This window comes from Mesoplodon bidens (assembly GCF_964165515.1).
Source record: "Mesoplodon bidens genome assembly, chromosome: 18".
Classification (NCBI taxonomy): domain Eukaryota; kingdom Metazoa; phylum Chordata; class Mammalia; order Artiodactyla; family Ziphiidae; genus Mesoplodon; species Mesoplodon bidens.
The window spans coordinates 48800383-48853267 of NC_138175.1; the positions used below are offsets into that span (position 1 = coordinate 48800383).

Below are 52885 nucleotides of genomic sequence, written 5' to 3' on the forward strand. Positions count from 1 at the left end.
CTCTCTGCAGCCAGACCTTCCTTCTCCCCATCCTAGAGGACTATCCTCCTCCCTTTAATTCAGCCAAGGCAGGTTCGAATCTATTATAAAGATAATTTATTATAAATTGATACAAAATCCCCCAAAGTGTGCGCAATAGAACGAGTTCTGTGGATAAAACAAGGCATGTGCTTCCCCTTCCCCTTGGCTTTCTCTGCCTCTGGGGGCGCAGAAGGTAAAGACACGAGCGATGGGGGATGGGCATGTGGCAGGCACAAGGTGAGGGGAAGCGAGTGTGACAGCGAGAGGGATGGGGCGCAGGGGAACGGGCGGTCCTCAACGCTCACTGGCGAACCTGGAAGGGATGCGGCGTCAGCGCGAGCGCGGGCACAGCTGGAAAGGCCGCGGCAAATTGCAGAGGCCGGAGCTGAGCGGGGTCAGGTCGATGTCCTCGGGCGCCCCCAGCGGCCCCAGCGAGAAGCTCTGCAGGATGGCGGTGAGGAAGAGGAAGAGCTCCCCGCGCCGCAGCGACTCGCCCAGGCACAGCCGGCCTCCCACAGGGAGAAAGGGTGGGCAGGAGCAATGAGACAAGATGGGGTGAGGGGCCTCCTCAACTTTCAAAGGAAAACATGAGAATAGTGGCTGGGTACTCACGGACCCATCCATCTAAAGGTCTGGAAAAAACAGTTTAAGTAAATCATGGATCTGCTGCAAGTGCAACATGGCAGGGGTTCGAATCCCAACTCTGACAGTACTAGTTTCGTGATCTTGGGCAGGTTTCTGGGTAGGTACCTGAAATGGGGAGGGTAATAGTACCTCATTTTGTTATTGTGAACATATATAATGCTCTAAGCACTATACTGCTATTAATTTAATCCTCTTAATAACTCCAAGAGGTGGAGCTTTTTATGATCTTCATTTTATAGATGTAAAAACCGAGGCACAGGGACGTCCCTCGTGATCCAGTGGCTAAGACTCCGCACTCCCAATGCAGGGGGCCCCGGTTTGATCTCTGGTCAGGGAACTAGATCCCACATGCCACAGCTAAAGACTTCGCATGATGCAACTAAAGATCCCATCAACTAAAGATCCTGCATGCTGCAGCTAAGACCTGGTGCAGCCAAATATATAAATAAATACATAAATAAATAAATATTAAACAAACAAACAAAACCGAGGCACAGAGAGGTGAAGGAACATATCCAAGGCCACACAGCTAGAAGATGACAAAGCTGGGGTCTGGCAGCAAAGCCCAGCTCTTAGCCACCACTCTCAGAGTTAGCACCTGGTGCACAGTAGGTAATATGGTAAGTTACCTATTATTATTCACCCCACGCCTTTTTCTAATACTGAGTTAAACAGGAAAGATTTTTTTCAGCCGGGTAAAGACCAAAGCCAAGAAAAACCAGGACCACTTCAACTGCACCACCCAGTGGAGAGACTGACAGTGACCAAGTCCAAGTTAAATTACAGTATTATCCTGACTCCCTGCCTCCCTCCGCGGGGATTTCCGTTGCTATCGGCCTATAGGAGCAGAGTTGGGAAGGAGAAGGAATGTCTTTGCATATCCAAAGCTGAGGATGGGATGGGACGAAGAAGTGAGAGGGTTTGGGGAGTGGAATTAGGCCTGGGGAATGCAGGTGAAATACTGGGCCAGGAAGACTGGATCTTGCCCCTGACCACTCTCACCGGCTGAGAAAGGCATGAAGGCAGGGCTCTTCTTGAAGGACTGATTGGCATCCAGAAAATGCTCAGGGTTGAATTCGCAGGGCGTCAGAAATTGGCTGGGGTCGTAGTAGACTGTATTAAGGAGGGTGATGATATCCGTGCCCCGTGTGGGTGGAGAGGCAGAATCAGTGGTGTTAGAAGGGCTGGGAGGTTCCCAAACTAGGATTTCCACTGTACGGAGCTGGGAGTCCTGGGGACATGATAAGGGGTGGTGGAGCATAGGACTCCACAGGGGTCCAGGAAGTCTAGGGTGTGGGAGTCTAGGGTTCCCAGTGATGGGTGCTGGAAATGGTTTTGTTGGGGTCTGAGGCAGGGATGCGGGATACCCCCCTTGTAGGAACAGATTTGGGGTTCCTGGGGCGGGAGTGCGGTCTCTGAGAACAGTATTTAGGTACAGGAGCTCCGCAGGATGAAGTCCCAGACCTTGGGGATTTCAGAGAGGGGTCTTAGGAAAGGAACCTGTCATAGGGAAGAGGTCTGGGGTTCAGGACGTGGTCTAGTCCACTAGGTGTGGCATAGGGCTGAGTTTCTGGATTTAAGGGCCTCAGATGTCTGTTGCTAGGTCTTGGGTTGCCAGTTGCTAAGGTCCGGGGTGCTGATTGCTAAGGCCTGGGATATTCCTTGCTAGAGCCGCAGATGCCTGTTGCAAGAGCCTGGGATGCCTCTTAAGGTTTCAGGTGTCGTTTGCCAGGTGTCCAGCGCACCTTGCAGGAAGGGTAGCAGGAAGCCTTGAAAAGTTGTGTCCCGAGTGACGCGGTGTGGAAAGCTCATGGGATGACGTCTGCGAAGCGCTGCACCTCGTGGTCACCGCATCTGTGTAAGGCATGGCCGCTCGGTCCTCCAGCGCAGGCAGCCACGCGCGTCCCAACACGCGGTCGATCTCCTCCTGTATGCGGGCTGGAGTGGAGGGGGGAGCGCTGTTGAGGGTATCAGCAGGCTTGACTGTGCTGAGAAGAGGTGTGTGCCTGCGTGTGGAAGGGGTCCAGTCAATGCTTTCCAGTCGGGGGGCGGGGGGCGCTGCAGGGGTGCATGTGAAGGTTAGCCGGAGCTTCGGAGGGAGGCATTGAGTTCAGAGATGTAGGTGAGGGCGTAAGTTTCTTTCGTGCCAGGGCTCCTAGGGGCGGGGTTGTGCGGAGGGGGTTCGGGGCTGCTTGGGGTCCAGGCCCCTGATGGGATGCCGGCGGGACTTCGAGGACCAGGGCTGCAGGAGGATGGATGGAGTGAGTGGGGTGTGCGGGAGAGCTGAGAAATCGGGGGTGAAGCAGGCGGCAAAGACCCAGTCGGTCTCCGCACAGCGTCCTGGAGGCCAAGGTTCCGCGAAAGACCCAGAGGTGGGGTTTGGGGAGGCAGGGTCGCAGACTGTGCGGTGCGGGCCGTTCAGACTGTGTGGGAGGAGATGGGTTCCTGGGGAGACCCGGTGGCTGAGGCTCTGGGGCCGGGCTCTGGGCGGGCCGCGCGGGTTGTGTGGGCAGGGTCAGAGGTGGGCGGCAAAGCAAGATCATGCGGGCGGGGTCTGCGTCCCGGCAGACCCGGCAGGCTGTGTGGACCGCGGGGACCACGTGGGCGGGGTCAGCCTCCGGTGGGCTTGCGGTTTTGGCTGTGCGACCCAGGCGCGAGCTGGAGGCTCTCACTCCAGACACACTGGGCTGGAGCTCATTGTGGGCGGGGCTTCGAGGCGGGAGGGGCGGGTGTGCACTGCCGCGCCGTGTGGGCGGGTCTCCCCACCAGGCTCCCGGCGCTCGCACCTTGCACTTTTGGATACTTCATGAGCGCGAGGAAAGCGTGGCGCAGCGTGGTACCCAGGGTCTCGGAGCCTCCAAAGAGCAGATTGTTGTGTGGTCATCAGCAGAGCATCCATGTGGAAGTGGCTCAGCGGGTCCTGCTTCTCCTGCGGGGGAGAAGAGGTGGGGATGTGAGCCAAGGCCGGGGGGAGATCCTGCGGGCTCGGATCCTGTGCGACCCGTTCCCCACAGACCTACACAACTGCTACTGGGTGCCACTTCAGTCCCTCCTCTCTTTAACTTTCTTTCCTTGGGGAAGCTGGGGAGCGCGGAAGGGCAGGGTAGGGAGAATCTCAGCCGCAGGGCCCACAATAACAAATCCTTAAGGATTTCTTAAAGAGCTGTTAATTGGAGGCCCCGAGTGGCCCCAGCAGAGCCAGGTGTTCCAGCTTCACTTCCTGGATGTGGGGAGATTAAACCCAAACGCGCTCAACTCGGGATCCTTGTTGGTTTGAGACAGGATAGCAGGTCAGACCAGAGATGAGACTTCCAGGCAGGGCTTACCTGTGCCATCTTGGTAAGGAAGCAATCAATGAAGTCCCGGGGAGAGTTTGGGTCGAGGGAGGCCTGGTGGTCACAGACGCTGTGGGCGATGAGGTCCTTCATGCGTGCGAAGTTCTGGAAAAGGTGTTGGTGCAGCCCCGGGCACCCAGTCCAGGAGGCTCGGAAAGATATTGTACCGCTGAGGATGGAGCAGAGCTGCGCGCGCGCGCGCGCGTGCGTGCGTGCGTGTGTGTGCGTGCGTGTGTGTGTGTGTGTGTAGCGTGGGGCGGGGGCTCTGTGTAGGTGGAGCCCCTGTGGAGTGGGCAGGGCCGCATACCTCGGGGGCGGGGTCAGACAGAAAGGGGCGGGGCCTGGCAGGGCCAATCGCAATTCCTTTCCTGCCCACTGCTTCCGCTATATCCCTGGAAGGGCTGGACCCCCAACCCTCTCGCCCGAGGAACTAGGCCTCCTGACCTCTCCCCAGGGGCTGCTCATGATTTGGAAGTTGTCATTGATGGGGTGGATAAGGGTGAGCAGACGCTTATCGTCGTAGTCGAAACGGGTGCCGAAGATCACGGAGCAGATAATGTTGGACACCGAGCGGCTCAGCACAAACTTGGGGTCGAAGGGCTCGCCTGAGGGTGAGGGGCTAACGGGTCGGGGGCGCGGCTCAGGAGACGCAGTGTGCAACACACCAGACCCCAGGCGGTAACACCACTAGCAGCACAGAACACGCGCTCCTGGCCACCTAACATGCAGCATAAAAACACCCCAAAAGTATCTGGCAACACAACAGACAGCACAGAATCCACACCATCCTGCAGCACATCGACAGCAACACCAAACTGCCCTACAGGATATTCTTGGCAACACAGCTCACAGCATACACAATACAACATACACACAATATACAAAACAATATTACACACAGTGTCTGACAATACTACAACCTCACTTGGCAATGACACACAGCAACACAACCTAACACCCAATGATCTGACGACCCAACAGATCACAGAAAACAACACATTCCTGCATTAGCCATTACATGATAGCACGGCCCAGCAAACTGAATCTGGAGTTAAATAGACATAGTTTGGATCTTGGCTTGGACTCTTAGTCTGGGCATGACCTAGGCGAACCGACTTCCATTCTCTGAGCCTCAGTTTTCTCATCTGTAAAATGGGCTTGATGATAGTCTTCTCCTCGTGGGACTGTTATAAGGAGTCAGTGAGTGTGTGGCTGGGAAGTGCTTAGCTAAGGGCCTGACCCATCATGAGCCAAACCAGGGTGGTGTGGTAGGCTGAGTAATGGCCCCCTTTCCAAAGATGTCCATGTCCCAATTTCCAGGAACCTGTGCCTATGTGATTCAGTTAAGGATCTTGGGATGGGAGATTATTCTGGATTATCTGGGTGGGCCTAATGTTATCACAAGGGTCCTTATAAGAGGGAGGCAGAAGGGTCTGAGTAGAAAAGGTGATGTGGACTTCCGTGGTGGCACAGTGGTTAAGAATCCGCCTGCCAATGCAGGGGACATGGGTTCGAGCCCTGGTCCGGGAAGATCCCACATGCCGTGGAGCAATTAAACCCGTGCGCCACAACAACCGAGCCTGCACTCTAGAGCCCGCGAGCCACAACTACGGAAGCCCGCGTGTGCCTAGAGCCCGTGCTCCGCCACAGGAGAGGCCACCGCAATGAGAGGCCTGCACACCACAATGTAGAGTAGCCCCTGCTCACTGCAACTAGAGAAAGCCTGCGTGCAGCAACGAAGACCCAACGCAGCCAAAAATAAATAAAATAAATTTATATTTAAAAAAAAGAAAAGAAAAAGACAGGGTAGTCGCCGCCTGCTGGTCCACAAGAGCCTCCTTCACAGCTTGGTACCCGCTGAGGACCACCACCCACCTGAGCCCCAGGTACACTGTGTACACTGAGCCGAAATCCTTGTTCAGCTGAGGGTAAGAAGACAGAGGTCACAGGGGGGTCTGGGCCATGAGACCCCCTCCCTGCCTTGTCCCTCCCCTTCACCCAAGCCTAGGCCTTTGACCTTGGTGAGGGAGGTCAGCATGTTTTGGGAGCGAAGCTGCAACAAGTTTCCCAGGAGTGGGAGGGGTCTGGGGCCTGGGGGCAGCTGGTCTTTGCCCCTTGAGCCAATGGTCAGGAACAGACAGACGAGAACCAGGAGCAGAAGCAAGATGGCTGTGCTTATGCTGTCCATGGTGAAGGCCCCTGCAGTCACCTGGGCAGGGGGTGGGGGTTTGGGGGTTTGGGGTGGGCAGGTAAAATGGGGCGAAGGCAGCTCTGGGGAAGGAGTGGGATTCCTTCACTCCTCAGCTCCTTCTGGAACTTGCCTTCCCCAGACCCTGGAAATGGGTGCAGATGGAGAGAAGAAAGGAAGTAGACAGAGGCAGAGACAGGGAAAGGCCAGAGGAGAGAAGGAGGGAGAGGGGAAGAGAGAGAGAGAGAGAAAAAGGGCATGAGGTAGTCAAAATACAGAGAGACAGACAGAAATCGAGGCAAATGGAGAGGGACAGAAGAGAGATAGAGACAGACACTAAGAGAGCCAGAGAGGTACAATTGGAGATGATGAGACAGAAATGAGAGTGAGATATCCAAATATCTATGAATGTCTACCTATCATCTATCTATCTTTTCTTTTTTTTTTTTTTGTGGTACGCGGGCCCCTCACTGCTGTGGCCTCTCCCGTTGCGGAGCACAGGCTCCGGACGCGCAGGCCCAGCGGCCATGGCTCACGGGCCCAGCCGCTCCGCAGCATGTGGGATCCTCCCAGACCGGGGCACAAACCCGTGTCCCCTGCATCGGCAGGCGGACTCTCAGCCACTGCGCCACCAGGGAAGCCCTATCTATCATTTTTAAAAAATTTATTTATTTATTTAATTATGGCTGTGTTGGGTCTTCGTCGCTGTGTGCGGGCTTTTCTCTAGTTGCGGCGAGCGGGGGCTACTCTTCGTTGCGGTGCGCGGGCTTCTCATTGCGTTGGCCTTTCTTGTTGCGGAGCACAGGCTCTAGGCACACGGGCTTCAGCAGTTGTGGCACATGGTCTCAGTAGTTGTGGCTCGTGGGCTCTAGAGCACAGGCTCAGTAGTTGTGGTGGGCTTAGCTGCTCCACGACATGTGGGATCTTCCTGGACCAGGGCTCGAACCCATGTCCCCTGCATTGGCAGGCAGATTCCCAACCACTGCACCACCAGGGAAGTCCTCTATCTATAATTTATCATCTAATATCTTTCATGAGACTGACTCTCACACAGATGTAGTGATAAAGAGAGATAGAGACACACAGGACAGAGACAGACAAATCAAGACGCAGAAATAGCCAGACAGAGAAAATCACAGAGAGGCAGACAGAGAGAGACTAGAGAAAGGAGATAGAACTAGAGAGACACAGAGCTAGAGAAAGAGAAGAGAGAGATGGAGAGACAGAGATATATACTTACTGAGAGACATAGAGATGGACACTGAATGATAGACGGGAAGAGGGTGAGAGACAGACGGAGAGAGGAAGTGACAGAGACAGAAAAGAGAGATACACAGAGACAGAGGGACATGGAGGGGGAGAGAGACAGAGACAGAGAAGAGAGATACACAGAGACAGAGAGACATGGAGGGAGAGAGACAGAGACAGAGACAGAGAAGAGAGATACACAGAGACAGAGAGACATGGAGGGAGAGAGAGACAGAGACAGAGAAGAGAGATACACAGAGACAGAGAGACATGGAGGGAGAGAGAGACAGAGAAGAGAGATACACAGAGACAGAGAGACATGGAGGGGGAGAGAGAGTGACAGAGACAGAGAAGAGAGATACACAGAGACAGAGAGACATGGAGGGAGAGAGGGAGAGACAGAGACAGAAAAGAGAGATACACAGAGACAGAGAGACATGGAGGGAGAGAGAGAGACAGAGAGAGACAGACAGGGAATGTTAGACAGAGACACTCAGAGACAGAGACCAAGACAGACTTGAGACAGAGGGAAGGCAGAAGCAGAAACAGACAGAAAGGTGTCCTGAACCCAGGGGTCACATTCCAGAGAGAGATGCCACTGGCTGGGTAAAGCATTAGTACAGAGTGTCCAGTGCCCAGTCCTGGCTCGGAGCTCCGATACACTTTGATAAGTGAAAGAACAGAGTCCCAGAGAGAGCCCCCGAGAGACAGACCCAGAGACCCTGAGCTCCCGCAGAGGAGATGACAAGGGAGACCCCAGCCAATCTCAGAGACAGGGAGATGGAGCCATTGACCCCCTCTCTGAAGAGCTACCCCCTCCTCTGTGATCTGCCCTTTACCTGTTGAGTTTTGGGACAGCTGAGGTGTGTTCTGGAGGGTCTGGTCCGACTGGCAGTGGCTGCTCCAGATGTGTGCTCAGGAGCTCTGAATGTGTCTGGGGGTAGGGGCTGCTCTTAAATTATCTCTGTCCACACCACCTTGCCCCCCTTTTTCCTAGTTCTCCCAGTGACTTTTAATCCCTCCCATCTTCCTGCATTATTTGCATGGGTCCGGGGCTCACAGCCAGCTGCAATGATGCCCTGAGTGGGTTCCTTGGGAACCCCACTTCCCCCTCCTATAGGCTCACCTCAGCTCTTCTCACTGTGGCCAGTGGTGTCCATTTGCCCTGGATTGGGGTGAAGTCTTCTCCATTTTTTGCCACTGGAGACCCTGGATCTGGTTCTGGGTCAGGTTTGGGGTTACAGAGCTCTGGCAAAATGAAGGGGCAAGGATGGGGGCAGGATCTCTGTCCTGGGCAGAAGTTTTCTCATTCTCTGGGGGCCCAATTTCAGAACTCTTCTCACCCTTTTCTGTCTCTTGCAGTTTGTCTCTGAAATTCTGTATGCGTTTCTCTTTGCTTCTGCTTCTGAAACTTTTTGTCTCTTTTTATGTCTCTGTCTCTCTCATTCTCTCTCCCTTTGTGTCTCTGGGTCTCTATCTTTCACCCTCTATTCCATCTCTAATTCTCTTTGTGCCCTTTCTCTTTCTCTCTGCTTCTTTTTCCCTGTAATCTTTCTCAGCCACCATCTTCTCCTGATTGTCTGGGTGTCTCCCTGTCTCTTTTTCTTTCTGTCTCTCACACCTCCAAGAGCTGGACTGCAGTGGACAGGACTGACACCAGGCTCAGGTTGAAGGAGGATTTGGGAGAAGGGTGGGGCAGGCAGAAGCCTCAGGAGAAAGGACCTCAGACGTGAATGGTACCCCCGCTACTGCCCACGTACACCTCTGATCTCTGGTGGCCTTGGCCTTGCAGCAGCTTGAAGCAGGGTTTCAGTTCCCGGCCAGTGATTGTGGTCGGGTCGCGGTGGTGAGATCACCAAATCCTAGCCATAGACCACTGGTCAGTGACAAGGCCCCTGGCCCTTCGGCTTTGCAGAAAAGCATTCCCACAAAGATGGAAAGTAGTGAAACAAGTAAAGTATTTATTAGGAGAGAAAAGTACAGTACGTGTGGATAGACACATGGGCAGACTCAGAGAGAGAGTCACGCCCTTGTGGCAGTTTAAATGACTTATTTCTTCCAGGTTTCCTTTGGCCAATCATTTTGCTTTGCCTGGCTCAGAGTCCGTATTGTTTATCTCAGGACACTGCCATGTGTGTGTGCGCATCTCTTAGCCAAGCTGGATTCTACCGAAGAGGTCTGTGGGTAGTTAGCATCACTCACTATGGGGTGGCACCCCCTCTTTTTTTGACCTCGAAGGAGCTTTTCTGTGCATGTGTAGTCGGGGAGGTCTCCTGACTTAGAGAATGAGAAATAAGTGGTCTCTTATCTTCTATCTGGGTAGGGCCCAGCCTCCTCCCTCGATTGTCCTGCTATGCTTGTCTTGGAGTATTGGTCCACAGGGAACAAATCTCCAATTGCTTTACCCTGGGGTGGGGGGGCATTTACCTCCTGCCTCACCTCCACCTCCGAGGCCCTCTTAAGCTCCCCACCAGCTCTGTCTGCTCTTGGCTCCCGCCCCAGAAACTGGCCACAGTTACTCAACTCCTTGCTAAGTCAGAAGGGCAGATTGCAAAATCCTGGAGTTGGGCTAGGACTCCAGTTCCTGGAGCTTAGGGTGGGGGAGAGAGCCCCAGAGGTCAAGGGTCTGGGAGGCCAGGTGGAGATGTTGGTGACCCCCCAGGTCCATTGGTGGACACGATGGTAGTTTTCCCATGGGGGCGGGGGAGGAAGTGCTTGGAGGTTCTGGGGGATTTGACACCCCAGTCCCAGGCATATGTTGGGATGGAGGTGGGGCCCATGCTATTATTTAAGCCCCAGAAAGGCAGGTTAGGGCAGGTCCTGGAAGAGGGGTGAAGGCTTGATTACGGGATTATGTATTTCTGGTTTCCCTTGACATCTACCCCTACTTCTGGGGGAAGGGAGCAGTACTGGATCTACCTGAACCCCATAAGTGACATTTCCCTGACCCTAGAACTGGGTTGGGAGGGGCCTGATGGGACTGCCTTACTGGGGAACTTGGGATTCATGAGAAGGGGAGTTTTAAGGGGCTTTGAGTTCTTCTGGTGGTGTGACTTACTCTCCTGCTACTGAGGGAACCTGGGGTAGGGAGGGATGTATTGTGAGTTTCCTTAACCTTGGCACTATTGACATTTGGGCTAAATCATTCTTTTTGGGTGGGGGGACTGTCTTATGAGTGGTAGGATGTTTAGCAGTGTCTCTGGTGTCTACCCACTAGATGTCAGTAGCAGACCTCCGCCCAGCTGTAAAAAATCAAAAATGACTCCAGTCATTATTTAATGTCCACTTGGGGGCAAAGTCCAACCCAGTTGGGAAACGCTGGTGGAGAAACTGAAACACACCAAGGGCAGCTGAACCTTCCTCATCTCTAATTAGCCTCTCCTTGAGCCCCAACTGTTACACTTTTCCCTGCTCCCTCAAACTTTCATGACCCTTTCCTTCCACATCACTCTGCTGGTGGTCCCATTTCTTATCCCATAGAGAAAATGGCAATCGGAAGAGAATTAGCTTTCTCCACCACTGTGCTCACTCACCTACCAGAATCTGAGCCACATATGCGCCTTCCGGCTTGCGGGATCTTAGTTCCCCGACCAAGGATCAAACCCATGGCCCCTGCAATGGAAGCACAGAGTCCTAACCACTGGACCGCCAGGGAATTCCCATAAATATTTTTATATTTTCCCTGTTCCAGCCCTGGAATCAACCACTTCTCTAAAGAGTCCTGATTCCTTTTATTGGAAGATGGTATTTAGAAACCGAGATCTGGGTATTAGCTGGGCTTATTGCTAGTGGGATATCCTTGCTTATTGGCCCTCTCAGTGGACAAAACTTGGAGAGCTCTCTTTCTCTCTCAAAAACAATTCATGTTGATATCTCTGCTTTCGATCTAACACACAGGGTCCATTCTAGCTTTCCCTATTTGAAAATTCTTTTTTTAAAATAATAAATAAATTAATTAATTATTTTTTGGCTGTGTTGGGTCTTCACTGCTGTGTGAGGGATTTCTCTAGTTGCGGCAAGCTGGGGCTACTCTTCGTTGCGGTGCGCGGGCTTCTCATTGCGGTGGCTTCTCTTGTTGCGGAGCACAGGCTCTGGGCATGCAGGCTTCAGTAGTTGTGGCACGCGGGCTCAGTAGTTGTGGCGCACGGGCTTAGTTGCTCTGCGGCATGTGGGATCTTCCCGGACCAGGGCTCGAACCCGTGTCCCCTGCATTGGCAGGCGGATTCTTAACCACTGCGCCACCAGGGAAGCCCTAGGCAGATTCTTTAACTTTCCTCTGAGTCCGTGTGCTCATTTGTAACAAGGATTATCATGGACTCACCTCGCAGACACTTTATTTGGTTGAATGAGTGCATGCATAAGTGGCGTTATGGATTGAACTGTCGAGAAGGTACTCTAAAGTCGGAACTCCCAGTACCTCAGAACGTGATCTTATTTGGAAAAAGAATCACTGAAGATATAATTAGTTAAGATGAAGTCATCCTGGAGTATGACTGGTATGCTTATAAAAAGATGGCCAGTAAAAAAGAACAAAATAGTGTCATTTGAAGCAACATGGATGGACCTAGAGATGATCATACTAAGTGAACTAAGACAGAGAAAGACAAATATCATATGATATCGCTTATATGTGGAATCTAAAAAAAATGGTACAAATGAACTTATTTACAAAACAGAAATAGAGTCACAGATGTAGAAAAGAAACTTATGGTTACCAGGGGGAAAAGGGGAGAGCGATAAATTGGGAGATTGGGATTGACATATACACACTACTATATGTAAAATAGATAAATAATTAGGACCTACTGTATAGCACAGGGAACTCTACTCAATACTCTGTATTGGCCTATATGGGGAAAGAATCTAAAAAAGAGTGGATATATGTATATGCATAACTGATTCACTTTTTCCTACACCTGAAACTAACACAACATTGTAAATCAACTATACTCCAATAAAATTAAAAAAAAAAAAAGATGGCCATGTGAAGAGAGACAAACACAGGGACGACATCATGTGACGACAAAGGCAGAGTTTGGAATTACACAGCTGCAAGCCAAGCAACTCCAAAGACCAAGAGCTGCAAACCACCAGAAGCTAAGAAGAGGCAAGGAAGGATTCCCCTACAGGTTTCAGAGGGAGCATGGCCCCGCTGACACCTTGATTTGGGATCTAGCTTGCAGAACTCTGAGACAATACATTTCTGTTGGTGTAAGCCACCCAGCTTGTGATACTTTGGTCTGGCAGTTCTAGGAAACTCATACAAGGGGCTCACCACAGTGCCTGGCACATAGCAGGCACTCCACACATGCTACTTGTGCCTGTCATTATGGCAAGAGCAGGATTCTTGTTTTGGTAGAAGAGAGCAGTGAAAAACAAGCTACCCAGAAACATCGCCACTGTCATCCTCCCGTTCCTGCAGCCACTGAGTTTTAAAGCTCAACACCAGGCTACGTTTCAACCTTCAAATAATTCCTGTGAGGAAGGAGACAGATGAGAGACTCAGGAAGGCCCAAAGAGTTAGCAGCAAAGCCTGGACCAGAATCCAGGGCTCCTGTTAACATCTCCGCCCCAGCACTGTCTCTTTGCTGGGCTGGGTCACTGGCTCTTCCAGAGCAACAAAGCTGAGACTGCCCTATCTGGACAGGTGAGATCGAGGCATCGGTGGCTAGAATGTGACTTCTCTTGGCACCTTTGGTAATGCCTTGATGGACTCCTGCTTTTCCCTTTTCAGGTGTAAGTTTGAGGACTCTGGAGATTAATACTTGTTCCCTCTTCCCTCTCGTCTCCCTTCTTGCTGGGCAAAGACTTACTAGCCACTCTATCTTCCTCTGGAGATATGCCTCAATGGCAGAACCCAGCTAGTTCCAGCCCCTCCTTTCCTCTCTTGACTCTTTCTCGGAAGGAACTTTCAGCTTGGAGATCTGACGTTTGCCACCAGAGGGGCTGGGAATGCAGTTCCCAAGGATGTGGGCAAAGGAAACTCTGATGCTAAAATTCTAAGCATCAAGAGTTCCAAGCATCAAATGTAATTCAAATGTTCTGAGTCTAAGGTTCTGGGAATCCGAGATTCCAAGATTATGAATTGTGGACTCTGCAGTTCCAAGATTCAACCGTTTAGTTATGCCACAATTCTAAGATTCCCCCAGGTGAGGTTTCTAGAAACCTCTTAAAGTGACATGCACAGGGATGGATAAAGTTTGATTCTGACTCTGGATTGTTAAATAGTGTGTTTGTAATAATAAAGAGTATGACCCTTTGGATCCTTATTTCCCTCCAATGAATAGGAAGCAGCCAATTTGTGGAAACCAAGTTGCCAAACACAGATGATGGAAATTGAGAAACTTGAGAATCATAGCCTGTTATGAAACTTGCAGGGTTCAAAGGACCAGATTTCCTCTCACTTGACCTCAATCACTGGTCCTTCAAGTGTGGCAAGTTTTGTGGATGAGGGGATCTGTGTAGCATTTAGATCTAAGGTTAGATCTAACTCTAGATCTAACACAAAGATCTAAAGCTGAAGTGTATGAATGTTCAGATTATGCAATGCTGAAGGATGCCACTTCTAAGGGAACATACGCTAACTTATCTGAGAGTAAGCAGGTGATTCAGACGCTCACAGATCCCAGATCCACCAGAGAGAGCCCCACCTTCAGAAACTCATAGGAAATATGACTTCCTGTATACACTCAGGAGAACATGCAATCATATACTCGAATGCCTGCATGCACACATGCGCACACACACACACATGCGCACACACACGCACACACACAGACATGACTGTGCTGCTACCAAACTTCTCCTGGCATTTTCTCTGAAAGCGTTTCTCTCTCCCACCCATTTCATTAAGAAGTCTGACTCCTGTCCCCAGGTCTGACTCTGATTGGACACAGTAGCCTTATCTGGTGGTGGGCATGAAATATGCTCTGGCATCCAAAGTGTGCACGAGTGGACAAGGGTGTGGGCAAGTGTGTAGTGAAGCCAGGTCAGCTGCCTGTCAGGGCTCTGGAAAAAATCTCCTGGACAGAGCTGTTCAGGTTGTGTAATAGTATGATATGTTGTTGTTTTTTCACTTGAGGAAGGGGTGCTTTTTTTTTTTTTTTTTTTTTTTTGCGGTATGTGGGCCTCTCATTGTTGTGGTCTCTCCCGTTGCGAAGCACAGGCTCCGGACGCGCAGGCTCAGCAGCCATGGCTCACGGGCCCAGCCGCTCCGCGGCATGTGGGATCTTCCCAGACCGGGGCACGAACCCATGTCCCCTGCATCGGCAGGCGGACTCTCAACCACTGCGCCACCAGGGAAGCCCAGGAAGGGGTGCTTTTTAAGAATCTCCCTAAACGACTGTGGGCTAAGTATGGCCATCCCTCTACAGATCTGTGTTCATGTACTTGCTGAGTACTTACTTGTGTTCTGTGGGACCTCAGATAGAGACTTAAACTCTCGGGACCTCATCTTTGTTACCTGTAAAATGGGCATGAATACTGTTCCCCGTGACATAGGTTTGTGAGCATTACGTGAGGTGAGTATATGACGCTTTTAGCATAGAGCTGACACAGTGTACTTGCTCGATAAATAATATCTGTTATTGTTACTATTATTCAAAGTATAGTATAAGGTTTCTTTTCCTCTCAACCCACCTCTAGCAAGGTGAACAGAGTCCGTTTGTTTCTTCTTCTCCTATCCACCTTGCCCCTTCCTTCCTCTGACCCCCATCCATCATCCCCCCATCCTTAGCCCTGCCCCTCCCTCCCCCATTTGCTCCTCTCACCAGCCCCACCCTGGCACAGCCCTGGCTCACCGGGGCAGGAAGCTCATGGTGTAGTTTTGTGGGATGGTGACAAAGCCCACGTGTTTGGGGGACACGTCGATGTCCTGGGGCGACTGTGGGGACTTGAAGTGGAAGTTCTGCATGATGGTGGTGAGGAAGAGAAAGAGCTCCATTCTAGCCAGGCCTTCTCCGAAACAGTACCGCTTTTCTGAAGGAATAGGGGGGAGGCATGGAGGTGAGGCTTGTTTTCATTGCTACCTTGACCCCACTACCGACCCCCAGCTGTATTCTCCCAGGGAGGATGGGCTGGAATATCAAGGCCTGAGAGACTTACAGAGAAGTTGCTACTCCTCTCTGAGCCTGTTTCCCTAGAACATGGGGTGGGGTGAAGCAAAACAGACTGTAGCAGTTGGAACTTTAGGTGCCCCTTCTCCTCAAATACACACTCAAATATGGCTGCTATGCCATCGCCTTTCTAGGAATCTGAAGAATTTAAGTGACCTTGGACAAATCTCTGACTCACTCTGGGCCATGATATTCCCCATCTCTGAAATGGGTATGATCATCCCTTTTCTTTTGCCTGGGCCCAGGTTCTTGGTAGTATGGGGGTTGCAGCTGGTTGGCTCCAGGGTATATGGTAAGAGGGACTTCCAAGTTGGAGAAAGATACTAGGTTACACCTTAGAGATGAAGGAGGCCCCTGTTGGTGTTGGCTTGGCAGTGTGTCTTACCGATGGAGAAGGGCACAAAAGCATCACTCTTCTTAAACGGCCCCTTCTCATCCAGGAAGTGCTGGGGGTTGAAATCTCGTGGGTTGGAGAAGAACTTGGGGTCTCTCAGCATGGAGCCCAGCATAGGGAACACTTTGGCGCCCTGGCTGGGAGGAGGGAGGGGACTTTGATAAGGTGGAGTGGGGGATGGGTGTGCTGAAAGCACCTGGGGGTGGAGGGGGAATTTGTGTGACCTAGGTGAAGGGAAGTGGGAGGCATGGGAGTTGGGGTCCTCTGAGGGAGGAGCTCTGGGGGACATGAGATTCATGGTCCTGAGACAGGAAGTTTGGCAGCCATGGGGTTCATGTGCCCTGAGAAGGGAAGTTTGAGGAACATGGGCTCTGTGTCTCCTGGGGCAGAAGGTTTCACGGACATGCAGTTCATGTCTCCCAAGGCAGGAGGTTGGGGGAACAAGGAGGTTACGTCTCTTGAGACAAGAATTTTGGGGGGACATAGGGTTCATATTACCTGAGGCAAGAGGTCTGGGGAGATATGGGATTCAGGAGTCTCTGAGCGGGAAGGTGGAAGGGACACGGTAGTTGGGAAAGTCTTTGAGGGAGTGGGACAGGGGCTGGGAAGCCTCTAAGGGGAACGGGGTGCGGAGTCACAGGGAGTGGGTTGGAGATCCCTTTAGGCTGGGTGGGGCAGCACCTTGGAGAGGAGGAAGTCTGGAAACTCGGTATCCTTGGTGATTCTGCGGGCCGGGCCCATGGGGATCATGTCTCAGAATCTCTGGATCTCGTGGATCACCACCTCTGTGTAGGGCATCTTGGCTCCGTCCTTGAACTTGGGCCGATGGTTCTTGCCAATCACGTGGTCAATCTCCTCATGGGTTTTGGCTTGGGGAGGAGGGGGAACATGTTTAGCTATTGTGAGGACTCAGGGCAGGGATGATTGTCCAAGCAGGTACAACATGCATGACATCCACGTGTGACATGGACATAGAACATTCAAGCCATAGGCACTGTTGGTGCAGGGTCTTGCTCACCTGGTCCTGCCAAAATCACAGGGGAGGTGCAAGGGGAGAGTCTTGGGGGATGGTCTGGAGGAGCAGGCAGTGGGCACTTGGTTGGTTCAGTGTGGGAACTATACACTGATCAGTTCAGATATTTTCAATATTTTAACGGCTGGTGCCTATCAGCGAATATCACCTTGTCGCTGGATAGCAGGGCATGTCTGAGGGTCCAGGGACCTGGGAGAGGTGGGACCGTTGCAGCGGGCTTAGAGGAATTTTGAGGGTCTGTGGCCCCCACTTCCTTGCCCCCTCCAGGCTTACCCTCCCCAGCTGGGTGCTTCATGAGCAGCAGGGTCGTGCTGACCATCTCAGTGCCTGCAAGGAGGAGGTTCAGTGTGGTCAGCACCAGGTTCTTCAAGTAGAACTCCGTGTTAGGGTCCTTCTCCTGCGTGGAGAGAGGGCTTAAGGCCGAGCCCACTCCCCCACGCTCTCAGGGCCCTTCTGGGGGTTTTCCTTTTGGACCTGCCTCTTTTAGATCCAGACCAAAGGTGGGAAGAGAGACTCTATTTCTTAGTCTTTTTTTTTTTTTTTTGTGGCCCCACCTTGGGGCATGCAGAACTTCCCCGATCAGGGATCGAACCTGTGTCCCCTGCAGCGGCAGTGTGGAGTCTTAACCACTGCGCCACCAGGGAAGTCCGAGGGACTCTATTTCTGCCAGGCTCTCTCCGGGCCTCCAGGCCTTTGCCCAGGCTGCAGGCTTTACCCCAAAATGCCCTCCTCACACTCTTTGCCAGCTGACTATTTATTTGTCCTTTAATTATCAGCTTAGTTGTCATTTTTTAAATGGTAGTAATATTTAGAAACAGAGGGATAGAGAGAGGTAGTGAGTGAGAAAGAGGGACAGAGAGATGGCATGACAGAATGAGAGCGTTAAAGAGAGACACATTTTCTGAGACACAGATGCAGAATTTTAAGCAACAGCATCATATTCCTTCAGTAAAAGTATTGACACTTACTATGGAGAAATCCCTCCCTGGACCCTTTCACCTTGAACTTCAGACTCCATAAAGTCCCATCTCCTTTCATCATAGAAGGGAGACTGACATCCAGGTGGGGGTGGGGACCCTCCACTGTTGTATAGTTAAAGCCAGGTCACCTGTCCACATAGGTGTATCTGACAGCAGGGAACGAAAGGTGAGTGCATGGTGGTGAAAAGCACCAGCCTTAGAGTCAGAGAAGGGTCTGAGCTAGGGTCCACTGCTTCCTCGCGGTGTGACCTCAGACTGGGCACTTATACTCTCTGGGCCTCAGTTTCCTCATCTGTAAAATCGGGGTCATAATAGAGAGCCTACTCCAAGAGCTGTCATGCATGCTAAATAGGTGGATACCGTAAAGCACTTAAATTAGTGCCTGGCACATGCCAGTGTTGTAGAAATGCTTGCTATTACGATTTGCATGCACAAGTCCTGCCTGTGGACAAGGGCTCAGGAGATGGAACAGTGATGGTTAGTTATAATTGGGATTGTGAGAATTATTAGGATGGGGGATGATTTCAATGGGCCTCTGTTCTCCACCTCCCCCAGCCTGCTTTCCCTCTGCTTGGCTTTGGACCTCTCCTTACTGGCTGCTGGCGTGTACCTCCTGCATGCGGATGAAGGAGTCAATGAGGTTCCATGGGGAGTTGGGATCCAGAGCGCATTGGTTCTGCTCCACCTTCTTGGCTATGAAGTCCTCCAGCCCCTGCAGCTCCTTAAATGCCTGTTGCTGGGGCCCTGGCAGGTGTTTCGTCACTGAGCAGAACATCTCACAGAGCTGAGAGTGGGGAGAGAAGAAGGGAAGGGAAGGACAGCTGTCAGTGCTCAGGACCCAATGGGAGTCGGACCTGCCGCAGGGCAAGGAAGGCACTGGGTTAAAGGCACCTACCCAGATGTTTAGGTATTTCGATGGGGCTGGATGGGAATAGATATCTAAGTCTTCACATGAGTTAAGTGTGAGGGACCTTGTCCAAGAATTAAAGTGAGATGAACTGGGACACATATCCAGGTTTCAGATGTTCAGGTGATGCTGGATTGGAGCATACATCTGGTGTTCATATATTCAGGTGAGGTTGGGTTGGGAGACACCTGTCCAGGTGCTTAGCTATTTAGGTGGGACTTGGAAGGGGGGGTCACCTAAGTGTTTAGGCATTCAGGTGGTCTCAGTTGGAAACAACTGTGTGGATATTTAGGGAATCTGGATTGGGGGCTTCTGTACAGGTGTTAAGGTATTAAAGTGGGGCTGCTGTGCAGGTGTTAAAGCAGGGAGATACCTGTTCAGGTGTTCATATATTCAAGTGGACCAATAGGGGGCACTTCTGTAGGTATTTGAGTGAGCTGGGCTGGAAGACACTTACTTGGGTGTTTGGGGAACAATCTGTCCAGGTATTTACATGTTTAGGGGTCTTGGTTTGGGGTACCTGTCTAAATGTTGACTTATTTAAGCGAACTGGGTAGGGGGCACTGTCTAGATATTCTAGTGGGCTGGTTTGGGACACCTGTGTAGATAATAAAGGATTTTGGTGGGCTGAATTTTCTGGCACCAGGTGTTCAGGTAGTCAGGAAGTGGGCTGAGGTGATCTCTTGTCCAGGTGTTAAGAAATTCAGATGGAAAGATAGAATATCTTAAAAGGGAGCATCTGTTAGATATTAAGGTAAGTTGGGGTGAGGACACCTGTGCTGGTGAGAAGAGAAAGCTGGGTTGAACACATGTATCTTGCCTGCAGTGTCTATTTTTTTTCATTCTTTTTTTTTTGGTGGGGGGAGCATCTTTTGAGATATCCAGGTGTGCTTGGAGACTGAGCATTGGGCACCTTGTCCCGTGTTCTGGTGCAACTGTTCAGTTGTGCGAGAGTGGGGGGCTGGTTTTGAGGGGATCCTGTCTGTGGGAGTATGGGAGTTTGGGGCACCTGTCTTGGTGTGGAGGGGCAGTTGACAGGTTGAGGTAGAGGCATGGCAGAGCCAGGCTGGGACAGGTTACCTGGCCGGTAGACGTAGCTGTGAACTGGAAGCTTCCCAGCATCATACGCAGCAGTGACAGGAACTCTTTGTCCTCTTAGTCAAAGCGGCCCCCGAAGACGATGGAGCTGATGACAGTGGAGACGGTTCGGCTCAGGAAGAAGGTGGGATGGAGGAAGGCGCCTGGGGGATGGGGTGGGGTTAGGGAGAGACAGGGATCTGGGGGAGAGTCAGCTTGGCGGTCTGATGCCAGTCTGCGAATTTGAGGAGGGCACGGAAGTGCTGAGCCAGGCTTCCAGCCTCAGGCCCCAGAGCTGGGAGGCCGGACGCCTTCGCCCAACCTGGACCCCTTCCGGGGCCAGGATGCGTGTGTCGGTGCCGGCTGTCTTCCTCCTCCTCCCCCTCGCACGCTCCGGGGTCCCCCCACGCACCGCACGTGCCCCGGCAGGCCTCGATGAGGAAGTCCGCCTCCCCCTGGATGCGCTCCTCGAGTCCGCGCTTGCCCACGCCCAAGTCCCGCCGTGGGTGATGGAGAAGCGCCGGAGCTGCTCGGCGCGCTCCCAGCTGCCCAACGCCAAGCCTGCAGAGGGAGCTTAGGAGTCGGGGCGGGGCAGGCCCAGACCGGCCGCCTGGCCCGGAGAGCGAGAGAAAGGTGGGCAGAGAGAGAGCGAGTGGGAGATTGAGCGGGGAGGGGAGGGGTGGGGAGGGAGGGAAAGAGGGTGGGAGGAAGCAAGGGAGGGAGAGAGGGGGGTGGGCGGGGGAGAAAAAGAGAGACGGAGACAGAGAGAGACATGCAACTCAGAGAAACGCAGAAAGAGATAAGAGACCGAGTTGCAAGAACAGAATCAAGAGAGAGGCAGGAAAGATACACCGAGAAAAGATACAGAGACATTCACAGGGAGAGAAAGAGACAGAGGAGGGAAGGAGGGGAAGTGAGATACTTGGAGATCTGGGAGGCGGATATAACAGTTGTGAAGGGTTCTAAAACTGAGCTGGAGAAGAGAGAAAAATAAGCAGAGAGAAACAGAGAGGGTCTGGGAGGAGGAGAGACTGTTACCAGGAGATGGAGGCCTGGGGATTTTGAAACAGAAATAATGTGAGATTCTAAGACTAAGAAAGAAGAGAGAGAGGGAAGGAGAGAGAAGCCTGGGGAAGCACAGAAGTTGAAAAGGAGAAAAAGTCAAAAAGGCACATGGACATAGAGGACCAGGGTTCCAAAGCAGAAGTCCCAAGAGCTCCTGAGAGATACAGAGAAAGAAGAGACATCTAGTGAAAGAGAACAGGGAGATAGGGGAGAGAGAGGCAGGGAGAAATAGAGATGCAGAAATGCTAAGACAAATTAGAGACAGAGGGGGCGGCACCAAGGAACAGGAATGGGGACAGAGAATGCCAGAGGAAGTCAGGAGAAGAAGGCTGGGGACACCAAAGCCATCAAGTCTGCCTGACCACACCCCCCTGCTCCACCCCCGCTCTGAGGTCCTCCTCACCATAGCCTTGAAGAGCCAGTTGAAGTGAGCCTGCTTGCCGCGTCCACTGAATTCCTCAGCCTGGTCCACCAGAGCCTCTGTCACAGTGTCATATCCACACAGCACCACGACCTGCCAGGGCCCCAGGTGGACTGTGAACACAGGGCCATAGTGCTCGCTGATCTGACGGAGGTGAGTGGGAGTGGTTAGAGCAGCCTCTACTCTGAACTGGCCCGGTACCCATATCTCACATACCGAGATGCATTTCCCTACAGGTTCCGACGGTCAAGGAGCTGGACATCCCAAGATGTGGTCTTTCCTGGCCAGGATCCTGACACTAAATCTGTAAAACTCCCCTTTCCTTTCCTATGGCTCTGGTCCAACATTGTCAATTCCCAGCCACAAAGCCCCAACCAAACTGGGCAGGCCACCACCCCTATCCCATCCCACCCATTTCTCTGCCTTGGGACACCTTCATGAAGGAGTTGTACATCTGCTTGGTGTTCAGCTGCAGGTAGTTCCCGATGAAGGGCAAAGGGGTGGGTCCAGGATGCAGTTTCGCCTCGAGCTTCCTCTGCCGCCAGACAGACATCAAGACCAGTATAGTCAGACAGGCCAGCAAAGCCACAGGAAGCAGCCCTGAGGCCAGCATGGTGGCACTGGGGGTGACAGTCAGTTGGTGATGTCTGGGATGGTTTGCTTTTATACTACCTGGGAGAGAAGGGCCGACTTTGGTCCTGATTACATAATTGTCTCATTTCACCTCCCAACTATACCCCCCACTATGCTCCCCACCTACCTTGGGACAGAGGGGGACCTCAGATCAGATGAACAGAGAGTGGTCCCCAATATGGAATTTGTGGTTCCCTCGGGGGGGACTACCCTAGGCTGTGGAGGGCAGTTGATAAGTTCCAGAATTGAAGATTTTGGAATATTTGCTTGGGGGAGCCCCTAAGCTTTGGATTTGGGATCTCAGAGTGAGAAGGGACCCCAAAGTGGTGGATTTTGAGGTCTTGGGAAAGAAGAATTCAAAGATCTGGATATAAGGGTATTAAAATGAAACAGGATGTGTGGCTGTGGATTTGGGGGTCTTTTGGTGAGGAGAGATGTAGGTTGAAGGGTCTCATAGTGGGGGGAGATTCCAGGGAATGGGTTTGAGGGTCTTGAGGTGAGAAAGGACCCCAGGCTGTGGATGTGATGTTCCTGGGAGGAGAGTCCAGCTGGATGATGGAGTCAGCATCTGACCCCAGATGTTGACCTGCTTTTACTTTGGACACAATGCTGCCTCTCGATTCCCAGAATTCTCATTGGGACCTCAAAGTGAGGTCAGGATAGGGGTCATAGAACTGACTATCTGTGGTTGGACAAGAGGTAGAAGACCATAGCTGCACTTCTGTGGAACTTTCCACAGAACTGGAGAAGAGTAACTCACGGTCTCAGCTGGCAGGGGGACTGGCCAGGGTTTGGAAATAGTAATAAACACCAATATGATACTGAAAAATCCCAGCTGTCTCAAGGACTAGAATTCACAGAGAGCCCCAATGGTTCCCTACCCGGATCCCTAGGGAAGCGTACTACATTGATTGTATCATTTCCATTATTATTATTATTGATGTTTCCCATTTTACATATGGGTATACTGAGGACAGAAAACAGAGAGTGGGCAAGGGGCACACATGTGAACCCTTTCTCTCCTGCTCTGCACCCACTTCCCCTTCCTGTGATTGGGTTTCCCCACCAGTGGAAAGGGACTATTTGGGAAGAGAAGGTTGTATCTGAGGGTGTCTGAAGTCCCCGTTAGGCGTGATTCCTGGTGTGTCAGGGCTGTTAATAGCAGACAGAGAAAACTATGTCAGGAGAGATTCAGGTAAACTCCAGTGTCAGGAGCGAGAGGGGCCCTGGGATGCTGAAAGTGGGAGTAGAGAAAAGAGGAGTCTTTTTTTTTTTTTTTGCGGTACGCGGGCCTCTCACTGTTGTGGCCTCTCCCGTTGCGGAGCACAGGCTCCGGATGCGCAGGCTCAGTGGCCATGGCTCGTGGGCCCAGCCGCTCCGCGGCACATGGGATCTTCCCGGACCGGGGCACGAACCCATGTCCCCTGCATCGGCAGGCGGACTCTCAACCACTGCGCCACCAGGAAAGCTGTTCTTCCCTCACTGACATTTTTCCTTAATAATATTGGTTACCCCTGGTAAACACCAACTGTGAAGATTAAGTCCAGGTATGTGTGGTGTGATCCAAGAACAAAGAACAAGATAAACTCAAAGGGCCAATATTGCCGGAACAAAGAGTTACAGGACTCCTATCACTTATGCATCTTTGTGCAGTGTGTGTTTGTGCATAAGTGAGTATCCATACCTCTTTACGGCTATATGTGCACATCTGTGTGAGTGTCTGACAGGATGTGAATGTGTCCGTTGCCAGTGTGTCTGAATGCATGCCAATCTCTGCATCTGCCTGTGGGTAACATGAGTACATGCTTTGGGATATATGGCTGTTGGGGATATATTTACATGTGTGTCTCTGGGTCCAACACGTAGACTGTGTATTCACATCTATGTGTGTGCATGTACAACTTGTGACTATACATAAGTGTATGGATGTTTTTGTGTGTGTATTCTGGTGTGGTATGTAGGCATGCAGGCCATGTTGTGAACATGGGAATTTCTGAGAGCTGCTTGTTCCTGTCTGTGTTTGGATTCCAAGAGACCTGGCCCAGCTCCATTTCCCTAAGTCTTTATTGAATTTGTTACAATATTGCTTCTGTTTTATGTTTTGGCTTTTTAGCCAGTGAGGCATGTGGAATCTTACCTCCTCCACCAGGGATCGAACCCGCACCCCCTGCATTGGAAGGTGAATACTTAACCACTGGACAGCCAGGGAAGTCCCTCCATTTCCCTTCTTAAAAAAAACAAATAGTTCCCTTATTTTTCAGGATATTACCTCCTTCAGTCTTCAAGGGTCATACTAAGTAGAAAAACTTCCATAGGACAGATGTGTCCTGAGAACATTCTGAGGTAGGTCACTCCCATTGGATCAACTTCTTCTCAGAAAATTCTCTTTCCCACAGTATTAGCCCCAGGCTCTTAAGCCTTTTAATAGAGGCATTCAACCAGTGTTTACTGAACCCACTACTTCATGCCAGCTTGTGCTGGGTGATGTTGAGGGCGCAGGGGTGACCAAGACAGCCCTGGGACCTGCCCTCAAGGAGCTCTCACTCCAGAGGGCCAGACAGATCAGTCACCAGACAATGACAGCTCAGAATGAATAGTGCTGGGATGAGAAGGCACAGGCAGAGGGGTCAAGGTCAAGATGGCGGGGCTCACGGCTGGGACACCTGATTCAGCCTTGTAGCTTCTGGGTAAACCACTAGAGGGCTCAGTAGGAATTTTTCCATGGAAGGATAGGGAGAGTTGGGAGGGAGAGTTCCAGGCAGAGCAATCAGCTTGTATAAAGGCCAGAGGCCCGTGGAGCATGGTTGAGAGCTTATTAGAGCACAGAGATCTGGGGCCATGTTCACTGGTGAGTCTGGAGCCATGAGCAGGTGTCCGATCTGGTGCACCATATGCAACTGGGTTGAGGGAGTTTAGACTCTGTCCTGAAGCTACGGAGAGTCACAGAAGGCTTTTAAGCAGGGGAACAAAATGGTCAGATTTGTGTTTCAGAAAGATTCTTCAGATTTTTGGAGATGAGACCATAAGCCGAGAGATGAGGAAGTGACTTCTACAGGTGAGAGAGGACAGGACCATGGGGATGGGGAGAGAGGGTGGGTTGGAGAAAGATATGGAAGGAAGAACTAATTCTTACTTGGTTATATGTTGACTTTGCTGTAGTGAGGGAGGAGGCTAGTGTTGGGGAGAGATGGTAGTGTTGTTTATTGGTTTGGGGACACAGGTCAAGAGCAGGTCTGAGGCAAGAGAAAACGAGGTCAACTTTGGACATGTTGAACCATGGCATAGTCCCTGCTCTTGGGGATTTCTTAGGCTAGTGGGAGAGCAGAACTGGATAAATTAAAGTCCTCAATGATGCCATTAGTTTTAATTAGTAATTATTAGTAATAAATTACTACTTAGGGTTGAGGATTGGGAAGGCCTGGTAGGGGAGATGTCATTTGAACTGAGTCTTGTGGGATGAGTTCACAGGTAAGGGAAGAGAGCAGGGCGGTCCAAGCCAGGTCTTGGATATGTGAGATAGATGGAACAGAACAGGTATATTTCACAGTAACACCTCCCTGCTCCCTGTCCCAACCGTATCAACTAACTCTCTATCCTCTACCCCCTAGCCTGACCCAAAACTCTTAGGAAAAACCTGGCTCATGCCCACAAGTGTGCCTGAAATGTATGACGCTGTCCAAATGAGAATCTTTTATTAAAAATTGAAGTGTAATTTATACACCATAAAATGTTCAGCAGCATTTGGTACATTCACCGTGTTGAGAAACCACCACCTCTAACTAGTTCCAACAAATTTCCAAATGAGAATCTTTTTTTTTTTGGCCACACCGTGCGGCTTGTGGGATCTTAGTTCTCTGACCAGGGACTGAACCCGCACCCTTGGCAGTGAAAGCATGGAGTCCTAACCATTGGACTGCCAGGGAATTCCCCAAATGAGAATCTTAAGTTAGTTTTCTTGTTTTAAATTTAAATACTAGTACTGCAATAGTGATATCATTCACTGAACTTAGCATCTTACTGTGTGAAATTTTTAATGAATGTGATCTTATTAAAGTCCTCATAGCAAGCCTATGGTGTTGGTTTTGTCATCCCCATTTTGCAAATGAGTTAAGTATGGTCCAAAGAGTTGGAAGTGAGTTGCTTTGGGTTTCACAGGCAATAAATGTAGAGGCTGAACATGGCCTCATGTGACTGACTCTAAATTTCATGCTCTTCACCACCACTCTAGACTGCCAAGCTCCACCTTTTCTTAACTTTATGAACCATCAGAAAACTGTCCTTGATAGCCTGTGGTTTTTGAAAAACTTCCTTGTAAGCCTGAAACAAAACATTCCAAAATGTTGAAAATGTATATTTAAAAGGTCTCTTAATAGGGAGGAGACTTGACCTTTTATTGTTTTTGTATTCTTTGAAACATTAACCAAAGACCTGCTCAACCAGTGTTACCATCCAGGCTATTGGCAGTGAAATGGTGAGTGAGCCTGGAGAACAAGGGGTTTGGTCAGGGAGTGAGATGTTTGTGTTTCAGATTTCAGTGATGACAAAGATTAGGGTAGGGCTGGTGGGAGTGTTGGAATGCAGTGAAGTAGAAGTCCAAAGAAGAGAACAAAGTCAAGTTTCCTTTTGTCTGGTTGTTTGGACAGCTCATGCCCATGGCCACTGAAGTAGCTCCTTCTCAGAAGAATGTCAGGTCTTGGAGTAGAGAGAGGGGGGAAAGTTTGCTAGATGACAGGGATGAAGGAGGCAGACTCAAAAAGGAAAGAATTTTTGTTGTTGTTGTTGTTTTGGCGGTACACGGGCCTCTCACTGTTGTGGCCTCTCCCGTTGTGGAGCACAGGCTCCGGATGTGCAGGCCCAGCGGCCATGGCTCACGGGCCTAGCCGCTCCGTGGCATGTGGGATCTTCTTGGACCGGGGCACGAACCCATGTCCCCTGCATTGACAGGCGGACTCTCAACCACTGCACCACCAGGGAAGCCCATCTGTTTTTTTTTTTTTAAGCCACTCAGTTTGTTATGCTTTGATATGGTACCTAAGAAACTACCTGTCTTAGCAAGCTAATACATCCATTAACAGAAAAATGGATAAGCAAAATATAGTATATCCATACAATTGAATTGTATTCAGCCATAAGAAGGAATAAAGTACTGATACATACTGTCACTAGCAGGAACCTTGAAAACATTATGCTAGGCAAAAGAAGCCAGTCACAAAAGACCACATATTGCATGATTCCATTTATAGGAAAGTCAAGAACAGAGAACCTATAGAGATAGAAAGTAGATTAGTTGTTGCTTAGGGTGGGGTGTGGGGTGACAGAGTAGGCAAGTGACACCTAGAAGGTATGAGGTTTATTTTTGAGGTGATGAAAATGTTCCAAAATCGACTACAGTGATGATTGTACCTATCTATGAATGTATCAAAAAACATTTAATTATACACTTTAAGTGGGTGAATTTTATGACATGTGAATTATATCCAAATAAAACCTTTTTAAAAGCCAAAAAAAAGTAAAGAAAATGTCCTCTCTGATTCATATATCCTGATGTGTTCTTCCTACCAGTGAAAGTATAAAGACAATTGATTCACCTAATTTCTGAGAAGAATTTACTCCAAGGAAATAAAGGGGATATTGACTCTCTCAAAACTTTTTCATCTGGTGCCACCCCAAACCTTTGGGCTTCTCTTCTTGCATCATAGCCTTCGACACTATCCTGTCCTTCCATCAGAGACCTGGCTACTCTTGCTGTCACTGTCCAGAGATGTTAGTCTTCTTCAGTTCAGTGTGAGCCCCATGTGGTCACTGAATGAATCTATCCCGGTCACCATTATGGCATAAGTTCCTTCCACAGGACCCCACTTAGAATAGGGATGTGTGTTGAATGACTACAGTGCCTTATAGCTCTTGGAATTACTAGGAAGTTTCTAATTGACTCTCCTCATCAATAAAAGTGAAGGTGAGTACAAGGCATGACCATTTCTTGTCCAACGTGAGACACCCCTAACAGCAATCTTCACTACAGAGGTACCCATTAGGTGACTCTCCATGGTGGTCCTCGTCTCTCACTGCCCAAATCTTCTCCCTCCCTTCTTTCCTTCCATGGGTGTCAGATCTGTATCCTGGTCTGAAGACTTTTCCTGACCCACTCTGCTTTCTTCCTCTTTTGTCTTTCCCACACATTACCCCCCAATAAAATGAGGCACGCCCAGCTCTGTCTAAACCTCTGTTTCCTGAAGGGCTCAATTTACATACTGTCCATCATGGCATTTGTTCTTGATCACATACCCAGTCTCAAAACTCTTCCAATTTTAGAAAATCCCATATTGTGTGACTCTTCATCAGGGGAAAGTCTTTGTCTCCCACTACAGCAGCTGAAGGGGTAACATTAATTCTTCCTCACCACATTCTGACTGTGGCTTGGCTAACTGGATCATCCTGCTGGGAACTTTGACTCTTGCTGGAGGAAGTGACACAAAAACACAGACACAATTAGGAAGTTGTCCACAGTGGCTTCAATGGGTCAAGAGTCCCAAAGCAGTAGTGTTCAGTGCCTGGGGATTGGGTGGGGTGGCAGTGGCGGCAGCAGCCCCTAGCTGGATGGTTCTGGTCATTACCTTGGCTGATGTTCTCCTGGCACAGCTCTTTTTTTTCCTACTCATCTTCTTAGCCTAGCCTTCCAGAATTCCTATTGATTTTGTGAGCTAACCAATCACCTTCCAGTAGCTAGCAGACTTTTCTATGTAAAGTAGCCAAAGACATTTTATGTGGATTAAAAATTGGAACCTTGACTGTTAGGGGACTTGGGAGTCTCTGGGAGGTATCCTGTTGAGAAAGAAGTTATAAAGGATGAGCTGTTATCCCTAGAGTGATACCTGAAACCCCTCTTTCACTCACGCCCTGTGTTCAATACATTAGCAAACCCTGCAATCTCATGCATCATAATAAATCCCAAATCCATCATCTCTCCCCATCTCTACTGGTTCTGCTGTGTCTGAGCCAACATCACTGCTTGTAGTAGCTTCTTAATTGGTCCCTGATTTTGCCCTCCCTCCCTCAGTTTATTCATTGTGTAATAGCTAGAGCGAGCCATTTAGAACATGTCGATACATGTCACCCTATGTTCACCAACCTTCCCAAAGACCTCCATCTCGCTCAGGTCCTCGCCAAGGGCCACGAGGCCCCACACAATCCAGCCCTTTAACCCTTTTTTTTCTTTTTTTTTGCGATACATGGGCCTCTCACTGTTGTGGCCTCTCCCGCTGCGGAGCACAGGCTCCGGACGCGCAGGCTCAGCGGCCATGGCTCACGGGCCCAGCCGCTCCGCGGCATGTGGGATCTTCCCGGACCGGGGCACAAACCCGTGTCCCCTGCATCGGCAGGCGGACTCTCAACCACTGCGCCACCAGGGAAGCCCTTAGCCCTTTAACCCTTTGCCTCATCTCATTCACTCCTACTCTCTCATTTCCTCCATTACTCCAGCCACGTGTCTCCTTGTGGATTCACGCACACACACACAGTCTTCTGCCTTATGACTCTGCTCTTCTTAATTGTTCTGCCACGAGCACCCCCTTCCCAGATATCTGCACAGCTTGCTCCTTACTGCCTTGGGAACCCACCCATGCCACCAACTGAAAACTCCAATTCTGGAATTCTCTAGCCCATTTCCCTACTTTGCTTTTCTAATGCACTATACGAGTTAAAAAGTTTATTATGCTTATTCTTCATTGGCTGCCTTTGGTCTTTATCAGGGAAAAGTCGAAGGAACAACATAAAGGTATGGAGTCTACAACAAGAATTTGGTACAGTCAGAAACCTAGCTGGAGGTGAACAAATGAACTTAAAATCTGCAAGCCTTTGCCAAAGTCTTGGACAGGGCATTGCTTTTCTGCTGGATGTAGAAGATACACAGCTCCCTATTTCTGGGTGAACCTCGCTGACCTGTGTCCCTTGACAGTGTAACAGTGCCTTCTCTTAGGACTGTTGTGAGAATTTAGGAAGATGAAGAGGTTGGGTGCGCGTGGACGCGTGGGCAGGGCTCTGTTCTCGGACGGTTCCTGCCACATCCAACAGGGGGCGCTCAGCGGGCCGTGAGGCAGAGCTCATAGGTCGGAGGGATGTTGCCAAAGCCCGAGACCTTGGGCGTGACATCGATGTCAGCGGGTGGCACCAGCGAGCGTAGGGAGAAGTTCTGAAGGATGGAGGTGAAGTAGAGAAAGATTTCCATGCGGGCCATGGCCTCACCCAGGCAGACGCGCTTTCCTGTGGGCATAGAGGAGGGCGCGAGGGAGGGTCAGAGCCGCACGGGATAATGGGAGCAGGGAGAGTGTTCCGGTCCCACCACCCCTCCGCCTCAGCTGCCTCCTCAGCATCTCTGGGGTCATGATAACACCCACTTTTTAGGGTTATTATAAAGATGCAGTGGGTTTCTATAGTTAGTGCTCTCCTAGGATCTTCCACTTATAGGGGCTCAACATGTGGAAGCTACTCCTTTGATGGCTCAAATTCCAACAGATTCTAGCATGGAATGAATGGTTCTAAAGGATCCACGAATTTGAAGATTCTTTTCATTTCCAGTTCTTAAAGGTTTATGAAGTGCCTACTAGGTGCCAGACACTGGTGAGGGAAGATAAAACGTCACACTTAAATAGCGCTTGCTCTAAAAAAAGGGTTGATATATGTACACATGCAACTGATTCACTTTGCTGTACAGTAGAAACTAACACAACATTGCAAATCAACTATACTCCAATAAAAATGGGGAAAAAATAGTGCTTGCTGTTTGTCAGTCACCCTTCCAATTGTTTGAAGAGATTACTCTCCATTTTACAGACAGGGAGCTGAAGTAACTCATTCATGGCCCCACTGATGGTGTTTGTAAGTGGTGAAGTGGGGTCCTGTTTCCTAACACTTTACTGATACCAGGTTCAACGTGGCTTACACTTAAAATACAATTGTTCTAAGATATTATGAGTTACCAAGCTACTGTTCATTGGGCAGATCTTCCTTGCTGCCTGTTTTGTACTGTCTGCAAACTAAGAATCTTTTAACCTTTTTAAGTGGTTAAAAAAATCAGAGAAAAATAATATATTGTGATGTGAAAATTAAACAAAATTCAAATTTTATTGTCTATATGTCTATAGTTTTCTTTGGCATCCATCACAGACATGCTCTTTTTTTTTTTTTTTCTGGCAGTGCTGTGTGGCTTGTGGGATCTTAGCTCCCCAAGAAGGGATCGAACCCGGGCCCCATGCAGTGGAAGCTCAGAGTCCTAACCACTGGACCACCAGGGAATCCCCCGGACATGCTCATTATTTATGAATGTCTGTGGTTGCTTTTGTAGTACAATGGTGGAGCTGAGTAATGCAGATTGCACAGTTCACACAGAGACCATATGGCCAGCAAGCCTAAAATATTTTCTATTTGGTCCTTCGAAAAAATATGCTGACCCCTGTTTAGTGCTATTACTTTTCTAATTATCAGAGTCAATGTTTCTAATATTCCATCATTCTGGAATTCTGGAATTCTAGGATTGTATGATTCTATGAAATAGCATTCAACTTCCCATTCAAACCTGAATGTCAAATACAGACCAATGGTTGTGGGATATATCTAGCATGTTTCTGCAGGGGTGGTGGTGGTAGGGACTCAGACCATAGACACCTACCAGAAGAAAAAGGCACAAAGGCTTCATTCTTCTTGAAGCGGCCCTGCTCATCCAGGAAGTGCTGGGGATAGAAGGCATCTGGGTAGCGGAAGTAATTGGGGTCTTTGAGGACTGAGCCAAGCAGAGGAAACACGTCGGTGCCCTGGGATGAATATGGGGGCGGTTAGGAGAAATCAGTGTTGGAGTATGAAGTATGGAGTATGGTAGGGAATGCAGAGGATAGAGGGGCACAGTGGAGGGAAGAGTGACAACGAAGGTACAACTCCACCTTAGGCAGAAGGTAGCCTCGGAAATGAGTGTCCCGGTTGACACTATGGGGGACACCCATGGGCACGATATCTGTCAGTCTCTGTATCTCATGGATCACGGCATCTGTGTAGGGCATCTCGGCCCGGTCATCGACACTTGGGATCCGGTGTGGTCCGATCACCTGGTCAATCTCTTCATGGATCTTGGCTGGAAGAGACCAGAAAACATAGCAGACAATGATGCAGGAGGTGTTTCTAGAGTCCAGGGTTGGGTTGTGGGTTTGTATCTTCAGCACCTGTGGACCCTGAGGGAGCAGGCCATGTGCATTTGGACTGTCTCTTTATTCTTAACACCTGACAAGAATAAGAATTGGTGGTGCTGATAAACACTCATCAGACCAGGAGGCAGGAGTGGAGCCTTGCATGTCAGCTGGGACATCTGATCTTTATCTTGAAAACACTGAGGAACCATGGAAGGCTGATGCTCAGGGCAGTGTCCTGCTCCCAGCTGAGCTGCCAGGCACAGATTTTTGACAGGATGGGAAATAGGTAACAAGGACAGGATTGAAGCAAATGACAACAATGATGTGACGACAGTGATTACAAACACTATTGGTGCAGTTACTCCTCTCTGCACTTCCTGGATGAGTGACCTTGGGGCGAATGACTTTACCTTCTGAGCTTCTGTTTCTTCATCTTCAAAATGGACGTGACGGTCTAACAAGCTCATAGAGTTGTAAATTTTACATAAAATCCAGCATGCAAGTAATTAGGATACTGCCTAGCACATAGACGATGTCCATTAAATATTTGATGATTTAGATTGTAAAAGACAACTTGGACAATGAAGGAGGGACTAGATGAGTTTGAGTGAAGATAAGTTAGTCTCTCCTATTATCTGTAACAAGAGAAATTTGTTTGTTTGTTTTGAACTGCATTAGAAGGGAGAGGGGGGACTTCCCTGGTGGCACAGTGGTTAAGAATCCGTCTGCCAATGCAGGGGACACGGGTTCGAGCCCTGGTCTGGGAAGATCCCACATGCCGTGGAGCAACGAAGCCCGTGCACCACGACTACTGAGCCTGCACTCTACAGTCTGCAAGCCACAACTACTGAGCCCACGTGCCACAACTACTGAAGCTCAGGCGCCTAGAGCCTGTGCTCTGCAACAAGAGAAGCCACCACAGTGAGAAGCCTGCACACCACAAGGAAGGGAAACCCCCGCTTGCCGCAGCTAGAGCAAGCCCATGTGCAGCACCGAAGACCCAACACAACCAAAAGTAAATAAATAAATTAGTTAAAAAAACAAAAAAAAAGAAGGGAAAGGGACCAAAACTAGGGATTTTCCTTGGGTGAGTAATGAGTTTCTCATTACTGGAGTTACCCAACCAGACTAGATTGCAATTTACTGGTGATGGATTCTATTTGATTCTGGCACTATAGCTGGCTAAATAGTGGCCATCAAAGTATTACCGCCAGGACTTCCCTGGTGGTCCAGTGGGTAAGACTCCATGCTCCCAATGCAGGGGGCACAGGTTCGATTCCTGGTTGGGGAAGATCCCGCATACCGTGTGGTGTGGCCAAAAAAAAAAAAAAAGATATTACCTCCTAACCCCTGGAACCTATGACTGTTACCTTACATGACCAAGGGCACTTTGCAGATATAATTAAGGATTTTGAGATGGGGAGATTATCCTGAGTAATCCAGGTTGGTCCTACATGCAATCACAAATGTCTATATAAGAAGGAGGCAGAAGGGTCAGAGTCAGAGAAGATGTGACAACGGAAGCAAAGAGAGACTTGAGGGCCCTATGTTGCTGGCTTTGGAGTTGAAGGAAAAATCGTGAGCCCAGGAATGAAAGGAATACAGCTTTAGAAATTGGAAAAAGCAAGGAATCAGATCTACCTTGGTTCGATCCAGTGAAAGCCTATTTAAACTTCTGAACTCCAGAACTGTAAGATAATAGATTTTTGTTGTTTTAAGCTACTAAGTTTCTCATAATTTACTGCATAAACTATTATAGGCACCAAGCAGAAGATTAAATTAAACGGCCTTCCAAGCCAGAGATTCTGAGATTACACATCCTAAGTTTCTAAAGTATGAAGAGTCTAAAGCTGTAGGGTTCGAAGGTTTCAAGATGATGTCTTTTTTCTTGTTGGAAATGAGAGTTACCAGGTAAGCAGCTCAGGTGGATGCTCACCTTCTACCTCAGGATGCTTCATCAGCAGCAGCAACCCATAGCATAGCGTAGAGCTCACAGTCTCAGTGCCAGCAAAAAAGAGGTTGAGAGTGGTGAGGACCAAATTCTTGAAGTTGAATTCCGTGTGGGGATTGTTTTTATCCTGAAAATGACAGGGATAATAAATAGAATCACCCTTCTCTGCCTCTATCTTATTTTCTCCCTGTGTATAAGGTAGGGCTTTGTGAAAACACAAAAGATGGGTGAACCAGGTAAGTATCTGGGAGAGGAAACAGCCAGAGCAAAGGTCCTGAGGCAGAAGTGTGCCTGGCGTGGAACCACAAAGTGTGCCGGGTGAGAAAAAACAAAGAGAAGGCCAGCATAGTTGCCGGTATAGTTGAAGTGTAGTGAACAGTGGGGAGAATGAAGGAGAAAAAAGTAGAGATTGCTTTGTCAGAAAGTTGACAGGACATTGCCTTTGAAAGTTCTAGGACATTAGGGTAACATAATTTAAAACTGCCTAGTACAGAGGTTCTACAATAAAAATATATAAATTTCTAAAATTCTAAGTATCCATGATATAGAAGTATTAAGCTTCTAAATTGCTACATATCCAAGACTTTAAGCTTTAAACTCCAAAGTTTAGACTTTAAATGTTTAAGCTCCGCCAATTCTAAGACTCTAAAGACTCATTCTACTTTTCTATATTTGTAAGTCTCTGGCATATAGGATTAGAAAGGTGTAAGATTTTAAGTTTTCACGTTCTTAGAATTTTTAGATTCAAAGTTTAAGAGTTTATGCCTTTACAGTTTCTATATCTCATCTATAAATAAAAGTAAACCATGTGAAACAATACTTGCTCTTTTGTCGTCAATATGTTTACTGATGAGTTTAAAGTTGTAGGCGGTAGGGATTGGGGAGATGAGAGGAAAGGACTGGGGGAGGAGGAAGAGGTACCTGGTGCATCTTGATGAGGAAGCAGTCAATGAAGTCTCGAGGGTTTTAGGGGTCAAGGGATGCTTCATTGATCTTGACCCTGGAGGCAATGAAGTCCTTGAGCTCCTCTACCAAGTAGTAGATGCAATTGTGTCTTCCTGGCAAATATTGCATGATTCCAGAATACATGTCATATAACTGTGGGGAATAAGCAAAGGAGATTTGTCAACAATGGGCACCAGAGGCCAGCATGGGCTGAGTCTGGAGTCAAATAGTTGGGCTCAACATCCAGCATTGGGTCTGAGAATTGCCTGCATGAGGCTCTTTGCTTCTTGGAGACCCAGGACATTTTGATATTTGCCTCCCAGGATTGTGGGAGGATTAAGTGAGGTAGAGGCAGGGGCTTAGTTAACTGAGGTTGGGGTGGACAGAGTGGTGGCTGGTGGGCACCTGGGCCCAGGGTGTGCTCATCTCGATGAAACTCTCGTTGATCATCTGCAGCAGCTTCAGGAACTGCTTGTCCTCATATTCAAAGCGGCTTCCAAAGACGACAGAACTGATGATATTGGAGACAGTGCGGCTCAGGAAGAAAGTAAGTTCGATGGGGGCCCCTGGGTGATGGAAGTTGGAGGCCATGAGTAGGAACATGGGATGTGAAATCATTCAGTTGCAGATATGAGTCCTGACTCAACTGCTTAACAGCATTTTTTAGTTACTTCATTTTTGTGTTTTGAGTCTAGATTTCCCAATCTGCAAGTTTGTTTAGTAGCCCCTTCATGGGTTCATGAGAATTCAATATAATTATTCATGTGAAATACTTAGCACAGTGCCTGACAAGTAGTAAACACAAGAAATGCTGGTGGAGGGACTTCCCTGGTGGCACAGTGGTTAAGAATCCATCTGCCAATGCAGGGGGCATGGGTTCGAGCCCTGGTCTAGGAAGATCCCACATGCCACGGAGCAACTAAGCCCATGCGCCACAACTACTGAAGCCTGTGCGCCACAGCTACTGAAGACTGTGTGCCTAAGAGCCCGTGCTCCGCAACAAGAGAAACAACTGCAATGAGAAGCCTCAGCTCGCCGCAACTTAGAGAAAGCCCGCGCGCAGCAATGAAGACCCAATGCAGCCAAAAATAAATAAAATAAATATATAAATTTATTTTTAAAAACTTGAAAAAAATGCTGGTGGAGCTTAATCATTATTTTTTGTTATTAGTATTTAATTGTTTGTGCTGGAGAGTCACACATTTGGGAAAGAAGTGGTGGTAAAGGACACATTAAAAAAAAAAAGAATGGCTGGATCTGTCTACCTCTACCAATGATTCTATCTGAGGTATTAGGAAAATTCTTCCCTTGGCCTCAGCTGCATCATCTATAAAATAGGATGCCGGTCAGGTCAGTGGGTTTGGGGACAATTTCTCTAAAACAATGCATATATTCACAAAAATGCAGTTTTGCAAATAATTTCTAGGGGTACGTGAACTTTCAAAGTCTTTATGCAGATAATTTAGCATCCATGGAGTTCTAAAAATTGTTTCACGACAATGTGAATATATGTAACACTACTGAACTGTACACTTAGAAATAGTTAGGCTGGCAAAATTTTACATTACATGGTTTTTACCAAAATTATGTATTTTTGTATGTGTATGTGTGAATATATACCTAGATAGATAGATGATAGATAGATAGATAGATAGATAGATGTAATAAAATTTAATCCTGTCACCAGGAAAGGGCACAAACTCACATATCGCCACAGTCTGCCTGTGATATCAGGAGCTCAAAAACTCCTGGAGATCCACTGATTCAAGTCTCTGGACAAGTGATCCCTAAGGGTCTTTCATGTGAACTTTTTTTTTTTTTTTTTGCAGTACGCGGGCCTCTCACTGTTGTGGCCTCTCCCGTTGCGGAGCACAGGCTCCGGACGCACAGGCTCAGTGGCCATGGCTCACGGGCCCAGCCACTCCGCGGCATGTGGGATCTTCCCGGACCGGGGCACGAACCCGTGTACCCTGCATCGGCAGGCAGACACTCAACCACTGCGCTACCACGGAAGCCCTCATGTGAACTTTTAACATGGACTCTGGCTGGAAATCTCAGTAAATCCTCCATCTTTTTCATCCTCTCTCATTCCAAAGCTTTCTCCCACCAAGGCCCACCTTGTCATGACTGAGCTCTCTATAACCACCCAGTCCCCTTGTAGCCCTCCCCCTTGTGGCCCCCATACCCTTGGTCTTGCGCAATTCCTCTAGTAGGAAGCTGGCCTCCTCCTGGATGCGCTCCTCAATGCTCCTCTTCCCCATCCCGAAGTCCCGAAGAATGGTCAGGGAGAAGCGTCGGAGGATCCTCCATCGTTCTCCATTGGCTAGAGCTACACCTGCCAGAATCTAAGTGTCAGGCTCCTGCTTCCACTCCTTTTTTTTTTTTTTTTGCGGTACGAGGGCCTCTCACTGTTGTGGCCTCTCCCGTTGCGGAGCACAGGCTCCGGATGCGCAGGCTCAGCGGCCATGGCTCACGGACCCAACCGCTCCGCGGCACGTGGGATCCTCCCAGACCGGGGCACTAACCCGTGTCCCCTGCATCGGCAGGCGGACTCTCAACCACTGCGCCACCAGGGAAGCCCCTCCACTCCTTTGTGTGCCCAACTCTGTGCTGGACTGGGAGGGTGCCAGAATATGACAGCTGTAAACTCTGCTCTCGGGGATGCCTCTTCCAACCTCCCAGGCTTAATAGGGAGACTAAAGTTCCCTCCCTACTGGACCTCAAAAACAGTCCAGAACTGAGGTGAAGGAAATCAGGCTAGTAGTGATTGGGGGAGATCAAGGAGAGTTTCGTACAAGATAGAGACCTGAAACTGGGTAGATGCATAGGATGGATGGATGCATAGGAATATGGAGGGAGATATAGATAGAATGCCATATAGAGTACACCAGAATGGGGAGACTACTTCTATTTTCTATGTTCTACTTGGATTCTCTAGACATAAACACATAAGTGTACACAGAAGATCACACCTGTACATCAATATACCTACGCAAAAGGAGTTACCACGCAGTAAGCAGTATTTAGAAGTTTCCAGACGTGCATGGATTGGTGAATTAGTATTTGGAAATTTAATGAAATGATTTTGATAGATTAATGAATGGGAGGAAGAGTTTATGGCTGCAATGACTGATGAATGGATGGATGAAAGACTTAGTGGATGGGTGAAGGGTTAATGGATGGGTGGTTTCAGATGTATGGATAAATGGCTGGAAGGATGTATGGATGATTGAAAGATTAATAGGTGGATGAACAATGGAAGGATAAATGAACGGATGGATGGAATGATGGATAGATGGGTAAATGGAAAGTTAATTGATAAATGTATAGATCAATTGGATGGAAAGATATTTGTATAAAAAGTCTAATGAATGGATGGATTGTTTTGGCGGATGTATGGACCAATGGAAAAATGGATGGGTGGAAGGAAAAGTATAGGGATAGACTGATGGATGGAAGTATCAAAAGAATGTTGTGAGGCTGCTTGGAATTGAAGGATGTGGGCAATTAGAGATGGATGTATAGGTAACCTTAGAAAGGTATCTATCTAAAGGGTGGATGCACAGACTTATGGGTTGGGTGTGTATATACATAGAGGAAAATAAGAAGTAAGTTTGGCTATGAGGGCTTGAGTGAGTACACAAACAGTGTCACTAATCCATTAAAAATAAGAACACAAGTAACACAGAAGATATTCTAGAGTCACATGGTTTGGGTTCAAAATAAAATGGTTCTGCCACTTACTGTTATTATCTAACCTCTCTCACCCTCGACTTCCTCATTTGCAAAATTAGTAAGACTTTAATAGCTCCCTCAGAGGAGTCACTGCAATAATTCATTTAGAATACTTATCAAAGAACCTGGGACATAGAAGTACATTACACTTTGTGATTACATTTTGTTTTTATTTTTTTTGTTGTTGTTACCTACCATGACCTTGGAAGTTTCGCTCTATTAAAGCCAATTCTCCACGGCCGCTGAACTCATCTGCTCGGTCTACCAGGGCTTCCTTCACTGCTTCATGTCCACATAAAACAACTACCGGCCGGGGACCCATGTACACAGTGAAGACTGGACCATATTTCTCCCTGAGCTGAGAGTGAAGGAAGACATAAGAGGAGGGAGCTGATTGGAGTACCAAGTAACAACCAACAAGAATTTTAGGAGATGGAGATTTCAAGGAGATAGAAATGTGGGATTAACAGATAAAGGTGAGCTCTGGGCTTGGAAAGACTACTGAGGAAAAGTCTCAGAAGCCTTGGCTTCTATCATCCTGGGAAAGATCCTCCAACCCTGCCACAAGGCTTGGTTTCTGCATCTATAAAATGATGGACCTGGATGAGATGGAACTCCAAGATCCATGCTTCTGTCTCTGAAGTGCTAAATTTCTAGAATCCTAAGATTTCGTGACACTGAGTCTCAAAGTTCAAAGACCAACAGAGTGCAAGGGTTCTTGTGTTTAAGGATAGAAGGTAAGGTTATTCCAAAGTCCTGAGGTTGTGAGAGTCTTAAGGTTTAACATGCTAGGAGTCTGTGTTTCCAAGAGTTTCAGATTCTGGAATTCCAGACATTTAAGGTTATGTTTCCAAGAGCCTGTGTTTTAGAAGTCAGAAATGTCTACATTATCGGTCTATAGAATTAATTGCTTCCAGCTCTAGGAGAGGAGTAGACAGACTCACCTTCATGAAAGACTGAAAAGTGGCATCAGTACGGACTTGCAACAGGTTCCCCAGGAAAGGTATCGGTGTGGGACCAGGGGGCAGCTTTCCCCCTTTGCTGGTCCATTTCCAGGCGATGAGGATGAGCAGACAAGACAAGCAGAGTGCCAGAAAGATGGAGAAGGCGCCTCTCAGCTCCATGGTGCCAGGTCGAGGGGTTGTGTCCAGAGTACCAGATCCTGCCTAAATACATTCTGGCAAATCAGCTGTGCAGAAATCTGAACACCCTGGGATTCAAGTTTTCTGGGTGTGGATGCCATCAAGGAAGAGATTGCTTTATCTGGGGTGGGGGTGGGGGCGGCGGCGGTGATTATATAACCTATAATCTCCCGACTGAATAAAGATAGATTGAATTCATCTGGGAAAATCCACTGGGGCCATTCCCCTTTCTTCATATTTCCAGTTCCTCAGTTCTCCCTCAGCTCAGTTTCTAGTTCAACTTGTCTTGGTAGGACGTGGGAAACAGGTGAACATCATTTTTAGGCTATTTCATTAAGGGTTGTACAATCTGAGTTCAAATTTAAGTTCCATCTTTTCTTCATTGGGTGAGTCACCTAACCCTCTTGGACCCAGCTTCCCTGTCTGTCAAATAGGGTAACCATACTGTTTTAGAAAGTCTTGATAGAGAACAGAGATGGCTCCTCTCTCTTTGCTAGACCCTAGTTAACCGGTTAAAAAATAAAAAGAGAGAGAGTAAGATGAAGATTTAGAATAGCAAAAGCAATAACTTTATTGAAAGGGTTTAATTCAACAAGTTCTACTGTTTTTACTAAAGATATATTAAATAGTAACAATCAAAGGTTACCTGTGTTGGTTTATCAGAACTTTGCTGGTGTGTGTGTGCACATATTCATTTTCAAAGTCTAAGATGTAGGGACCACTTCTGAGTCCCAATCTCTAGAGGGGAAGATCACCTCTAGAGACATGACCTAGTGATTGCTCTCTGTAATAATCTAAATAATGGTTTTCAATTCTTTTTGTACCAAATATTTGTAAATCTTCTTTACTGACCTGAAACAAAATTCCTGGGTATTATATTCTACCTATACATATTATTAAACACAATCCAAAAGCCCTTCTCATGTGTCTTGATTCTCTGGCGTGGAAATTGAATCTGTTAGGAAGCCTGCACGTTTGGAATAAGGTTTGGCTGTTTATGCTGAGGTGTCCTGTGTCCAGAAGTGGTAGGAATTCTGGGAAAACTGAGCGACTCACAAAGCACCACCTTCTCGATCTTGGATATGCTGCTAGAATGTCTCTCATGGGGTACGAGTCAGCTCTAGCCTGCCTCCTTAGACTCTCCCATCTTCTGCCTCTCCCTTCCATTCTGACCCCCTCCCAACACACACACTTACACTCCTTCAGGATTAGACTCTTAATTATTATCTGTGATGGTGGTGGTTGTGAGTCTTGTCCTCCAATTTAGACAGGCTGGAGAAAGAAAGTATTCTCAGAACAGCCCCTCTCACCATCCCACTCTGTTGTCTTCTTTTCTGGCTTCAGTAGAAGGGAGGATAGCTAGAATTGAAATTTTTTCCAGGGAGGTAAGAAAAGTGGGTCTGGGAGGTCTTTGTGCATAGTCTAAGAAGACTCATTTAGACTTTGTGCAAAGTCTAAGAAGAGGTGTTTTGTGGGATGGTTCCAAGACTGAACTAAACAGCCTCCCCAAGCTGGCATTTTTCTAAGATTCTGTCGTTCTCCAAATCTGTTGTTCTAATGTTTGAGGGTTCCAGAATTCTATAATTTTAAGTTTTCAATGCTCTATGGATTCTTCCATTTGGCAGTGGGGGATCAGCTTTAGGAAAGTGAGGAGCTGTGGGGAGAGGGGCAGGATGACCTTTCACCTCCGCCTAGATGTTTTCAGTAGGTGCAGGAAGGTACAGCCAGTGCATAACTGTTGTTCTCAGTTCCAAAAAACAAAACAAAAAACCCCCCCAAAACTTGCAGAATCTTAGGAACCAAATTTTAGAGGCTGAGTTTGGCACAGGGGTCATTCTTCTGTTGGAAAGTGAAAAGGATAATGAATGGGGCTTCTGAATTTCTTCCTTTCTGCTATGAAAAATTATCCAAAACATAGACATTTTTAAAAAGCAATTATGGGACTTTTTCATGTCAAGCTAAGCATATTTTCTAACAGGTCCATTTAAAGATAATCTCATTTCAAAATAGGATATCACTTCTTTTACACAATTGATCAATGTCTAAGCATTTTACAATTCTGTAAAACTGTTAGCTCATGATGACTATATTTTTCTATTTGTTAGAGAAGTTGACCTTCCCCCAAATTAAAAAAAAATGCAATAAAACTAGACATTAGCCAGTTTTGTAGTTAACTCAGCATTTCTTTTCCGTTTATTGGCTATAAAAATCCTAGTGTTTCATTAGTCTTTTGGACTAGTTGTCTTTACACCTAGTTCCCTCATTAATGAATTAAATAATCTTGACATATGTACAGCATCTTTTTTGAGAATTACCCTTTTTTATTTTCCTTCTCTTCTTTCTTTCTTCTTTCCTAACTCTCTCCCCTCAACTTTTCCTCTTCCCTCCATCCTCCCTCTCTTTTCTCCTCATCTCTTTCTCTCTATATTCCCTCTCTCTCTCTCTCCCTCATTTCTCTCTTTCAAAGACTCTCCCTTTCATATTGCCCTTCTTTCTTCCCTCATTGTCTCTCTCATCTCCCCCCACCACCACTTTTCTTTTTCCTCTCTCCTCCCTCCTTCTTTATCCTCTCCCTTCTTCCATAGAGATGGAAGAACTTAGTGGTTACACTAAGATAGAGTTATGCCTCTATCAAATAGTGTAACATGTGCACAACTGGAATACAAGAAGAAGAAGAAAGAAATAATGGGACATTGGAAATATTAGAAGAAATAATGGCTGTAATTTTTTTCCATAAGTAGTGATGGAAACCATATCACAGATCCAAGAAGCTCAAAGGACACCAACAGGATAAATACCAAAACACCCACATGTCAGCTTATTATATTCAAACATCAGGAAGCCAAAGGCAAAGAGAAAAATTAGAAGGCAGCCAAAGGAAAATACACATTTACCCATGAAAAACAAAAATAAGTATCATAGTATACTTCTCATCAGAAACCATGCTAGCAAGAAAACAATGGACATCTTTAAGTGACATCTTTAAAGTGTTAAAAGAAAAAAGCTGTCAACCAAGAATTTTATATAAAGCAAAAAAGTTAGTAAAAATTAATGAGAAATGAAGAGTTGTTGTTTAATGGGTACAGAGTTTTAGTTTGGAATGATGAAAAAGTTCTGGAGCTGGACAGTGGTGATGGTTGCACAACAAAGTGAATGTACTTAATGCCACTAAACTTTACAGTTTAAAATAGTTAAAATGGCAAATTTTATGTTGTGTGTATTGTACTAAAAATTTAAGTGATGGACAAATAAAGACTCTCTTAGACAAAAGAAAATGGGAGGTGATTCGTTGCCAGTGTAATTGACCTATAAGAAATATTAAAAGTGGGATTGACACACACACACTACTATGTATAAAATAGAAAACTAATAAAGACCTACTGTATAACACAGGGAACTCTACTCAATACTCTGTAATGGGCTATATGGGAGAAGAATCTAAGAAAGAGTGGATATATGTATATGTATAACTGATTCACTTTGCTGTACACCTGAAACTAACACAACATTGTAAAACTATGCTCCAATAAAGATTTTTAAAAAAGAAATATGAAAGGAAGTTCTTTAGGCAGAAAGAATATGTTTAAGGTCAAAACTTGGATCTACATAAAGAAATGAAGAGAGGGAGTGGCCAAGATGGTAGAGTAGGAAGACCCTGAGCCCACCTCCTCCCATGGACACACCACACTTACAACTATTTACAAAGCAACTATTGATGAGAAAGACCTGAAGATTAGTAGAAAAGATCCTCTACAACTAAAGGTATAAAAAAGGAACCACAATGAGATAGACAGGAAGGGCAGAGACTTGGTATAGTCAGGGCCCACACCCCTGGATGGGTGACACACAATAAGAGGATAATTACAGTTGCAGAGGTTCTCCCCAAGGAGTAAGGGGTCCAAGCCCCACATTAGGCTTCCCAGCCTGGGGGTCTTGCACTGGGAAGATGAGCTCTCAGAACTTTTGGCTTTGAAGGCCAGTGAGCCTTACTTCCTGGAGAGCCAGAGGGCTATAGGAACAGAGACTCCACTCTTCTTTTTTTAATTAATCAATCAATCAATTAATTAATTAATTTTTGGCTGCATTGGGTCTTCCTTGCTGCGCGCCAGCTTTCTCTAGTTGCGGCGAGTGGGGGCTACTCTTCATTGCAGTGTGCGGGCTTATTGCGGTGGCTTCTCTTGTTGTGGAGCACGGGCTCTAGGCTTGTGGGCTTCAGTATTTGTGGCACGCAGGCTCAGTAGTTGTGGCTCACGGGCTTAGTTGCTCTGCGGCATGTGGGATCTTCCCGGACCAGGGCTCAAACCCGTGTCCCCTGCATTGGCAGGTGGATTCTTAACCACTGCGCCACCAGGGAAGTCCCCAGAGACTCCACTCTTAAAGGGCATACAAAACCTCATGCTCTGAGGCCCGGGGCAGAAGCAGTACTATGAAAGTATAGGTCAGACCCACCTGCTGATCTTGGAGAGTCTCCTGGAGAGGCAGGAGGCAACTGGAGCTCACCTTGGAGACATAGACACTGGGGCAGCCATTCTGAGGGGCTCGTTCTACCTTGAGGACTTTGGTGTTGGCAAATACGATTTTTAAATCCTCTCTTTAGCTTATTAGCCTCAGGATCCAACACTGCCCCCCACCCACCAGACTTTACACACCATTACTGGGACTTCTCAGGCCAAGCAACTAACTGGGTGGGGACACAGTCCCACCCATCAGCAGGCCAGCTGGTGTAGGACCCCCGGAGCCCCCAGCCACTCCAGGACCCAGCCCCACTCATCAGTGCACCAGCAATAGCGCCAGGATCCCTGAGGTCCCACAGCCAGCCATTCGGACCCAGCCCCAACCACCAGCAGACTGACACTAACTCTGAGGCACCCAGGGTCTTGCAGTCAGTGACCCCAAGACCCGGCTCTGCCCATCAGTGGCTGACACTAGCCCCAGGACCCCCTGGGCCTGGCTCCACCTACCAACTGGAGGACAGCAGCCCTAGGACCACAGCAATCCTGCAGCCTGCCCTGTCAGAACCCAGCACACCCACCAGCAGGCTGGCATCAGCCCCAGGACCCCCTGAGCCCTAGCCCTGCCCACCAGTGAGCCAGCATTAGCACCAGGACCCCTGGAGCTCCACAACCAGCCACCATCTTGTGTCTCAGTCCCAACCACTAGTGGCTGGTCACCTCCACACAAGGCAGGGCCTGGCAACCAACCAGATGGGGCTAGCCACATCTACCAGACCACAGCCCACTACTACCACAGGGCTCATGCAGCACACATAAGGGGCACCCCTAAATCAAACAGTACTGGTGACCAGAGGGGAGTATACTACTGGGTTGCATAGGACATCTCCCACAAAAGACCGCTTCTCCAAGGTCGGGAAACATAACCTATCTACCAACTACGTTGAAATAAAAACAGTGTATTAGGCAAAATGGGTGACAGGAATATGTTCCAAATGAAGGAACAAGATAAAGCCCCAGAAGAAGAACTAAGTGAAGTGGAGATAAGCAATCTGCCCAATAAAGAGTTCATGGTCAAAGATGGTCATAAAGATGATCATAAAGATGGTCAAAGAACTCAGGAGAAGACTGAACGGACAGAGTGAGAAGTTAGAAATTTTAAACAAAGAGTTAATAGAGAAGAACCAAACAGGGCTGAATAGTACAATAACTGAAATTAAAAATATACTCAAAGGAATCACCAGTCGATTAGGTGATACAGAGGAACAGATCAGCAAGCTGGAAGACAGAGTAGTGGACATCACTGAAGCTGATCAGAAAAAAGAAAAAAGAATTTTAAAAATTGAAGACAGGGCTTCCCTGGTGGCGCAGTGGTTGAGAGTCCGCCTGCCGATGCGGGGGACACGGGTTCTTACCCCGGTCCAGGAAGACCCCACATGCCATGGAGCGGCTGGGCCCTTGAGCCATGGCCACTGAGCCTGTGCATCCGGAGCCTGTGCTCCACAACGGGAGAGGCCACAACAGTGAGAGGCCCGTGTACTGCAAAAAAAAAAAAAAATTGAAGATAGTTTAAGAGATCTCTAGGACAACATCAAGCATACTAATATTTGAAATACAGGGGCCCCAGAAGGAGAAGGAAGAGAGAAAGGAACAGAGAACATATTTGAAAACGGAATAACTGAATACTTCCCTAACCCGGGTAAGGAAACGACATCCAGGTCCAGGAAACATGGAGAGTCCTAAACAGGATCAAGACCAAATAAGACCACACCAAGACACATTCTATTAAAATGGCAAAAATTAAAGATAAAGAGAGAATATTAAAACCAGCAAAGGAAAAGAAACAAATTACATAAAAAGGAACACTCATAAGGCTATCAGCTGACTTTTCGGCAGAAACTCTGCAGGCCAGAAGGGAGAGGCATGATATATTTAAAGTGATGAAAGGGAAAAAGCTACAACTGAGACCACTCTACCCAGCAAGGCTTTCATTCAGATTTGATGGAGAGATCAGAAGTTTTACAGACAAGCAAAAGTTAAAAGAGTTCAGCAGCATGAAACCAATTTTACAAGAAATGTTTTTGTTTTTTAGGTTCAGAAATCTTTATTAAAATGAAAAAACAACATGGCTATAAAATGACATAGCTAAAATTTAAACTTAGATCTGTATTCTCTGAATCTCAAATTTCTAAACATGCTCCTCCTGAGGGGAAAATATTGAATCTATGTATTACCTGGATGTCCCCTCACACATCAATGATCAGAGACCCCCTTTCTCTTACTACAGCTATTCTCCTTTCAGTATGTTCACATAGTCAGTCCCCATGCCCAGTTTCTCCTGACACAGGAGAATCTCCATCTACTAAACATTCACCCCCTTCTCTCCTCAGTTTTACAGATCTGTTTCACCCATGTTTCAACATATACACAGAAACTAAATTATCATGTTCCCACAACATTTCACCACATCTACTAATCACAGAGAACTCCAAATATCTTCCCTTCCCATGGCTACATTTGTCACAGTACATGATTAAGATACTGAACAGGTCTAGTTACAGTGTCACAGATATCCCCATGGCTCTCAAAATTATCTGGCATTCTGTTATGATCACCTCCAACTACCAACAAGCTAGATAATCCGAAGATATGTCAGCTCCCTGCCATAAAATCTGTGAATATTCCTGCATTGCTAATCATTAGTGACTCCTTTCTAAATTGAAAAGTCACCTCTATCCATGGCTTAGTCCAATTATATTCCTTTCTTTCCTGCTTTCTCTCTTGCTCTCTTTTTCTTTTAATCAAAGTATATTGGTTTACAATATTATATTAGTTTTGGGTGTACAATAGTGATTCAACATTTGTATAGATTATACTCCATTTAAAGTTATTTCCAAATAATAGCTATATTTCCTGGTGCTGTACAATATATCCTTGTTGTTCTTTATTTTATACCTAGCAGTTTGTATTTCTTAATCCCTTACCCCAGCTTTGCCCCACCTTCTTCCCTCTCTGGTAACCAATAATCTGTTCTCTGCATCTGTGAGTCTGTTTCTGTTTTGTTATATTTATTCATTTGTTTTATTTATTTTTTATTTTTAAAATTTATTTATTTATTCATTTATTTAATTTTTGGCTGCATTGGGTCTTCACTGCTGCACGCGAATTTTCTCTGGTTGCTGAGAGCGGGGACTACTCTTTGCTGCCTTGCGCGGGCTTCTCATTGCAGTGGCTTCTCTTGTTGCAGAGCACGGGCTCTAGGCACACGGGCTTCAACAGTTGTGGTGCAAGGGATCAGTCGTTGTGGCTCACGGGCTCTAGAGCGCAGGCTCAGTAGTTGTGGTGCACCGGCTTAGTTGCTCTGCGGCATGTGGGATCTTCCCGGACCAGGGCTTGAACCCGTGTACCCTGCATTGGCAGGCGGATTCTTAACCATTGTGCCACCAGGGAAGCCCTCATTCATTTTATTTTTAGATTCCACATATAAGTGATAATAAACAGTATTTATCTTTCTCTGTTTGACTTATTTCACTAAGCATAGTACCCTCTAGGTCCATTCAGATTTTTGAAATGGCAGAATTTCATTCTTTTTATGGCTGAGTAATATTCCATTGTGTATATATGCCACATTTTCTTTATACATTCATCTCTTGATGGCCACTTAGATTGCTTCTGTATCTTGGCTATCATAAATAATGCTGTTATGATCATTGGGGTGCATGTATCTTTTTGAATTAGTGTTTTCATTTTCTTTGGATACATGTCCGGGAGTGGAATTGCTGGATCATATGGTAGTTCTATTTTTAGTTTTTTTAGGAACCTCCATACAGTTTTCCAACCAACAGTGTGCAAGTGTTCCCTTTTCTTCACAGCCTCTCTAACATTTGTTATTTGTAGACTTTCTGATGATAGCCATTCTGACAGGTGTAATGTGATATCTCATTGTGATTCTGATTTGCATTTCTCTGATGATTAGCGATGTTGAGCATCTTTTCATGTGCCTCTTGTCCATCCATATGTCTTGTTTGGAAAAATGTGTATTCTGATCTTCTGTTCATTCTGTAGTTGGGTTGTTTTCTTTTTTGATATTGAGTTGTATGAACTGCTTATATATATTTGGATATTAACCTGTTATTAGTCATATAATTTGCAGATATTTTCTCTCATTCAGTAGGTTGTCTTTTCATTTTGTTGATGGTTTCCTGTGCAAAAACAGACACATAGATCAATGAAACAGAATAAAGAGCACAGATATGAACTCACACTTATATGGGCAATTAATCTGTGACAAAAGAGGCAAGAATATACAATGGGGAAAAGACAGGCTCTTCAATAAATAGTGTTGGGAAAACTGGACAGTGGCATACAGTTGCAAAATAAATGAGTCATGTGTATGAAATATACAGTGTGGGGAATATAGTTATAACTATGTCATATATTTTATGGTGATATATTGTAACTAGACTTATTTTGGTGATCATTTTGAAATGTATAAAAATATTGAATCACTAAGTTGTGTTACAGGAACTGACACGGTGTTGTAGGTCAATTATATTTCAAAAACAAACAAACAAACTCACAGAAAAAGAGATCAGATTTGTGGTTACCAGAGAAAGGCAACAGGGGGTAGGGGAATTGGATGAAGGTAGTCAAAAGGTACAGACTTCCAGTTATAACATAAATAAATGCTAGGGAAATTAAACAGCATAATTCTAAATAACCCATGAGTCAAATTCTCAAATGTAACTAAAAATATTTGAAATAAATGAAAGTAAAAAGTTGCAGTAATGCTTAGAGGGAATTTACAGCATTGAAGGCTTTATTAGAAAAGGGGGGGGCTTCCCTGGTGGCGCAGTGGTTGAGAGTCCGCCTGCCGATGCAGGGGACATGGGTTCGTGCCCCGGTCTGGGAAGATCCCACATGCCGCGGAGCGGCTGGGCCCGTGAGCCATGGCCGCTGAGCCTGTGCGTCCGGAGCCTGTGCTCCGCAACGGGAGAGGCCGCAGCAGTGAGAGGCCCGCATACCGCAAAAAAAAAAAAAAAAAAAAAAAAAGGGGAAAGATCTGGGTTTTCCCTGGCGGTCCAGTGGTTAAGACTTTTCGCTTCTACTGCAGGGGGCACAAGTTCAATCCCTGGTCAGGAAACGAAGATCCCACATGCTGAGCAGCCAAAAAAAAAAAAAAGAGAAACATCTAATATCAGTAACCTAAATTTCCATCTTAGGAGACTAGAGGAAGAGGAGGAAATTAAATCTAAAGCAAGCAGGAGGAAAATAATAAAAATTAGAGCAGAAATTGATATCAATAATAGTAGGAAGATAGAATCAATAAAACCAAAAGCTGATTCTTTTGAAAAGACCAATAAAATTGATCTAGTCAAGTTAATGGGAAGAAAGGGAAGAAGTACAAATTACCAATATCAAGAATGAAAGAGGGAACATCTTTACTGATCCACAGACATTAAAAAGATAATACAGGGGCTTCCCTGGCGCAGTGGTTAAGAACCCGCCTGCCAGTGCAGGGGACATGGGTTCAAGCCCTGGTCTGGGAAGATCCCACATGCCGTGGAGCAACTAAGCCTGTGGGCCACAATTACTAAGCCTGCACTGTAGAGCCCGCAAGCCACAACTACTGAGCCACGTGCCACAACTACTGAAGCCTGCGCACCTAGAGCCCGTGCTCCACAGCAAGAGAGGCCACCACGATGAGAAGCCCGCACACCGCAATGAAGAGTAGCCCCCGCTTGCCACAACTAGAGAAAGCCCGCACACAGCAACCAAGACCCAATGCAACCAAAATTAATTAATTAATTAATTAAAAAGATATTACAAAACTATAGTGCTAACAACTCTATGCCCATAAATTTGAAAAAGCGGATGAAATATACCAATTCTTTACAGACACAAATTACCAAAACTCACAAAAGAAGAAATAGGTAACCTGAACACCCTATGCTTATTAAAGAACTTGAAGTTGTAGTTGAAAACCTGCAAAAAGAAAGAAGAGAAAACTAGAGGCCCAGATGTTTCACTGATGAATTCTACTAAATACTTAAAAACAAAAACAAACAAACAAAAAACTTAAAGAAGAAATAACACCAACTCTAAACAGCTTCTTCCAGAAGAGGATGGACCACTTCCAAACTCACTTCCTGAGGTCAGCATTATCCTAATACTAAAAACAGGCAAGACACTATAAGAAAACTATAGACCAATATCTCTCATAAACGTAGTACAAAAATCCTTAGGAAAACATTAACAAATCAAACCTAGCAGTATATAAAAAGAATAGTACATCACAAAAAATCAATGTATCGATATTTAACCAAGTTAATAAGAAAAAATGTGATATCAATAGATACCAAAAAATGCTTTTGACAAAATTCAACACTGATTTATGACAAATAAGCTCAGCAAATTAAGAATAGAATGGAACTTCCCTAATCTAAAAAGGGTATCTGTGAAAAACATACAACTAACATCATACTTAAAGGGGAAAGACTGAATGCTTTCCCCCTAAGATCTGGAACAAGGCAAGAATGTTCTCTCTCATTAGTCCTACTCAATATCCACTGGAAGTCCTAGCTTGTGCAGTAAGGCAAGAAAAAAAATCATAAACATAGAAAAGGAAGAAATACAACTGTCCTTATTTACAGATAATATGAATGTCTCTGTAGAGAATCCTGAAGAATACACAAAAAACTGGAGCTAATAAGTGAGTTTTGCAAGGTCACAGAATATAATGTTAACAAACAAAAGTCAAAAGTGTTCTTGTATAACAGTAATGAAAAATCGGAATCTCAAAATTTTTTAAATACTATTTAAGTTAGCACCCAGAAAATGAAGTACTCAATTCTAAATATAACAAAATCTGGAACTGCATGGAAGCCCATTTCTGAGTCTTCCTGTTTTCTCTCCCCATAAGGGCCCAGTTCATTGTTCCTCTCCTCCCCTCTCTTTATCTTCTAAAGTTGGACGAGGATACCAGATCCCAACCTCTCCCCTCCAAAAAAAGTAAAAGATAGGTCAGGACTCATTGAGAAGTTTAGATTAGGAGGAAGTGAAAATACATCTTTCAATGTGGAATTTCCTGATGAGGACAACATGGATAGAGAGGAGGTGCATGTTTAGAAGGATCAAAGCTGGTAAAGATGGAAGAAAGTAAGGTCTGAATTGAAGGATATATGGTTGAATGATGGGAAGAAGAATGAATGGATGGGAGGGTGGATAGATGAATAACTGTGTGAGTGGAAAAAGGGAGAGAAGAATCATCGGATGTGAATGGATCAATGGATAAATGAATGGGAAGATGGCAAATGGATGAAAGGTTGAATGAGTTAGTGAATGGAAAGATGAATAAATAAATGTACTGATAAGTGGATGAGAGGACATAATGATGGAAGAAAGAGTGAATGAATGGTTGAATGGATGCATGGTAGGAAGGAGGGATGGATGAATGTATCAGAGGACAAAAGATAAAAGAATGGATGCTATCGAAAGGGTACATAACTAGAATTTGACATAATTGCCTGGTTGGGTGTGAATAAATGAAAGAACACCTGAATGACAGACAGACTGAAGAAGGGAAGGTTGAATGAACCACCCTGGAGGGTGAAGGCTTTTTGAAATTGGTGCATGGACACTTGGAGATGAATGGATGGATCTTAGACTGCAAGTCTCTGTGAGGTAGATGAGTATAGTTCCTATAGATCTTGGGTTGGGGGTGTTCAATTAGGAAGTCATAAGAGGAAAGGGTGTTGTATCTGATAGTATCAGAGACCCCAAAATAATAGTGGCTTCAGCAAGATAACAGTTTATCTCTGATGTGCCAGTCTGAGTGTAAGCAGTCAGAGCTGATATGGCAGCTCCAGTGCCAAGAGCCCAGGTTTTTTCTGTCTTTAGCTCCACAATTTCCCAGGGCATTGCCCTGATCCTCATGGTTGAAGATGGATTTCCACCTCATGTGCTGGGTCTACACTCCAACCAGCAGGATGATGGGACGCAGGAGTGGAAGGCACAACCTGGAAGTGGCAGACATGGCTTCCCCTCAGATCTTATTCGCTTCCGGCCGTGGTGTCATGCTTCGCTGCAAGGGAGGCTGGGAAATGTAGTCTTTATTTTGGATGATCTTGAGCTCAGCTCAGATTTAAGGGTTCTATTACCAAAGAAAGGAGGGAAGAATGTAAGGGAACAACTAACAGTGTCTACCATAGGGATTGATTAGGGGCTGATAGGGAAACAAAAGGAAAACACTCTGCAAAGAGCAGGGTTGATAACCAGCTAATGTACTCCTCATTATGAAAGTTTGGGATGGGGAGTGGGGTCCCAGTCAGATTCCCAGACATAGCAGAGACAAATACCTGTGGGCATCTTGCTGCTTTTGTCCACGTTCTTCCAGATGGTAAAGATCACCGGGATGGACATGTGA

At 47.1% G+C, this 52885-nt stretch overlaps 3 protein-coding genes across 3 annotated transcripts; all 3 read right to left on the reverse strand.

Annotated features, from left to right (window-relative positions):
- Positions 1–351: 351 nt before the first annotated feature.
- On the reverse strand, positions 352–6189 carry CYP2F1 (cytochrome P450 family 2 subfamily F member 1; the record flags this gene model as incomplete). Its single annotated transcript, XM_081216041.1, is given in 13 exon segments — positions 352–530; positions 1663–1812; positions 2412–2483; positions 2486–2512; positions 2515–2604; positions 3453–3540; positions 3542–3595; positions 3993–4124; positions 4126–4170; positions 4446–4606; positions 5801–5821; positions 5824–5923; positions 6019–6189. Coding segments are annotated over 13 exon segments (1290 nt in total).
- Positions 6190–15225: 9036 nt separating this feature from the next.
- LOC308605764 (cytochrome P450 2A13-like) lies at positions 15226–22041 on the reverse strand (the record flags this gene model as incomplete). The annotated part of the gene is given in 13 exon segments (XM_081216042.1): positions 15226–15414; positions 15937–16078; positions 16627–16698; positions 16702–16814; positions 17252–17375; positions 18569–18742; positions 19946–20020; positions 20024–20106; positions 20355–20447; positions 20450–20503; positions 21411–21417; positions 21423–21572; positions 21862–22041. Coding segments are annotated over 13 exon segments (1449 nt in total). The 3' UTR covers positions 15226–15232.
- An 8097-nt stretch (positions 22042–30138) lies between these two features.
- On the reverse strand, positions 30139–39991 carry LOC308605353 (cytochrome P450 2G1-like; the record flags this gene model as incomplete). Its single annotated transcript, XM_081215275.1, is given in 10 exon segments — positions 30139–30320; positions 31726–31867; positions 31994–32181; positions 34173–34314; positions 35109–35153; positions 35157–35285; positions 35538–35698; positions 37318–37467; positions 39063–39225; positions 39812–39991. Coding segments are annotated over 10 exon segments (1482 nt in total).
- Positions 39992–52885: the final 12894 nt, after the last annotated feature.